We start from the raw sequence: 72,089 nt of genomic DNA, 5'->3' as shown, positions 1-72,089 counted from the left end.
ATGAAAAGGACACTTTCTATTTTAACTCTTTCATCCATCTATCCGTTCTGTTATCATATTTAGCACTTACATTGGGCTTTTGTTAAAAATAAAATTCTGCTGAGCCTACAGAAACTCTTCCTCTGGGTCAAAGTGTCCAATCAGCAGGTGGTGGTCTGGCGATTGTCATCTGAGCGAGATGTGATCACAGATAGCCCTCCCTCTCTATTCCACCTGGGGCTGGCCCAAGACTTGTGACTGACAGCTCTGCTCTTAATAATTAATCTGGCCCTGGGTGTCTGAAGGTCAGAAGATCATCTGCTTGGGCCTGGGCGCTGAGGAGAGGTGGCACTGTCATCAAATATTTATTGACCCGCTGTACTCCCAATACACTCTCAAAATACACAATCTCTCCTCGCTAAACACAGCACAGATTCGCACCCAGCAACTTCAGCGGGATGGCAACAGCACTGATGCTGTTTGACTGTGTGTGAGAGGGTTGCTGGTTGTGGAAGTGGGGTACAAAGGAGAGGTACTGTGTGTGTGTGTGTGTGTGTGTGTGTGTGTGTGTGTGTGTGTGTGTGTGTGTGTGTGTGTGTGTGTGTGTGTGTGTGTGTGTGTGTGTGTGAGGGTTGTTTTGCTTAGTGAGCATATGGATTATGAGTCAGTGAACAGACGTAACTGCTGATGAGCCAGTGTGTAATCCTGTTTTAATTGTATAGCCAGATGGAAAATAGCACCAAACGCACCAACGCTGGACATTACAAAGCTGCTAATCTGGAATTTTCCACAATTGCAGAGTACTACCATTAGTGAAATTACACATACTTAAAGGGAAATTACAGTGTTTGTCAATCTGCTTTATTTCCCTCATATTTTTGTCCCATTGTCACTATTGGTCATAACTGTTTCACTGCCTCCTTATGTAGAGGATTTGTGAAACATGGACTCCAGGGAGAATGGCAGAGATCATCTCAGTCTTATAAAACTCTCTTCCCAGTCAGTTTCCTAGCTGACGCACACAAGGCAGTCTGTTTCCATTAGCCTGAAGCTGTGCCTTGCTTTCAAATCAGCTTGTGTGAATGCTAAGGAAGTAATAGCAATTAGAGTGATAAGAGTCCCAAACTTTTCATGCATTTTTTTCTTCTAATTGACTGCCACTATACTATAAAGTAAGACTCCAATTGTGGCTATTTGCTCTACAACTGCTAAGCATTGCTACGACAGCTACAGGGACTTCTAAAAAATGACTCTCACCGTCGCTCATAGAAGTTTTTTGGAAATCTGTAGGAGGCGGATTATCCCTGTCCAGATCGATGAGTCTAGAATCACTATAACAAAGGTGGGGAGTATAACTTATCATGACCAAAGTCATCATGAGCAAAAATATAAGAATGGTATTGAAAATATCTTTCATGCAGTATACAGCACTCAAAAGTCAAATCAATCAGCAACAAATATTATCTGTTATTGAAAGTATTACAAAAACCTGTTGCCATTCATTTGATCCATTACAGCCTAGAAAGTCACATTTCTAGTTCCAATTTGTAGCAAAGTGCCGTTAATATGAAATATTTCGAGAGAAGCATAAACCTCCATATGTGGACATGTCTCCACCAGTCAAGCCCAGCAGCTGCAGAGACGCCAGCAGAACTGATGACCTAATGCGAGTCCTGCTTCATCATGATCACTCCTGAAGGAACATACAAACACACACACACACACACACACACACACACACACACACACACACACACACACACACACACACACACACACACACACACACACACACACACACACACACTGAAATACACATCCCCTCTGTGAAGCCAAGGCATTACGCTCCACACACTCCCAGATTTCAGGCAGGTGCTGCTGTTGTTTGTCGGAGCTCTTGGCAGTACAGTCTTGGATTGCTACATTTCTGGTGCATCTGTATCAGCTTGATACGAGCAATTACGTGTTCCTAGTGGTATGCTGCAGACCAAACTCACAGGGCCTTACTGTTCCAGTGCAAGGTTTCTCAATCTGAACGGGGAGTCTATGAATGTTTTATGCCTCTTAGAGAATGACAAAATGGTTATTTAACTGCATGCAGTATAATTGTGTGTGTGTGTGTGTGTGTGTGTGTGTGTGTGTGTGTGTGTGTGTGTGTGTGTGTGTGTGTGTGTGCACTTGTGTAAGCATCTGCATACTGTTATGCGAGTGTACATAGAGTGTGTGTGGTCGTTTCTGTGGTTATTGTGCCACACCACCGAGGTGTGAGGGAAAATAGTGTTTCCTCAAGGTTTCTGAGAATGAGCCACGCAGCAACATCGCTGCTCATAAATCTGCATATCACACGTTAAAAACCAAACTCAGGTGTGTGGCTTTAATAAAAGTGTTTGGTTGTGTGTGCATCTTCCGAGCTATCAATATAAATAAATTACAAAGTTGATTGTTTTAATTTATTCATGAGGTAAGACAGGGATTGTTTATCATGCAGTAGGTGTGGAGTCATTTTCTACCGGTTAGAGGCTGTTGAGCTGCAGAAGTTTGACTAGAGGCGTGCACATCGGAGGTGTCCACAATCACACAGCTGGTTAAGTGCCAGGGAGTGGAAGTGGGTTTGGGAGGAAAAAGAATTGGAGGAGAGGAGAGAGTAAACATAGTCCAGATGTCTCGTGTTCACAAACACAATCTACCTCAATAAACCTCTTTGGCACACGTTTGTATAGCTCTAATACCTTTGAGCTCCCTAAATTGTATATTTTTGTGTGAGGGATTGTAATCCTACTCATTAACATTAGCAAAAGTAGCTCTGTTCACTGCTTTTATTTGGAGATTTGTGTTACAAACTAGTTTAACATGGAAGTGTTTGGTTGATGTTTCTTTGCAATATGCATGAGGCACAGTGTGATTTAATGTGCTGTCATTTTTATATGCAGGCGATGTGTTTTGCATCTCTGTAACTTTGTCACATTAATGAGTCAGATAAATTAATTAGAAATATTTGATTACTTAGCTGATGATTTATTTTGTTTGCTATTTTGAACCCTGCTAGAGATGCCACAGCTATTTTGATTGGCTTGATGAATACACTTGAAAACAAATGAACAAGCAACTGGACAAAAATAATTGTAAAATACAGAAATGACTAGGTGGTCCATGCAACCTATGTGCAATTCATTCAAATGTTTTAGACATACAAAAAGGCAAGTGTACTTGTGCACATGAATGTGTTTCATTTCTGTTCTTTTTTTCTTTTAAAATGAGAAAATCCTGAATAGGTTCTAAGACAGACATCCCTCATGCAGCTTATCCGTCTCACAAACACCTAACAAATTGTCCCTGCATTGAGGTGTCTAACTAACAAGCATGACAAACGACTGCACATTGAGTGAGGATGTAGGGAAGATATGAGCAGTTGTGTTGGAGCTCAACGGATGGAGCCACAGGTGTTAAACAGCTAAGCGCTTTAGCTGCTCGGGGGGGAAAAGATGTTATTGAACCAGGAAGGCTTTTCAAACAGCCCCTTTCTGCAGGGCAACTCAAAGCCCAGGGGTCAAAGGTCACTGTGAGCAGCGATGGAAGCCATTTGTTTGGTTGTCATGGCTCAACAGGTGAGCACTGGGTAGGGGGAGACCAGGCTTCTCAAAACATCTCACCCGGCAAGACAAAAAAATAGCACCACAGGCTCAATATCAGGAATGTCCACCACACACGGTCACTCACTCACCACACAAGTCACAACAACCCATGTTTACCCTTATTCCACCCCGTGTTCACACTACTCTGTTTGCTTTGTAGCTTTGTGAAGGAAGGCTACCCCGGAAAAAATGCTGAAGCAGAGAGAGGGAGAAAAATGGAAAGAACAACCATGGCCACCATTGGTGCACAGCTCAGTGTTTGTTTTTGTTTCAGTGTCACAGGGTCGAGTTTAAAAAAAATACTTTTTTCAGTTGAGGGAGACACCAGAGCTGCACCTGTGCTACATGTGCCTCCGGACTGGTAGCTACCCTCCAGCTGGGTTGTTTTGTATAGGATCCAGCCTAATCATCACATTGGACATGTTGCTGCACACATTCCTCCTTCCTTTAGTCCATTGTACAAACTGTGTGGCCAGTGAAGCATTTTCTATAGAAGCTGCTCAGCTCATTTATACAGCTTTTGGGTGACTTCCATATTTTCACAATGAGGCCTGATTGCTTGTTGGCCACAAGTCATGTAAAAAGAATTGTGAATTATGTCCTACATTTATGGGCAAATGATTTTGTGTGAATGTTAATATAATGGGGCACTCAAGTACCACACTTAAGATATTAGGAGTTTTCTCTCAAACAATTTAATCCGTTATTAAAAGATGGTGCATTGTGATAGATTAAACAATAAAACAGAATATAAAGTATTTAATAATTACAATATTAAAATAGGTTAATGCATCAATAACAATAAATTATGCGTAATAAATACGTGTTACCGCCCTCATGAGTTTCCTTTTAACAATAGATTTAATGAGTGAGTGTAATGTGAAAAGAGTCGCTCGTACTAACAAACCCACATAGTATTACAACCTCACTTTGTAGTTTATCTGAGTTCAGAGCATTTTAGAGATTTACAGCTCTTCGTATTACATTCAGGGCTCACAACTTTACTGTTTTGGTTCAGTTTTACTGTTCTCATCAACCTCGTTTCCAGGGTTAACAGGCAACTGTTTTCAGCAAAAAAGATAGGCAAAGATAGCAACTAGCTGCTAAACATAAAGAAGCATTTAGGAGCTAAAGATAATACTACTTAGGAGTTGGCCAAGTCCAAACCAAAGCTAAAAGGAGAGCCAATATTGGACTTACATTTATTATGTGGCCAAGAACACAACTCAAAATAAATTCGAATTTAGCTCCATGCGTCAGCTATAGGTCTGATGACAATTTGGCCTTCAGGGGCAACGGCCAATATATCTGGGGTTCTTGTGAAACCAGCAGCTATCCGATCCAAGACTAACTCTTTTGTGCCCAGCTCCTTGTTAACAGTCTTATTAGCAATTTGAGACACAAGACTGGAGTTGGAGTTGGGAGACGACATTTACAACAGGATTGTTTCTCTGCAGACAATTGAAGATACATTTTTTTTTTTAAGTATAAAAAGCTTTACTGTCATAAGATAATTCTCGATGGGTTCTGATATTTCATTTGGCCAACACGTTCTGGCTCTTTTGCTCTCCACAGGGACTTTCACAACGTATCCCGCACGCATTCAAAGTCTGCTTAAACTTGATTGGTCGACAACACTCAGACTACAAATGGACCGCAAGAGGAAACCAATACACTTCCGATACCAAAACCTTGCCCTGTTGCCTACATATTCTGTATATGTAGATATCTGTTTATAGAGATTACTGTATGCGTAAATAGTCAACTTTTTGGTGTTCTTTAGTGGACCTTGACTTTTCAAATGCTGTTCTCAAGGTGAAGACTGAACCGTCGAGCTCAACTGCACTTTTACAGTACATTACATTAGATTTTGAAGCCAGACTTTATTTGTAATTGTGCATTTTAACATTGTACAATTGCAGCTATACATTTAATCAATGATCTGAGTACTTGTTCTACCACTGACTACCAGCTGAAAATGTATGTTTAGACACCAAGATGCCTTATAGTTAGTTATACAATGCCTGTTCTTTCAGACAGCGGATCAGACTACTAACAAGCATGAAGTTACGGTTCGAAGCCAAACACGACAGCGCATTAGATGAATTATCAAAAGGGGCCGTGACTATTTCAAAGCTGTAAAAACAAGGCGGTACACATGAAAACATCTGTTGTGTATGTGTTAGAGAGAGAAAGAGTGAAAAATATAGCAATTTCCACCAAGAAAAATACATGGAACATCATCGTCTCAATTTTCTTGCAGTCCCCAGGCTCAGCAGCACATATGCAAGCGAACACACACACACACACACACACACACACACACACACACACACACACACACACACACACACACACACACACACACACACACACACACACACACACAGATGTCCTATGTTGTCCTGTCTTGATGGGCTCTGCAATAGAGATAATTATGTTTAAATGCAGCCATTTAAAGATAAATGAGCAATAGTAAGTAATGATGGCTTATTTCCCATCTGTCTGTGCATCGCTCAGCAGCTGAGCCTTGTGAAAGAACATCAGTGTTCTGAACGCACAGCTTCAGAGCCTCAATTTATCTCACCCGGTACAAGCATGTAACATCTAGCAGTTTGGAGGCTATTATATATAGGCCATATTTAGAAAAATCTCACCTTGATAGAAAAAGATAGTCATACCATGGTAAATCATGCGGAGTAAGCACAAACGTAAACCAGTATGGATGGATATTTGTTACCACAACAGCCTTCTTGGTCCTGACTCGTTGCCTAGCAAACCAGATAGTGAGAAGAGTGATTAAGGTTGACTCCTTGCTTTGCAGGCTGAGGCTGTTGTCTGGTGATTGAAAAAGCAACTGTGCAGAGGCAAAATAAAAGAGGGTCACCAGCCGTTTGAGGGGGAACCTGAAAAACATCCTGCACGCACTTTAAGAGAAAATTTTACAGCTTCTCCCGGGAAATGGCATGGGATAAAATGGCCGCATTGAGCCTCTGCCACATGCATTATTGTTTTTTTGTTTGTCTTGGTTTCATTTATTATATTGTCTGGTTCACCAAAATATTCCCCCTCCCTTTCTTTCTCTTTTTCTGCATTTTGTTTCTCTTTTTGTCATTCAGACTGACACATGCACCCAGACACACACATACACACCAAACAAGTCTAGGGCAAGCAGGTGTGAAGGTTGTGTAAGCAACTTATCCCAGGTGCAGATCAAATGTTTCTGCTATGACGAAGGCTGCATTGCTTTTCCACATTCCGATACATTATTAACCCTCTGGTTCATTCTAACTGTCTGAAAAGTCAGGAACTGAAGTGCAGATTTGAACATTTGATACATCTGTTGTTTATGTCATATGATACAGAGGCTTCAAATAATTCTTGACAAGGTTAAGCTGGGTGTAAAATCTGCTTGGAAAAATAATTAGTCAGTTAAGTTTGAGTGAGCTTGTCCTCGCTCACTGTTATCAAAACCACTTATTACACTGCGCATGCAACTGGAAAGCAGACAAAATTAGCATTTGGTGAATTAGGGGAAATATGTGCACAGAGAATGATGGGCAGTTTTTTTGGTCTGTTGGGCCTGACCTGTATTTAGAGGAGCAGACCACACTGTGATTGATAATCTGCTGAGGAGGAAATAGATCGAAGGGGTAAGCTTGGCATAGACACACAGACTCCCCTCTGACAGTGTCTTCCACATGAGCCCATATAACTGTCACCAGATGCAGAGTTTTCATTATCCCCTGTGGAGTTATGATGACAAACTGGCATTATGAGGAATAACTCTCTCAGTTTAACAAGGAACAGTAAAAGGTAATATCTTTCATAAATTCAAAAAGGTGAAGCATACTTTTTGTGGCTTAATGGACAAATTTCCTATCACATGTATTAAAAAATTTGCATCATCATTTTGAGCCAGCGTTGCTGTATAGATGGTCTGTCTGTCCACCAGTTTGGTCAAGTTGGATTGCCCCAAAATGTCTCCCTTGCATGCATTCACATCCTACTGACTAATGTGATCTCCTGACCTTTCTTTCATCTACATCTACAATTGGCACCAAATTTTGGTTTCAAGACGATGTTTCCTATTGACTTTGGAGATCCCCCAACTTACGCTCTTTAACCCCCACAGTGTTGGTGGTTTTGAGTGAGATACAATATCTCAACAAGTATTGAAGGGATTGCTATGACATTTGGTAAAGATATTCCAGTTCCCCATCAGGAGGAATTTCAATAACTTTGTGATCTCAAAACTTTTTTTCATCGCTAGCTAGCTAGCTCAGTTTCATGCTGTACTGGTTAAAGAAATTGAGTACACATGGGAGAAGTTTGCCTCTTCCAGAAAACTCCTTAAGTTAAGACAACAAACCTACTTGCTTAGGTTTATGAAATAATTATGGTTAGGGTTTAAACAAAGATGCTCTATAACAAATATTACACATTACAAGCTCCACCAATGGTTTGAAATTGTGTAAACGTCTTGTCTCATAGGTGGGCATGGTCTGATGGCCGGATCGCCTTTCACCCATCTACCCCACCTCGTTTGGAAATGTTAAAGTGGTATGGATGGATATTTAGCATTACAAAAATTAGTTAGCTAGGGAGTCAGAGAACAGTCAAGGCAACAAGTCCTAGCCATGGTACTAGCCATAGTACTTAGTATCACAGCAAAGTAGGGCAGGAATAGGTGGAACACTATTGGGAACAAAATGATTGCGTAAAAATGATACCCGCTAAACTTTAGCATGTTTCTATTGTCATTGTACACATGGTGCCAGGCCTTCGCATATAGCTCAAAGCTCCTCACAGAGCTGCTAGCATGGCTGTAGACTCTGGGACTTGTTTTTGTAATTTCGGCTAACACTTTTTTGATGACCTGCAGCAGTAGACACCCAAAGCATTTTGTTTTCAGAGCCATTAAAACTCTAAGAGGATACATGCAGCAGGGGACTGTATCTCATAACCTTCTTCACACATTTCTTCAACAGCTGGCAGAGGCTTCACTAATCTTTCCAATCAGGCACGCATTTCCTGTCCGATCTGTCAAAAAGAGAGGGAAGAGGAATAAAGCTGCTGATGGAGTGGGGATGGAGAAAACCTACGGAAAACGTTGCTGTCATTACTGCAGTGAACTGTCCGTGTCTGCAGGCACGCACACACATATTCACACCTGCGAGTGGGTCAGTAATCTGCAGACCAAATGTTCATTCACATGCCTGCATGTATGCATTCATGCATGTTGACATATACACACACACATAACGGGTAGAGCATGTGGAGAAACACAATATAGCAAGCATGCATGTCCATAGAAACCTGAAAGACAGCTAAAGTAAACAAACCGAGCACTCACTTTGGAATCGTACTTTTAAACAATATTAAATTAAGCCACAAATAAATGTCTATTTTAATTTAATTTGAACTCCATGTTATTCATTTAAGCCAAATATGACATTTTAAGTAGGGGAGGCCCTATTCCAAACCGGTCCAAGATGAAATATGAGATGAGTGTGTTTAATCCAAGACAATCAATCTTCTCCCCTCAATGACTGCCAGACTTCAGCGCTCTGCATCTCACCTCAGCCCACAGTTTGATTTCCACTGCAAATTTCCTGTTATGGTCATGTTTTAATCAACCCTGGTGTGTTTGACTTGGAGGCTCGTCACAGGTGTCAAGAAATGGATTATTTTGAGGACGCAGTCTGACTTCTCCCTGCGGTGAACTATCCAACAGAGGCTGACACGTTTTAAATGTTGGATTATATCACAGGACTGTTTTTTTAAAAGAACAAAATGCACCTGTGTGCTTAGCATTGATCTGCTGTGTTGTTCTGTTTTACATTTTGACTATTAATAACATCATAATTGTTACGTTTTTATTGTTTTTATTATAGTGCATTTTAGACCTATTTAGACATGCTAGTCTAAACATACAAGGAGAGAGATTTAAAGAAAGTGAGCCAGATATACAGTAAAAGACTGAGAGAGAGAGAGAGAGAGAGACAAATTGTGAAAGTCTGGTTGGAGTTAGACATGCGAAACTGAGGTGCATCTTCCTTGTCACGCTCCTGGCCTCAAACTGCCTGAGGCACATAAGCACAACAAATTCAACACAGGAGGGGGCATGTGCGTGTGTGTGTGTGTGTGTGTGTGTGTGTGTGTGTGTGTGTGTGTGTGTGTGTGTGTGTGTGTGTGTGTGTGTGTGTGTGTGTGTGTGTGTGTGTGTGTGTGTGTGTGTGTGTGTGCACTTGGAGGGAACATCAGGCAAGTTTGACACGTAGCAGCACCTTACCGGCAAAACTAATCACCCTGTCATGTCTGGAGTGCAAAAGGTTAAATTGATCTGCAGCAGTTAAGTCAAGATGGAAAAGATCCAGACAAGTGTGAATGACAATCTGGCGCTGTCAGCGGCTGTAATGAGCTAATGAGGAACCAACGCAACCTGTTGAATGACTTCAGCAGTGAAACAAAGTGATGTTTATAACATCATGGGTCTCAGATGTCCATATCTCATTATTAACTTGATATCTGTGCCTCTCCTCCTCCACAAATCCAGACATCTGCATGCTGTGTGTTCATAGTTGCAGTATGCATTGAGCAACCCAAAACCACCAAGAAACTTCTATTTCATGGGTTTTTGGGGGGTTTCTTATTGAATCACACCGAAATGCTACCAGCCAGTAAGGGATTCAGGTTTAGTCTGACATATGGAAGACATTGCCAAGATCTTGTGTAATGCTAGATGCTAAATTATCACATTTGATGGCATGGCAAATTGGATTCTGGAAACGTGTTTTGCGAAGCATTTCAAATTTGTTAAGGTCCTGAGGAATGTTAATATACACTGCGTGGCTAATTCTTTTTTTTGTTTTTTTGTATAACAGTTTTGTGATTCATTCTAATGAGTGTTTGAATTTGACATGTCCAACGAAGTGCACACGGTGCTTATCTCTGTATGTGTGTGTGTGTGTGTTTGTGTGTGTGTGTGTAAGAGAGAGTATGTTCATCCATGCACATTACATGTGTCTCTTAATCTATGAGTGTGCATATATTTTGGCTCTACATGTGAAGCTCTTTCTACGAGTTTAGTACACTGTGTTTGATTTCTTGAACTCCAGCATTCCTTCAGGTCCAAAAGAATAAAGTGGAGGTGCATGCTACAATGTTATGAGCGTCCATCGGGAGCTTTTCCAGCTGGATGCAAAAACACCCTGACAGTTTCTAGCTCTGTTTTCGCTCCACTTTATCTCCTGTGCTTGCTCTTTTACGGGGGAGAGAACATTAGCAGAGGGGAATCTCACTTTTCCTTTTCACTCAATATGCGAGACTCTTTCCCTCTGTTGTTTAACTTCGACAGTGTTTCAGGGACGAAGACGCAGGGCTTGCAGGATAGCAAAGCTCAGATGTGTGGCGAGAGGTTCCCTGCTCTGTAAAGGAACTGGACGTACATCAGAAGAAGTGAACATCTGCTCGGTAGTTTAAATCTGGCCGAAACTCAGGAAAGCTCAAAAGGCCTTTTGTTATTGTCTGCTTGTTTTCCAATAAACAGATGCAGATAAATGGAGTATTTTTTCAATACACTATAAATCACTCTCTTTATAAGTTTTCTTTTAATTTCTTAAAAGAAAACTTTCTTTCATTTAATGAGAGATAAATAACTAAGAAATACAATTTTGTGTCACAATTGAAAAATCTTACTTACTTATATTTTGATGAAATCCTGTTTATTACATTCCGTGTTTTGAAAAGTTAAAATAAACTTTATTTGTTTATACAGTGAGGAGATTAGGTTTCCACTTACACAGTATGAGTTATAGCCTACAGCCCCAGGGCTGACTGGCTAGTGAATGGCGGCTAATAAAGAATGGTAAGAAAGTAATGGTGAAATAAATTGTCTCTGGGGTTTTGAAATGTTTAACGCCCCGTGGAATCCTGAATTTAACAGCTAAGTGTGTGTAATTTTCTTAATTTTTACTTTGGAGGTGATGAACAAATTCACTCCCTGTGCTTTCCCTACAAAGATTTTTACTTTAAACACATCCTGCAATCCCCACAGCCCAATGGAGAGCGCAGGCACACACACATTCAAATTGACACATACACACAGCGCTCAGCCCTGCTCTGTGGGTCTTAAGTGTGCATAACATGGCAGCCATTATCCTATTAGCAGCGGCAGAGGCCTGGGGGCAGGCAGGGGGGAAGAAAGAGCGAAAAAAAAAGGAGCGAAGAAAGGAGGTACAGTCAACGGAAGGAGGTAAAGCGGCAGCCCATGGGTAAAAGGAGGGAGACAGTCAGATATTGGTGAGGGAGGTTGAGAGGAAGGAATAAGAAGAGCAAAAGAGAGAAAAACAAGCTGACGTAAGCTTAGCAGCTGTGGCTACAGCAGTGCAGTAATACCAATAGAATTGTGGAGAAGGACCAAGAGTCATGTTATTGATGGAGGTGTGTAAGAAAAAAGACGCAAAGAGATGGCATGGAGATGGATGAACTTAAAGAATGATTCCAAAAACCACACCCTGCAATATGTCCACATAAATCTCCAAATAGCCACATGGTTAAAAGCACAGGGAGACCTGCTCCTTGAATATCATAGTACTGTGCTTGATGTGTATTTGAAAGCTCTTAACTTGTTTTAAGTTTGAGCATTATGAAAGGCCCTGCAAAGCCTGATTTGGCCAGCGTCCGCAGATCAGCTCCAAAGTCAATCTCCCGTTCGAAGTGCCCAAATAATTTACTTCTCCAACTGCTCCATTAGAATATGCTTATTTCCATTATGATTGATTAAACCGTGCTGCTCTTCTTCTCTGTCACAGACCGACCCCATGAGCTCTGTGCACAGTGGGGGCATAACGATGGGCTTTTGTAAACTCTGTACCCTCTTTCCTCCAAATTACTCCTCAAACCCCCCACCCCTCCCTTTTTTCTTCCTTCCTTCCTCCCTTCCTTCCCTCCCAAACTTCCATTCCTCACTTTCTCTCTCCGTATTCAGCTACCCTGTCCCGGCTCTTTTCACAAAGTCTCTATTGAAGCCAGGGAAAAAGGCTCAGCAGCAGCAGCTGGCCACTCTTTTCTCCAGGGCAGGTATAGAGGGGCTGGGAGCTCTCTGCATGAGCGAGCCCCACTCCTCCAGCTCCATTCAGCTCCACTTTTGCCTCCGCTATTCACCGAGGCCCTACTTTGTCAGAAGCAAGGGAGCACAGAGAAAAAAGGAGGGGATCAGCCTTTTCTCTCTTTGTACTCCGCATAGCTATACAAGCGTCCCCAAAGCCTCCGCTAATGAGTTGGCCTCCGCAGTGTTGTGAGTGGAGAGAGAAGCAGGTTGGTGAAAGAGAAAAGGTTTTGATTAATATGGGTTCATTCTCCTCACGGATGGAACGTAAGTCTTGTGTTCATTAGCCTACTGGGTGGTTTTTCTTTTAAAGTACGTTTTGTGTTGTGCATGCCTGCTTCAGAATATTTATAGGGAGAGCTCAGCAATTAAAGTTTTTTTTTTTTTTTTATGTCAAATTGCAAATGCAGTTAACTGTTATATTGAATCACTGTAATTTGTGTGGTTCAGATGGGAAAACTTTTGTGTCCAAGCAGTTCTTCAAAAACTGTTTCTCTGAATCTCTCATCTTTTCCCAGTGGTTGGTAAACACACACACACACACACACACACACACACACACACACACACACACACACACACACACACACACACACACACACACACACACACACACACACACACACACACACACACACACACACACACTTTGCAGCATCAGTTAACCCACCATCTAATTGCCATTTCTCCACAGTTAATAATGTGCTTAAGATAATGTAATGATGTTGAATGAATTGCTCGTAAACATATACAGCGTAAACCAAAGGAGAGGCCATATGGTCTACCATGCAGTAAATGGGTATCCGGTAACTTCAAATAAATTGAATTTTCCACCTCTGGCCTGTGGTGCCATTGAGTGTGTTTGAAGACTTAATTGAATGTGGACTGGCGAACCGTTCTGATTTAGCCGGCTAATTAAAGCACTCAGTGGATGTCTAAACACTGTGCCTATGTGTAACCAACCATGAAATTTGACAGGTCAGGTCTAGTGATTTTATATTTCACAGGCTTAAATTAAGTGATTTTAAGAGTTCTTTGTGAAAAACTAGAAACCGGCATTCCTAATGTAAGCCTTTAGAGTAAAACATGCATGATTGAATACAGAAAGGGCACTGGATTCAATAATTCTAGGAGCGATAATTATATTCTATACAACAATAAATGCTGTGTTCAAACCCCTTTCAGACACTGAAGAGAGAGCAAGTGGGAGAGACAAAGACAAAAGAGAGAATGAGATCCCTTCTTGGTGCAAATGCATTCACACTAAAATCACAGAAACAAAGAGTGCTGGCAGACAAAAAGCTGTTTGGCTGCCGCAGCCGTGCAGCACAGAAGTCACCTTTCAAAGAGTGAAACAAACACATTCCTCGCCTTGGACAGAACAAAAACTGTTCCAGGCCATCGCTTCTTTTATGAAATATTCTATTGACAAGGCTTATTAAAACAACCATAGCCAAATACACAAGAGAGTCACCCTTTCCCCACCCCGCCTGTCAAAGAAGCTGTAAACCAACAAGCTTCAACTTTGTCTTTTGCAGGGTGAGGATGTGAGCAATGTGGACACAAGTAAACACCTGTTGAAAGGACGTGGAAACTAACTGCCATCTTGGCCCGACTTTTAACAATGCATACCTTCATTGCAGCTGACACTGTGACTTGAAGAGTAAGCATAACAGAGAGGGCGAGCACCTCCGACCACGCCTACCTCGTGATGGAACAGGTTAGGGAGCTGGTGTGGTTCGTTGCTAATCGCTTGCCATTGGGTCGACCAAGCTGCAAGCCTTACCTGCTGACAGGAACTTGGCACAGCACGGTCTGATTCACTGTCCTCATTAGACAAACATTGATGAGAAATGTAAATGTTAGCACACACGTTGAATAAAGATTAGAAAAATAATGAGAGGTGAAGAAAAGCCAGAGCTGTGGTGTTTGGACACCTGCAGATCACTTGGCTGTGTTGAACACCAACAGCAGCTCCACAGTTGAGCCTTCTTTAATCCAGACATCATTTTGTTTTCCCCTCCAATAACAGCTGTTTAGTTCATGACCTGGTTAAGATACCTGTTCATCAAGTTACTGTAAAAATGTAACCAACTACTCATTAGGATCACTCACTGAAAAGTTATTAAGTGAACCAATCACTCAACAGCATAATTATTTAATTTGTATGTTTTGTTACTATTGTCACTCAACCGTCAGCTCAAAGGTGCCTTTGACAACTTGGAATCCAACCAACAGAAGCTTAATTTAGATAGAAAATGAGCAATTGTTGTTTGACGAGTAGTTGGTTTTTGAAAGTATACACCAACAGCTAGCTTGACGTTAACCCGGATTGGCTGCATGCAACATTTCAGAGGTCCTCATAGTGAAGCAGTGTGGTGGAGCTGTATGGTGGAGCTGCATGGTGAAGCTGCATGGTGAAGCTGCATGGTGAAGCTGCGTGGTTGAGCTCTGAACCAAACCATATGATTCCTCAGCAGTGGACTGAGTTAGCAAGCCAGCCTGTGTCAGGGTCAAAGGTTATTATTTGTGATTTGGATTGGTTGCCAAACTTCAAGATGGAAGGTCTTATGCGCCTGTCAGAGAGCAGATGCCAAAAAGATAAGGAGTAGAGGAAGGAGAGAGGAGACTGGTGTGCTGCTAAAAGAGTGCTGGCGTCGATGGAGAAATTATGATAACACTTATCAGAATCAGAATCAGAATCAGCTTTACTGGCCATGTATGCGTACGCATAGAAATGGAATTTGACTCTGGTTTCTAACTAACTAATCTCTGAAGTATTTACCAACCATGACAGCAATTCTGACTTTACTGGTGCGTAGTTGAGATAAGATTGAAGCAAGGGTGCTAAAAGTAGGATGGTAGGAACTTTATGCTTTCTCTCTCTCTGCATCTGTCTTGCTGTTTTTTTGCTTTCCCCCTCTTCGCTCACGCTCACCCCTCCTTGTAGGCCACGCATGACACCACTTAGCAGGCAGCTTGGGTTCGACAGAAATGCCCGAACGGCTCCTGCTTCCTATTAGCAAAAAATCTCCACGCTCCTGCAACACCCGTTAGCCATCCAGCCCCAGTATAATGAGTTGGCCGGGTTTCACGCCTCTCCGTTTTATAGTTGATGAATAGCCGCAGCAGATGGTTTCTTATCTTTGAAGATACCAGGAAGACAAGCGTGATGAATCGCTCCAGGCCTAACGCGCGCATCGGCCCTCTCACCATCCCCGACGTCTGACGCCATCGCGCTACCCCTCCAGCAACCAAAAAAAAGGTTGAAATGTGAACAATGTGTAGACAACTCCTCAAGTACAACCATGAAGCTACCGCTTTCCCTTTTCTCATGCTAGCCCCGAAATCTTTAGACACGTCAGCATTGACACTTCCACTCCATTCCAGCTGTGTAAACGCCAATATGGTTGGCGTTAAAAACATCAATACAAAAAAAAAGACAAGGGCTCATCTGGTGTAGTCATTATCCTCTTTACAATGCACTCTCATGACAGACCCACGTCCACCCTTCTCATCAGTCACAACTTCACACCGCAGATCACAGGAGAATGGGCGTGGGGCGAGTATGAAGTGCGGACCAGTTATGGTAGCAAAAGCTGGTAATGCTTTCCTTACCATGTGAATTCTTTGCAGGGCTCTCCATTTCTCAGTTTATAAATCAATCCATACTCTCAGGATGGTGCCATGTCAGATGTCTGAGCTCTCGAGAAAGAAACAAGGATCTGAGTTTGCACACTTGCGCTGCTCAGTGCCATAAATTAATGACAAATTTAACTTGAAAATAGTGTGAATAAAAATGTGCATGTTCAGTAAGCAAAAAATAAATTCAACTGATATGTAAAACGTTTTTTTTCGCTACCATTTTTTTGCTGTGACAACATACAGAAATAGGTACAAGCTTTGTTTGATGCAAAACATCAGTGAGACACAGTCTGATCAAATTTGCAAGAAGTGGGAAGAAATGTATATTTTCAAAAACAAATTGTACAGAGAGCTAGAAATTCACAAAGACGGCTAGCTACAAATTTCCAGCACAATACGAAAACATTTCTTGTGAAAGACCCTAAAAACTGATCTTGGTGGATTGGTCAAAAATTCTAACCTGGTATTTTTGCCTGCTGCATTAGTAAAGTTATTTGTGTGCCAAGTCATCCAGAGCAGGTCATCCAGCAAATAAATCACATTAAAAGACGTGTCAACAGTCTCAAAATAGGCCCCCAAAGTACCTGATTCCACATACCCTATCTGTCGAAAGAGAATCAAAATGCAGGGTTGAGCATACTCGGGATAGCTGCATTTTTAGACCTCCTGTCACTTATAAGCTTGTACTGTAAATCTGCACACAGGGCCTGAAATACAAGAAATATGGATTAGTGAAGTGAAAATGAAATGGAAACTCAGTCTTATTATCAGTTGAGGAATCCAATGCTGTGCACAAAACTTGGGAATGAGTTGTTTATCTCAGTGCTTACTGTTCATCAATCAAATCATGCTCCAAGACAAGTTGCCTTAAGAAACTTTATATATATTTCAAACATATTCTTAAGAAATTAATATATGATTTATTGGTTTAAGTGTGCATTTACTTAAAAGCTTGATCACAGTATGCTTTGCCACTTTACAGCTACATACAAATCTCAAGTCTCAAACTAATAGGATTTCAGGACAAAGTTCTAGAAATTGGTTGTCATCCTCCATTACTCAGTTTCCATCACCAATGAAGTCGTGTTTTAACAGGGTCTCATTTCTAAGATATTTTCCTTACTTCTAAGAGCTGGAGGCCTCACCTGTAGGCTACTGTGCTCACTCGCACACACATGATGCAATGTGAAACCTTCGCCTATTCACTGGAAAAAGGAACAAGGAACTGTGCCACTGAACAGCCTGCAGTGCTGCAGGTGTGAATATCTGTGTCCTTGCCACTGTGATTAATAGCAATGAAATCTGGGACTTTTCCCAAACACCAAGCGATCACAATAGATCTGACAAAGTCAATCAATACGGTCTGTCAGTGCCAGGAAAAAAATATGTGATGAGAATAAAAGTGTCCATGGGGCCAGGAGGTTGACAGGACGACTGATTAATCACAGATGTGCATTTCTGAGGAAACAGGCGAACAAGACTTTAACATTTGGGAAGAATCATCATGTGGCCATTATAGGGCACGCTCAAATGGTGAAAAGATCAGTCTGGATGCACAAAACACACAAGCATGCATGGGTGTGCCTGCACACCAAAGTACACGCACACCTAGTTAGCACACAATATACTCATAAGCTACTTTTGCATAATATTCACAGACATTCGTAAAAGAAGCACTCGGAGTCTTTAAATTTTGTTAATTTTGATTGCCAAAATATAACAATACGCCATCAGAATCAAAAGCCGGGCATTCAACGTGTTACTAGAGTTAAAGTATTATCAGCAAAGTATATAAAGCATGATGTACGCACAATGTTGTAGAGTTGAAGTGACATATTAAACTGTCTTAAATTGGTTATACTCAAGTAAAGTACAAACTCCTTAAAGGAAGTATGGTAAATATAGGTAATTACTGTCCACCACTGCTCAGTTGCACATGCACTTAATGAGCAAAGACACATTGTCAGCTGAGCTCACATCTCCAGATGTAATTTTATCCTATTTGACAGACCAGTTTGAGTTGTTGACAAGAATCTCGGAAGTTTCAAAGCAGTTGCATTCTTTTTCACAAGAACTGTACACACCTGACCAGCCCAACTGCTTAATAAACTGAGGACTATGAGTAATTTCCTCAAAAGTTGCCAAAACTGGTGGGCACACCTTATTAATCAGATGCTAAAAATACTGTGCATGAAACATTTAGTTGTTTACAGAGAGTGCGGTAAAAAATATTTTTATGGCGCAATTACCCCAAATACTATAGTCCTAAATGGCAGTTATTATAATAGTGTAAGCCGAACGAACAGACACTAGTTGCTTGCTCCCTCCTTCAAATCTCCTGACTGTCGAGGAATATGGCGGTTGTCCATAACATGTAAACCTCGATTTCGCCAACAAAACACTTTAAATTAAATCGTCATGGTATTCGAACCAATTACGTTATTATAGCCTGTTATAATGCGATTACAGGGCTTGATCACACTGATTGTCTCTTTAAGAAGCAGTGAGAGTGAGAGGAGGTGGTGCGGTTTCACACCCCGGGGTGGGAAGCACAGGCGGGGCCGGCCACCGCTGACTGACAGCCGCTCCAAGGCTCTCCAGAACCCGTAACGACCAATGAGGTTAGAGCAGGACCCGCCCATCGAATCGCAACAACCAATCGCTGCGAGCCATGGGCGGAGCCTGGAATCGCTGTTGTGCATCCAACGTGGGACTACGGAACGATCCCCCAGAAAGAAAAAAAAAAGGAAAAGTAACTCAAGATAGGAAAAAAGTCCTGGTGGTGGTGCTACACGGTCGGAAGGAGGGGGGGACCCTATTTTGCTATTAATCGGATCGTTGAGATTGTGTGACCACAGACTGCACCTGATAAGCGGTCGGTTGAGTTCTGCCGGGAACCGACTGCGTGTATTTCAAAGTTGGATTTATTCGAGCACAGTGAGGTGCTGGTGAGACTGGAGAGACTGGTGAGACTGGGACGACATGCAGCGCTCGGCTTGAGAGATCAACGCTGGAGTTTTTCGGCACTACTCCTAACTTATTTGCTCCGTCTCTAACTTCGCAGTGACCATTTAATAACACCACAAGAAGTCACCGCGTAGCCTTTCTGCTACGCTTTAAACACTTGTTTTTTTTGAAGGCGATCCCGGACGCACTGTGTCCTTTAACATTTTAGCTGTTGCATGTTTTCCAACATGTCACCAGAATCGGTTATCCTACCGATAAAGTAGTTTAATGTCTGTATGAACACCCTGTTTAAACTTACATGTAAGTTCAGGGCGACATACACAGTTCGCTGTCGTCTAGTTCTGCTGGAGCACCTTTGATTCCTGAGCCCGCGTCGGACCCCGGAGGAGAAAGTTGGACTGGGGGGGGACTGTCCTAAATGACTGTTACTGAGATGGAAAACGTTTTACTGCACCACAGCTGCTATTGCTAGCCTCTCTCCTACGACAACAACAAAAAAAAAGACACTTAATGTGCTCTCAGGGGCGTTCAGTCTCTCCCAAGCCACGTTAATATCCCGGTTCGTGGGTGAGCTCAGCGGCCGCGCTATTAAAACTGGATACAAAATGGCGGCGTCCCTGGGACGATTTGGATATGTTTCTCCTTGTGTTTTTTATTTAATACTGTCGGTCGAACTGTTCACCGGCTTTGGATTGGGTTCAGACTTGCCGTGTGCCCAGAACTGTACCTGCGACGGGGATTCAGTGGACTGTAGCGACCTGGAGCTGACGGCGACGCCTCTGGACCTTCCAGTCCGGACCGTCTCCTTGTAAGTAAAGCGCTCAGGAGCTCCAGCCTATTTATTGACCAGCCCATAACGGGGGACACTGTGTATAAAGAAAAATAAGGTGACCAAAAGCATAGAAACTTATTTTGCATATAGTTAAATATATATATATTAAGAAAGTAGTGCTGATTTAGTTTACTCTTAAGGAATCCCTCTGAGAATATTTAGAGTTGCATAATACAATTGTCTTTAAACTGCAGTTGATAGTAAAAGCGAGCTGTCGTGTTTATTCTCTCTTCAGCACAGTCACTTTAAATGAGAAAGTTTTAGTAGTAAAATGAAACTTCTCCTCATTTTCCCTGTTAACCAATTAAAAGTCCCCCGGAGGTCCCTGAACCCCTCTTCCCTCTGGAAACCAATGGGACAACAAAGCAGCAGCGCTATTTGCTCACACAGCCCTGTTATAACCTGGTTATGATTGTTTATGCAATGCATAGGTTACGTTTTTCACCACATCATTCCCAGCAGGCCCAGGGGTTTTGAGTTTGTTACAGGTGTAATGATAACAGGGACGTACACAAACTCAGAGTATTCTGTGAGTGGACATCATTTATTAAGGGTTGAAAGGTCTTGCTCAAGGGCACTATTAAGGGCGATATTGTTCATAATAAAAGACCTATATATTTTTTCCTTAAACTGATCCTGTTATTTGGAAAACTTTTTTTTTTTTTTTTTTATATGTCAGACTTAAATTGCCACTTTAAACAATTCCCTGCAGCCTGTTTATCAAATCCCTAGTATGAACCTATGTGAAGTTGCTTTACCTTAAAATTGAATTAACTTCCAGCAATATTAGAGGCTACGACTTACAGTCCGTAAACTTTGATATATTTCATAGTTTGTAGACAATATTAGCATTTACATTTTAATGTATTAATCTAAAAATGCTATAAAGAACAAACAGTCCCCTCAGGTTGAGTAAACAAATAGACCCGAACATATAATTACCAATAAACCTGTGCCTTATTCAGTCAGATTTATAATGGCTATTACCATAATTCCTGTTTCTGTGTTTCTAGCCATACTTCACAAATGACATTTCTTGTAAATTAAGCTTTGTTTCCTCAGGATAAGGCTGACAACAGTTGAATCCCAGCCAGCCAGCTCATTTAGGAAATGAGCCAATTTGGGAGACTTTTTTCATGGAACACCCTCCAACGTTTAGGAGACCTCAGCACTTATCAAGCTGAATGACACAATTTATTTACAGACAACATGACTCTCTGTCCTCCCAATCAACATTTTGGCTCTAACCTCAGTTTACCGCAACCACTGTCCAGTGGTTATTGTGAATCCTTGGTGACAATGGGGCATCTTGTTACAGGTTCTTTAGCATGTGTTTGTGTTTGTGTGTGTGTGTGTGTGTGTGTGTGTGTGTGTGTGTGTGTGTGTGTGTGTGTGTGTGTGTGTGTGTGTGTTGCTGGGAACGTGGGGTTAAAGAGCAAAGACCCAGAGACTTCTCTGGCTCCCAGGTTCCTGTGTTAAGCAGTTTATCTTCCCCTGGGAAGTAAGGAATGCAACTTTTAAAAAGTTCTCTAAAAAAAACATGAATAACAGCACTTGTGCCCGGGTAGCCTCGTTGCCCTGAAGCACCACTTGGCCAAGTTCAAGTGCCGACGCTGTTTATCATGCAAGTACGCAGACACACACTGCTCCTCCTGTCCTCGTGGACAAAGGACAACTACTGTGGGACAAATGTTCCATCTCGAGCAGCTGCTCTAAACCTTTAGGTTCCTGTTAAGATATGGTTCGTAAACTCCGTCTCTCTCCAAGTCTACTTCTGTTATCTCGGCCAAACCTTATCGGTCAAGATTTAAGAACCCGCAATCTTGTTGTTTTTCAAAGGGAATGGCTTTATGGCTTTCGGATTATCTTTTTAAAACACCTAGGTTGCATATTTCCACACCACTTGAGATAGTCACATTATGTTGGCAGGTGACTCAAAGGAAACCAGCTCTGTTCCTCTGGGGTCTGTAAACGAGCCAGATTAGCAGATGATTACTGCAAACCCAAAGAGACAAGTATGGACCATTTCACTTGTGGCCCAGTTTGATCCCATTTTGAAGGTGCCGTACGCCAAGTCCTGTTCACTTAGGTGGATGAAATTACTTTTTGAGTTGTGGGTTGAAAGTTTATTTAGTGTCTAAGTTCTGCTGCCGGTGCACAAGAATGTGAGTCTGTGTGTGTGTGTGTGCTTGTTGTGGGTGTACGTTATTCTCAGAAGAAAGGGAAACTGTAGTGCTGTGTAAAATGACAAGTTGTGATGGCAAGCTATATAGCATAGTTCAACAATAATAACATTATCTTGTCAATAGAGCTGACCGAGACCGTTTGCACAATGCCTTGATCTTTAAGAAAAGTGTGTTTGTCTGTCGCTACCTTCAGGCATCTAAGCTTAGTTAAAATCAGTGTGGTATCGACTGTCTGTTATGTTTACCCCAGGGAGGGAACAACAGTAGTGGTAGTTGGAGGGAGGGAGGACAGTATTTGTGGGTGTTAGTAAGCACAAGGGCCAGCTTTCCTACTTCTCTCTTCTACAAACTCAATGACCTGATACACCTGTAGGATCTGACTTAAACAGGTAGCTTGAACACATGTGACTGCAATTGTTAAACAACAGTTGTACTTCTATACATGTGCTTTGTAAACCTACTTACGGATGTTCAGCGTCCTCTATGTTCGGCTTTGTTGTCTATGGGCTTACAGTGGCTTAAAACTAATGGAGCTTTCCCACCCTTTTGTGTGGGTGAAGAAGGATTGCGCTGTCATGTATTTGCTGCAATTATCTTTATACAGGCTCTTAAATTGGGATTACGGTAATGAACACAGCAGTAGCACCTCAGGAGCTGCATTTACACAGCAGTTTACAGAGGGGGGGGGGGGGTGTATCACAAGCTTTTAGCTGTGCAGAGCTTATGTGCTCCCTCAAGTGACGATGTCTTCTCTATTTTTTCTATTGCCTCTAATTTTTTTTGAACTACCTGCAATGTGTTAAATGCACTGCTTTATAACTACAATGCATTTTTGATTAATTTCAAGTAAGTTGCCGTTGGACCCTCATTATGCACTCTCACCTCCTGCTCTGAGCTAGAACAGTTTTTTTAAGATAACTTTGTAGGAGCAATTCTGGGGACCTTAATGAATATGTGTCCAGAGGAGATATGTGGCTAGCTAGATGCTAGGTGTTGGCAGTTTATCCATCAGTAGTAGAAGTAGAACTACTACTACTAGTAGTAGAGAAAAGCCCAGACGCCTTCCACTGGTCAAAATAATCTTCCTTCGGGACCCTGGTTTTAATAGTCCCCTATGAGAAAGCGTCCTTGATGAGGAATCAAGGAAACAAACATGTTGGTGCAGCCTGGCAGAGCAGACAGAGCAAACAAGGAGACATGGTGAGGGATTGAGGGGTGTTGTGTGATTGAGTAGGTGTGAAACATACAAACAATACTTTACTTAATGAACTGACAATGAATGCATTGCTAGAAAACCGATATTGCTATCTCGATAATTTTTTTTTAAGTCACATGAATCCCTGGGATTGGCCACTAAGGTTTTCCTAGCGTCTTTAAAGCCTCTTCAGTCCTAAATGTGTTTGTCAAACCTATCCTTTGCTGTTTTACATCAGTCCTTCTAACATTTAACAAACTTGACCACCAGTCTCAGATGTCTGTCCATTCTTTCTGATTGATGAATAGCCTAATAGCATTCAAAGCAAGTTTGCTCTCACAGTCACATATTCCCTCTCAGGAGTGGTGCCTTATCTTATTTGCAGCCAGGGTAATGTGCATAAAAAGCATTTTTGCCCACAGTGCCACCGACATAATGGGATTTTGCAAGTAAATAAAATCAGGAACGTGACTAATTTTGCTGGCTGAGATTGCCGTGGTTGGATGGAGATAAAGCAGAAACATGATGTCTGTTTTCCAGCCTCTTTACGTCTACGTGTCCAATGCAAGATTGTAAAAATCCTTTTAGTATTTTTATTGTTCAAGAAAGCTGCACTTTTTATGGGGTTTATTCTTTAAAGTTAAGTCCTTGCCCCACCAGCTTGCGGTAACCCTGGTGAAAAGCAAGAATAAGCACGTAACCCAGCATTTCCCAAGTGGTTTCCCAATGTGCTGGCCATAATGCGTGGTGTACACCAGACGTTCTTCCGCAACTCAACCCCAGGCCGTATCCTTAAAGTTCCCAAGTACATGCCTTATTGGTAAACACACCACCCCCAACAGTTGGTTTTGGCTTCTGCCCTCAGGAAATGGGTTTTGTGTTGGTGGTTTGCTGACAGGGGCTGGGCGGGCTCTAGGGCTGGCTGCTTGTGGGACTGGTCGGCAGAGGGTGGGGCCGCAGATCACCTGGCCCGGGGCGCTATGTGGGGAGGTGGGTGGACATTTTCCGCCCACTGCATGGAAGTGTTTTGTCAATGTCACGGTCTGCTGCTAGTGCTGCTGCTGCTGCTGCCTTCGGGCTGGTTCCACTAGTTGGTGAAAGTCCTGTCAGTGGTCAGAAACCTCAACCACTGTCACACATGTTGTAACACACCCAGTAAACCCAGAGGACATGAAGCATTACAGGACTGTCTGCTTGTTTGTCACACAGAACTCTTTTTATATGGAGTTGTTGTTCAATTTATCTAACCTATCATGGTCTGATCATGTCCATATATAGTGTTAGTGTGCTTAATCTTGATGGGATGACTGATATATGAACACTAAGCTGCATAAATGCCTCTTCCTTGCTTAAACAGGTGAACATTTCAGCAGGGGGGGTGCAGAGATGCAGCAGTAGCCAGGGCTGACTCCCCTTGTGGTTTCTAGGGCATTTCTCGCTACGCAGCCTCGTAATCTTGTGGTATTGGGAGTATACCAAGTTTGTTTATTGTCATAGTTTCCTTACCCTCGCGACTCTCACATCCACATGTGGATATTTTAAAGACAAACTCGAGCGCTCGGAAGGGTTTAAGATGATATTATCGTTGGCACAGATTTTTTTATCAGCTGCTCTTCCCTTTTTAACTCCCTTATCAGGCTGTTTGGCGTTATGTTGGATAGTTAAAGCAGAGGGAGTTCCTATATGGAAATGTAAGCAAGCAAGCAAGCAATCTATTTCAAATTGTAAATGATCCTCTATTAACGGATTGAGATGATTCATGCATATCTTTAGCTGTGAACAAATTAGGAAGGAACAGCTCAGGTTGAGCCCTCACTCTCATAACAACAGATACGATCTGACATTAACATGGAGATATGGACGTGAGCTCACGTCCCCTCACTGGCTTTATAATGACAATCAAACAGCTGCTGCCACAAGTCATTCTACAGGAATCCAGTCCGGCAGAATAGATGGTGAAGATACTTTAGGGCGCCTTTCCCCCCTCCCCCCAAAGTCGGTGTCTACAAAGTGGGCTTGATCGATGAATCATCTGTGAATTCTCTACATCTGGTAAGAGTTTGGAAATCTGGAGAAGATGTTAGAAGAAGGAAAAAAAAAAAGCGTGACTTGGACGGAGAGGGAGACGTACTGGGCAAGCGAGAGCAAGCTTCTCCCCAGAAAACAGGCAGTCTTTGGAGGAGCCAGTGGAGCTTTGAGTGCTAAGTTGGGCCTTACATTTTTTTTTTTAGCCTCTGCACTGTGTGATACTGCAGAAAGGAAATGAGCATCAGGGCTCCACTGTCTAGACACCCACATATTCACATGCACTTGGAGTCCACTATTTAGAAAAACGTATTTCAACGCTGGCTGGAGTGTAATTATCGCAGAATTTTGCCCTGCTAGTATAATAAACAATAAGCAGGGAAAATTGATTAATGATCCTGTCTTTGTCTACGCTTTGAAGTTTGGAGCGTAAGGTCAGCTGTCTGCACAGCACTAAAACAATAGCCCTGCTTAAAAGACACACTGTATTTATGTTGTTCTTTCAGATTAATTGGGGACGCTCATTTCCTTTTACTGATAATGAAGTAAATCTGGCGCTATTAGTAACAAATTACATTGTTATTGCGCTAGAATCCAGTTGTTAAATGCAGGACCATGACCCTGTGTGTGTTTGTGGACGATTGCACAGGCGTGCATGCAGTTTGAACATCATGAGCGTTATTGTGCTTCTCATCTGGAGTGTCCAGGCTGGCGTCGTCTGGGAAACTGTATGTGGGTTCATGCAGTGCCTCAGGCTAGTGCAGACCCCTCTCCCCAATCTTCTCCCTATTTGTTTGGAGTGCCCTGCATCAGCCCCGAACCAGCAGCGTGAAGAATGGCGGCGCACATGGCCCCAAGATGTGGCCTTGCCTTCCTGCCTCGGAAAAAAAAAACCTTCAGAAACTGAGTCACACTCCTAGCCTCACTGATTTCAAAGGCTGCAGCAGCTCCTTTGTTCAGTTATGTGGTGGGGGGTGGGGGGTATTTCACCATTTGTAATGCAAATGGTGAAATACGCTGATCCAGTCAGCGCTGCACTTCTCTGATCTTGAGCCGAAGTTCTCGTCACTCTCCCCATATCTTGCACTTTATCACTATAATATTATTATTATTATTATTGCAAAAAATCTTGTTTGTCGGCTCATTATTTTAACCTTGTCAAAGTTGATAAGATATTGCTCTACTGGTTTCCCTTCCTCTGTTTGACTGGCGTTTAGAAGGGTGGCCTGGAGCTGGTGTTGGCTTTGTGTACACTCTCACTGCAGTTGCCTGGCTGTAAACTGGCCCTTAATGACAGGAAGAATGTGTGTGTGTGTGTGTGTGTGGGGGGGGCTGGGGGGAGCCCTCAGACACTCAGGTTATTATTTGACTAGTTTTTATGATGCTCTGAAATCGACCACATTAAAGGGCCTTTGTCTCCCGGCTGGACTACACAAAGCTCATCACTGACATCACTTCACACTTTCTGGCGAGCAAAGTTCACGCCGCATTTGTCTGCGATAGAAAGTGGGAAAGATAATGATGATGTATCTGTGTGTGTGTGCGCGAGTCCCCGGCCGTTCCGTTTCATCCCGCCCCGTATCTCCTCTCTCCCACACACACCAGACTGTGTGTGCTGACTTACAAGCATACTGTCATCCGCCATGACATCACTCCTGTACTCCCAGCCTTTTCATCGACTCCCACAGCACCCATAGCGCAGATATGTTTTAAAGTCTTTTAATGAGTTTTATATGTCAGATCAGCTGCGCGGTCCAGCAATGACGGCGCTGAGCCCTGTTTTTCTTCATCAGACGGTTTGCTTAGTCAGGCGAGTCTTTTATGAGTCGTCTTTTGAAGACTTCTCTTCCAGGGAGGCTCGGATTGGAGCTAATGCTTCAGATGTATTACGTATCCTTCCAGTAGTTGGCTTATTATCAGTTGATCTCTTATTTTTGTTCAGCCTATGAAAAGTTGATGATGAACACCCTTCAAAAGATACTGTGGTAATTAGTAGCATTTGTTTGACAGTTTGAAAACCCAAAGTTACACATCTTTATTTATGAGGGAGGAAAGCAAGGGAGTGACCTCATGTCTGAACATTCTTGACGGATGAGTTATTCAGTGATGTAATAGTTATCAGTTCATGTTATACTGATTAATAAACCCAAAAATGAGTGACACTGCTTCAGGGCAACAGGTGGTTGATGATTTGTTCCATTACATTTGTCTATTTCTGGGGAATAATTGTGTTGCAGTCTTGTGTTTTAAATGTCTGCTGTTCTCCATAGTGAAGCCTTTTCCTCCTGATATTAAACAGTCTCTATAATTATTGTTTATAATGTGTCGGGAGGTGTTTGGGTTTGCGTTGGAATACGGGAGTGTAACTGTGGCTCTCTATCCCTGCACATCCTCTCTCCATCCGCCCTGTTGTTTCTCGTCTCCAGTTCGGCTGACAGAAGAGAGGTTATGGTGACCCGTGCTCACTGATGGATGGACAGCAGTTTAGACTAGAACCCCGTTGAGGCGTTGGACAGTGCAGTTTAGAACAGACGGCAAATGATACATGGGGCCTGTTTTTTATATTTGTGAACGTTTTGTAACATCAAGCCGTTTTAACTTGAATATGATGACTTCAGAGGAACTTTGTGCTGAATTGAGGCCCAAGTCTGCCACCAGATTAATCATAAAGTCTTTGGTCTGGAGTTATATTTTTTCGATTATTTGATACATTTCTTAGGAAGTGATAAATTAAATTTAATTGATTCTTGTAAAATAACTTATGATAACATGCTCGTTCATTTGTATTATAGTATTTAATTATCTTTTTAAACCATGCATTATTTTACAAGATTTTAAATGAACATAAAAAACCGAAGCAGTGAGACTGAAGTGGACCAATCAGAACAGGTTGAATTTAGTGGGAAAGCATTTGGCTCAACATGCAGCCTTGAATTGTCTCACGCTTTACTTTGGTTAAGTACCTGGCAGAGAGAGCTTTAGATTATGATCCGGCTGAGTAATGTCAAACAGTCCTGCCCATTTGTATAAACTATTTGTACCATACAAAGAAATGCTGTGTTTGAAGCATTAATGCTTTGTAGTGATTAGAGGTTGGTTTATCACAGCGACTGTTCCTATCTCTACTATACATCCTTTTCCGGCTGGTTAATTTATATGACTTAAACCTACAGAGGTTGACATCGCTGGTTGGTTCTCCGGACCTAGCGCTTGACTAGTTATTTTAAAAAGTTTCTGCTGGCGTTGGTGGCTACATCTGTCAAAGTCAAAAAAACTCTTAATAGCTTCAAGGCTTTTTCTAGAAAACCAGCGTGATTGTAAGGTCACTTTCTGGAAAGCATTAACCACGCTTAGCACCGGAGTCTCCCGCCACCCACCCCCACCTTCCACAGGGGAGAGAAGGAGGGAGAGGGAGAGGGAGGGAAACCTGTGTTATCACCATCGCTTCATACAGTAGGTGTTAAAATGCTGTGAAACTTATCTAATCTGATAGGCGAGAGAATAAATCTGGCTGAGAATGAGATGGGGGAGAAAAAAGGGCTCAGTTGTGTAAACACCGTCGGTGACTCACAAAGAGGCACATGTGTGTCTGCGCACTCACACAAAGGACCCGTTTTGTTTGTTGCCGTGGCCTTTAGCACCAGCACGGCAGGTTTGGCTCTCAAACGAGACTTGCTTCTTTTTTTTTTGCTTTTCTTTGTCATCCCTTTGTTCTGTTATAAGCTTTGAGCTTTGTGCCTATGGATATGTGCATAGGCCAATGATATTAAGCGTAAAATGCTATGATGTCTCTGGATTTATATCTTTATTTGCTTGTAATACAAGGTTCACTTGTAAAATCTCTGGATTTAAAAACAACTGACAGCACTCTCTGAAGTTCATCTTTTCTGAGCTGTATGTGTGTGAGTGTGTGTGTGTATGTGTGTGTTGACTGAATATCTGTACCTCCAGGCAGAGGCGGCCCAAAGGAGAGCTGCGTGATTTTTCACTTAGTTTCACGGTAACGAGGTAATTGCCTCCTGTTGCAGAGGACGACAGTTCAGTGCTCCGGGGCCGCGATGGGAGGTGCCCCAGTAAATGATCATGACGTAGTCACACATGCACGACTCCCTCCTTGTAAACAGTCTTTCCTACAAAATGATGCTTGTAATTTCATGTCAGTGGTGGGTGATAAATATATAAATAATATTGCCAAAATCTAACTTTATAAATACAATATAACGATATTTACAATCAATCACATATTGGATAAATCACAAGCTGAATAAACTCATTAATCTTGTTCAGTCAAATGGCTCTTTGATGATTTACTATTAAAGTTTCCAATTATTTAACACCAGACACTCACTGAACATACCTTTAGAAAATAGCATGCCAACTAGCTTATCCTATCCTCGATTGTGGTCTGATAAACAGTAAATTATCAAATTTAACTAAACAAAATGAAAACTGGAGCTGTCATACCTGGCGGTTTCCACGGGAACGCAGCCACCGAGGCTTTTCGTCGTACAAAAGTGGGCGTGGTTTCATCTTGGTTGGGGTAGTCGCAGGCCTACCTGTCAGGCCTGTGCCTTAAGGGCAGACACAGGCTCTGCTATTATCTCGTCACCAACACACACACAATCACACACATGCGGTGGGAAAGATTTGGAAGGGAGACTGTCATTATCTGCAATCACATACAGAAGACAAGAAAGGGAAATCCGTCAAGTGAGGACATGATGTGTTAAATAACAGTCTTTAGCTTTGGTATTGTCCCAGCCTCCTCACATTAGCTTTCATAATAGAACCTACTTTCTCTAAAATGATGAATGACATGAATTAACAGCGTCTGCCACAGAGTTCAGCCCCTGAAGGCCACTTTTTCGCAGCGGTCTTTTAGGAACGCGGCGGGACAAGAGGGTGAGGAATGTGTTGCATCAGGTAAAAGGACAAGAGGGTGAGGAATGTGTTGCATCAGGTAAAAGTGTCCCCGGTGTCTGGGAACAAGCAGCCATCTCTCGGCGGGCCTGTGAAACATTCCTGGGCCGTCTCTCACGTCTGGACGGAGGGGACGGAGGGAGGGGTCGGGACGCAGGCGGCTCGGAGCTGTGGGCTCCCTTTGTCTCGCACCGGCCAAACCCCACCACAAAAAAAAAAACACAAACGGCACTCTCACTGCAGCCTCCTCTCTGCCAACAGGCAGGCAGCATGCCAGCCTGTCAGCCAGCCAGGAGGTGTGTGACAGAGATGGCACTTGTTTATGCGCTGAGTAAATCTGAATCATATGGCGTGGGAAGGTCTCATCTGAAATGCAGATGTGTGTTAGGTGAGCACACGTAACCCCCTCCTTCTCACTCAACGCTGGTAACGCTATATCACGGGACAAATCACTCCGTAATAAGCCCTCTGTACGAGTCAAGTGCCGGCTATTAAATGCACTGTTAGTCTAAAGTGCAAATTGACTGCTGCAGATGAATGGCCTGTGGGTTATGTTTGGGAAAGTGAGCCAGGAGTGAGAGACACTCTCTATCAATAGTATTGATCTGGCCCTACTTGAAGGCTGGCTGAATGGATGTACTGCTGTGTTTTTCAGACATACTCAATATGGGCCGTTTGTCTTAATGGGAGAAATAATTGTTGTTATTGATCCGGATCCTAATTTTAAACTACTGAATGACAAATACAGTAAAGATCATGAAATACATATATCATTGCGCTGCTGATATTTAGGTTTTTAATTGTCCTCCCCTGTTCACTATTTGGCAAATGAGGAATTGAACTACTTATTTAATTTACATCTTCTTCTTTTTTCAGAAACCTTGGCCACAACAAGCTGACCGCCATCAATGTTGAAGCTTTTGACACCCTTCCCAACTTGAGAGAGCTGTAAGTAGTCACCAACAGAACACACACACACATACACACACGATTTCAATCTGCAGCAAACACCTGAACACTTTCTAAAGTACTTACTAAAGTGTGTGTATGGCCCTGTTTTGCTCTGTTGTGAGTGTTTCAAATTGTAAAATCTGAATGTGGCTTAGAATTTAATTCATTAGCATCAGTTGTGATTGCGTATTTCTCAATGACTTAATTCTGACTACCGTACATGATTGCCACTCTACTTCCTAGTAGCATCCTCGTATGTGTTCCCTTGAACTAAGTCCAATTGAGAATAAAGTGGTGGTTTTCTATATTAAGCCTCCCCTCCACCACCTGATACTGTGGCCAACGCTGGCCTTGTAAATATTTTATATGGTGAGGAGAGGGCTTGGCTCTGTGTCACTCAGCGCCGGCACACAAGACACATACACACACATGCACAAGCTAACCGGTGATACACACACTGGTGACATCTTTGGCAGGCCGGCCGGCCAGTCATACGCTCCCCGACATCTGTTTCACTCCCGTGTTATTTTTGGTTTTTAAAAAGGATGACTTGCTACTTGCTCTGTGGCAGACATGACAAGTCTTGTTTTAAATCTTTTGGTTTGATTGAATTTAGCCCCATGTGATGGAGCACGTGGGATAGCCCCAATGACACTGGGCTAGAAAATTCAAATTTTGTGTAAAAATGACACGTATAACTTCTAAAACATTATGTGTAGCTTGATGCAGGCTCTGTTTTTGTGTCTAAATTTGAGATTTAGAAAATAAATGTATTTTTGTTTATTTTAACCAGTAACGCTTCTTAAATCCTTTCCAGTGCTTCTATTTTTTCAGTTTGGAAGTGTCTTATAATTGTTAAAATGACTCTGTTAAGTCCTCATAACAGCGTATCATTCTCATCTTTGTTTTCCTTCAGTGCACAATTTTCTTCTCTAACCCACTACTACGTGTGTTTGTTATTCTAGGCGGCTGGACCACAATGAGCTGACCTCCATACCAGATTTAGGACAGGCTGCTTCCAAGATTGTATCCCTCTACCTGTAAGTACTGCCCCATTTACTGCTAAACACAGTACCAGAATGATCTGGCTCTCCGTCACTGAGGTCAGTGGCCTCTTTGAAATGCTCCTGAAATAGTCTCCCTCCGTCTGTGGAGATGCCTTTTCATCTCAGAAGTAATGCATTAATGTGAAGTTGCAGATGAATGTGACTCCATTGCATTTAACTAATCCCCCCACCCCTCCACTTAAGCTCTGTTGGTGTAAATATGGAGCTCTGTCTTTAGCGTTTAGCGCGTGGTCAAGTAACCGACTAGTGTCAGTTCGTATATAGTTCCATCTCGGCTGCTCCCGGTTGTGAAACTGTGCCTGTGGGGACTGCCTGCACTGGCATCTCACTGGAGATTTACTGCCCTATTTGGGTAGGGCGTGTGTGCACTTGTGTCACAAACGTGAGCTCAGTAGTCAATCAACAGTCTCCGCTTTTACAGTCACGGCGAGAAAGTGGTAGTTTGTATTCCTGATGTCAGTAAATGCAACCTCTAAGACCTTTTTTTTTAAGTCGGAAGTCACATTTCAGCAAATAAACTTATCATAATTGAGGTACTGCTACTTAAAATGGCTAACGCCTTACACACCACATTATTCGTTCAACACTTTCATTTAATTCCTTCAATTTTATCACAGTACCAACAATTTTCTGTGTTTCTATTATCCTCAAGAATGTGTAGAGGAATGCGAGGCACACAAAACCATCGCAGTTCAATGAAAGGCTTTCTGAGGTTACACCAAAATACGCCTAAGATAAAAATCAAAAGGCTAAAGCTGATATGAAAGCTTACTCCAATTCTTGCAACAAGATAAATGGCAATGCAATCTTGGTTTCCGGTTCTACACAAACACACACACACACACACACACACACACACACATACATACAATTGTGACAGCGTTCTCCTGTATAATCTCTAGGGCGGACTGTTGTTTTCCACCTTGCCATAGTTTTTTCCCCTTTGTGGGAACATTCTTACATCTCACTCAACCTGAAACAAGTTAAACCCCTCTAAGCTAGCGTAGAGCTAACATTTAGCTAGCTTCACTGTGTGTATATGCTCTCACACTTTGCTAGCATGCCGGCTGACTGCCTGGTAGTAAAGTAAGGAGCTGCTGGTTCCTGTAATAATGGTCGGGGTGGTATCAGTTTTGGTGGGGAGCTCTGTGGGAGTCACATCTGTGCCTCTCCCTGTGTGTCATCTGCCTGCTTCTCAGAATTGATCATGATGCACTAATGTGGTCAGAAGATTACTGTAAGCTGAAGGGAATTTTGAGGTTTGATTGGGCAACTCTGATATCTCTCTATATCCGTACGTGTGGAGCAATTGTTATTAATGTGTTTTATTAGGTTTCCTGGGTCTATAGCATTTAGAACAAACCCCTGTTCACTTTGCGTTTGATACAAAAACCGATCGGAGCAAGTTCACCTTTACTTACACAAACTGTGCCGAGTCGCAGCCCCTCCGAAATGATCAGGGTGTTCTTTTTTTGGCCTGACTTGAAGTCTGTTGCTAGGGGAAGGCCCATAGGCCCGATGGGAGTGGAGGCTGGAGGGAGGGTCGGATCTTTACAAAGCCACACAGCTGAAGCGAAGGCCCCGCTGAAGCACTTGCAGCTGCAGCTGTCAGTCACATGGCTTACAGTAAAATGGGTGACAGTGAGAAGGGGAGGAAGGATGAGAAAATAGGGAGGGAGGGAGGAAGGGATGGGGGGGGGGGTGAATAGTGTCTGATCAGGGTGACATCACCACATGTCGAAAGAGGAATGGTTAAAGGAGAAGTTGTGGAGGAGGCAGTATGCTACGGAGAGGCAAAGGAAGAGGTGAAAAAAAGGGAAGCAAAAGGTGAGCTCATGCTCGGGGTTATTCCCAAAGGTAAAGCCAATGCATTCGATCTCCCTAGCCAACCACCCGGTACTCCAGAGTGTGAGAGCGTCTGTGTTTGTGCCCCGACAGAGGCAGCGGTATACTGCAGGGTGTTCCTGTGCCATTGGTCGAGATTGTCTGGAATGTCGTCTGACTACAAGTTTCTGTGAGACGGTGGTTTGCAAACACACACGCAAGCAAATTGACTGAGAATCTGTTGTCGGACACTCATCCAATAGTAAACTCTCAAATGCTAAGAGCCCATTATATGTGGTTGCTACTGTCTGACTGCCTCCAAGTCTTGGAGTTTGATAGTTGTTCACAAGGTTTGTGAATTATGGTTGTCATTGAATTGCTAAACGGCAAGTTTCTCAGGATATCTGGCATTCTGAAAATTCATTTCAGTTTAGATTGCTGCACTGTCGGGCAAACTTGGTTCCAGGGAACTTGCAGTATATTTTTAGTTTTAATTACTGGACTGAAAAAAGCAGCAAGCCAGTAGTTACACACGATATTTATAAAGAAAATTGTCAGCAGAAACACAAAAAAGACTAAACATGTTTTCATTTGGGATGTGATTCAAACACATCTTTGGTCATTAATTGCTTGAAGATTTTTTTTATTGTAATTCATCAGCTATCAGATGACTTTATCCAAGATAATCATCAGAGTGTAATCTTATCCGCACAAGGCTATTTGGAGTTATCTGATTCAGAATCTATGAAAGTTTGCACCTACAAGGAAGTGGATGACCTAGTACAATATGCAACATTTTAAAGAAGTACAGTAGTATTAAAATAAAAAAGGGGAATGGGCAGACTAAGAAAAGATAGGTGATAGGTTTTCCAGCTTCCTTTTCTCTTTCTGTTCTTAATCTTTTGCTTGGTTGAGAGGTGACTTTTCTTTTGTCTCTTCTTTGCTTCCTGTAGCTTTCATCCCCTTCCTTTCCTTTCACTGACATGTCTGGCAGTTCTTTTTTTATTGTTGCCGCTCTCGAGGGAATTCATTAGGCACAGATAAGCCTGACTGTCCGTTTGTAGTGCCTCAGTTTGAACTTCTCTTTGGTCCTATCACTATCACTAGGTCAGATGTCCATCAACCAATTACAACAGACGCAGCTTATCAAGAACTACTTTGAATTGAAATAAAAGTCACACAATCAAGTAGAAGCGAATCATGAACTAACCAAAGACCAAATGCCAGGCTCCCACCGTCCCATAATGCACTTTGCGAGCCCATTGGCATCCCGCAGACTCCAAGAATGCAACAGCAGGATGGCGGAGAAAAAAAAGGAAGCCACAGAAAGTTTTAAAAACACAGTGTCAAAGTGACAGCAGAGCAGCACAAACTTTCCCATTGTGCTCATCGCCTGCCTGCTCCACATCAAAGCGATCCTTTAAAACAAGCCTGGGATAGAAATCATATGGCCCGCTGGATGATCTGATTTTGAAATAATTCTCCTTTTGTCCTGACCACCGGCTTCAAACGCAAAGGGCCGGGCCAAAGAATCGTCCCCCAAAGATGACACTGGAAACGGTAGAATGGGCTCGTCGAAGTAAAACTGCTGATGCACTTTCCATACATCAAAAGAAGTGTCAAAATGTGCCAGGCTCATGATTATCAGATGGTCAATGGGGCAGGGTAATGACATTTGGAATTAAGTGGAATCAAGGCGAATAAACCCCCCGGACATCAAAGGGAACCAGAGAGAGCCCAGATCCTCTTTATCATAAATGCCACCAGCCATATGATAATCAGTTTTTTATAAACGCTACTATTGTATGTGTGGACTTCAAACACGTCGAGCGCCGGGGCTTTATCTGTCTCTCACACGCAGCTGGGCTCTGACTATGGGAGGGGGGTGAGGGAGAGGAGAGGAGAGGGAATTTTGGTTTGAGTGGTGGAAGAAGAACGAGTGAGAGAGGTCAACCTCTCCCACCAGTTTGAGACTGATCTGTTTTTCCCATCAAAGGTCACCAGCTGTTGACCCCACCTCACCCCCTTCATTCTCCCCCCTCCCTTTCTCCTCCCCCATTCTTTCCCTCCCCGCTTTGCTCTGGCTCACTGTAGCCACTGTCTGTTGCTCTGTCCCATGTGTGCCTCTGCTATTTGTGTGTGTGTGTGTGTGTGTGTGTGTGTGTGTGTGTGTGTGTGTGTGTGTGTGTGTGTGTGTGTGTGTGTGTGTGTGTGTGTGTGTGTGTGTGTGTGTGTGTGTGTGTGTGTGTGTGTGTGTGTGTGTGTGTGTGTGTTTGCCCAGGCGTGCTTGCATGGCTCATCCCTAACCATTTCTGCCACTGTTTATTCAGGTGGGCCACTGTGGTGTGACCCCTCCTCCTCTCAGACACCAATAAATATCTGTGTGTGTGTGTGTGTGTGTGTGTGTGTGTGTGTGTGTGTGTGTGTGTGTGTGTGTGTGTGTGTGTGTGTGTGTGTGTGTGTGTGTGTGTGTGTGTGTGTGTGTGTGTGTGTGTGTGTGTGTCCATCTGCTGGCTGAAGGCTAGAAAGGAAGCAGGAAGGAGGGACTGACCTTGTTTTGACGAGTTTGACTGGTGGGACACCTGCTCTCTGTCGGGCTCTTTCTGTCAAACACACTCGTACACACACACACACCTTCCTAAAAAGTTAAGCAGTCAAAATAACATGCTGTCATTCATCTTAAGATATATGATTTAGTTGAAATTTCTACTTTTGTTTAAGGGGAGAAAAGTATGTGTTTGTGAACTTCTGGCTGTTTTGTTTGATAGGATGAACAAAATAAAGAGGGGACAGTGACATTTTTTGTTATTATGTTATGTTGAGGTATGATAGCATCTCATTTGTTTTGATGCCCTGTCAAAAATATAAATTAAAGCAGGACTTTCTACTTGTAATGCCAATCACTCTGTTACAATGAGTCAATGTTGGACAAGCCACTAACGGCCCAACCTTTGAGAGCACTGACCTGGTGACTACCTGATGTGTCTCTTGCCTGCATTTGGTATTAATGGCTTGGTCGACTCCATGTTGGAAAACGGGGCTTGAATACAGGTCCTTCCTTTGAAATAAAGAGAGAATAAAATAGAGCATTCAGACTGTGCTTGAACAAACTCTGTTGTAATGTAGCTTTCAGTTGGATGGTTAAGAGATGAACCCCCAGTGTCTTAGTGCTTTATAAAAGTACTTTATTTAACCTCTCTCTTGCCATGTCACTCAATCACTGGTAAGCTTCTTTTTTCTTTCTCTTTTCTTTTAGACCAGTCGGGTAAATGAAAGTAATACCAAATGAAATTCCCAGCCCTAGTTAGCACCCAGGCATGTGTCAAATGTGTCACCCAGCAGAGGCTTTCATGTATGCTCAGATAACACGGGCCAGCAGGCTCCTAACACGCTCACATATATGGACACACACATGCCTTCACAGACACATAGAGCTGTCTGTCTGTGTATCTGTCTGTCTGCTTTAACGTATTCTATATCTACTGTATACATTTGTCTGTGTATGTTTGCAGTAGAGTGAGGCTGTGTTTGCGTTTCGTGTGCCCTGTGGTCTTTTACTTTCCCCCTTATTTCATCTTCTTTGCGTGGAATTTAGTCCTGGTTCCCAAAATAACCCAGCACAGATGAAAAGGACAGGTGACCCCTTAACAGGGTCAAAATAAAAACAAAAATCTGCCCAGTCTCCTGTTGAGTTTGTGGCTCTACCTGGCTAACTAGGCCTCACAAAACAGAGCTGGGGCTTGACGTAACGCTTCCTTGTGTGGTTTTTAGTTTTGGTTCTCTGTTATCTAGTCAGTAGTTCTCACTCCTTTGTCCTTTGGCCAGAACCTGTCTAGAAACACAGAGCCATCTCCCCCATTCCATCACAAACTGAAGTGCTCCGAAATCCCTCTTCAAGTGGCTCTGGTTGATCACTGAGGCCCCATCTATCTCCCAGATGTTTGCGTCTAAGCTCCGTGGACCAGCACAGGTGTCCTTGGAAGTGTTTAAAGAAGGCAGGCCTCTGTTGGGAAGCTCTTAAAGTACACATTTTGTGGTGGATGAAGACCACTTTGTTCTGTGTACTCTGCTCTCTTTGTGCCTCGAGAGTGGGTTTAGAGAAGGCGGGGGATTTGGAGTGTCTACTGCGGGTGATGGGAAACGGAAACTGAAGTTGAGCAGGGTGATATATTTTGAGATGGCGGACACTTTGTAGGGTAGAGTTGCAGTACTGTGAGTAGCATTTTCAGCCCCGCCTAGATTGTCTTTTTAATGTGTGTTTTTTTTCTTCATATTCCAGACACCATAATAAGATTCGCAATATAGACGGCAGGCGGACCAGAGAGCTGGCTTCTGTGGAAACCCTGGACCTGAGCAATAATGACATCACTGAGCTCCGAGGGCACTGCTTTCCTGCAGGCCTCCAAATCAGAGACCTGTGAGTACAATCTGTATTTTACTGTGGCACATGACACAGATTTAAAATAAACTGGAGTTTCTTAAATAAATGTGCTGTCTCTGTATCCAGGTACCTGAGCAACAACAAGATCAGCGTGTTGGAGCTTGGCGCTCTGGACCATCTGGGCTCGACTATACAGGTCCTGAGACTGAGCCGAAACCGCATCAGCCAGATCCCCGTGAGAGCCTTCCAGCTCCCAAGGCTCACCCAGCTGTGAGTACCACTGGATTTCATCAGCATCAACAGCATAGTTAGTGTGCTGACAGGGTTCTGTTTTGATCTGTCGAAACAGTATGACTTGAAAAAACAATATTTCTTTGACATTCCTGCTGAGGCTGAAAATGAATGAGGCTCCCAGTTGTAGCACATTTAAGACATTGCCGTTTAAATGAAGAGGAGTTTGCTTTGTCCGTTGATCGTGCCCTGCGTGTTTTACATTTGGAACGCTATTAGTGTGAGCTATACCTCTAGGGGCTGATAAGGGCTGACTAGGTAAACACCGGAGACATATTAACGGTGATTTATTGCCTTCTTCCATATCCCCAAAGTGGTCGGTTCACTCCCCACACCGTGCTCCATTATCTCCGTCAAACTTCCCTCCAGCGTAACAGTGAGGCGGAGCCATTTGTAGCTCAACGACCTCCATTCTGGAGAGCGAAGAGACTCACGCAATGGAACACTTCCCTCCCCGAGGCTCCAGTAGTTTCCCCAAGTGCCTTTTGTTGAACAGGTAGTCTGAGTGACACTATCTACACACGCTGGTGGTGGTGATGCAAATCAGACTCAAAATAACTATGTGGATGTTTATCTTTGCAAACGTGATGGCTGTTGCAGCCTTCACACACACAAACACACATACAAAATGTACAGATTCACCATGTCACAAAATAAAAAAAAAACACCAGTGTTTAACATCTTAAACCCTTCTTGTGGTGTAATTTCATAGGGTCATAACTTAACCCTTGTTTGTAAGTTAAAGCCTTGGGGGTACACAGCGCTGGCCTCAAGCCACAGCCGGAAAGGACACCACTGAGGAATGCCTGTTAAGCTGAGGGTTTGTTAACTACAAAATGCTGCAACTGAAGCGTGCAAGCTACGGGGTCCTTTGGTTTTGACTTCAGCGTGATGGATGCTGATGTAGAATGAGGGCAGAGCATTTCTCAGTCAAAAGTGGGGGCTATTTTGACAGTTTACAAAGTGTGATTAAGCACAGATTTTCTTTTTGTCCCATGATCAACTGCCACATCTGCTTTGTTTGTCTGTCCACCCCGCAGTGAGCTGAACAGGAACCGTATTCGTCAGGTGGAGGGTCTGACCTTCCAGGGTCTGTCCAGCCTGGAGGTGCTAAAGCTGCAAAGAAACGGCATCAGCAAACTGACGGACGGGGCCTTCTGGGACCTGGCCAAGATGAAAGTCCTGTAAGTAAAAAAAATAATAATAATAACTGAAAATTGATACTATCAATACAATATTTACATTAAATTACAAATTTGCCTATTATTATTATATATTATGTGACCAATTTTGTAATTAACATCCCACATCAGAATCATAAGACATAATATCTAACCAAATATCTGAAACTTATGATTACTTACTGATTGGCTAATCCTATTTGCACCATTTACTGACTATTATCTGCATACTCACCCACAAAACCTTATAAGAATGATGTCTTTTTGTACTTAATGGAACATGCCAGGTATCACATCCATCACACCTTTTCGTACTGACCTACAATTTTTACACATTACTTTAACTACATGCAAAGTAACACAGCAATGGTCACAAAAAAACGTTGCAATTTTTCAGAAAGGCTGCTGCAAATTAAGTAATTTCAAGGCTCAGCAATTACCAACAAAATCCTGACATCCTGTTGTCTGTAAACCATTGTGTCAATATCCTACAAATGTATCCTGCTTCCTGATAATAACTTATTTTGCTCATTTTTTGTCACCTGCAGTCACCTGGACTACAACAGCCTGTCAGAGGTGAACAGTGGCTCCCTGTACGGCCTGTCCTCCCTGCAGCAGCTATTCCTCAGTAACAACTCTATAGCCCGCATCAACCCGGACGGATGGAAGTTCTGCCAGAAGCTGAGGGAACTGTGAGTACTAGCATTTAAGCTCGCCGGTGCACTAAAAACTCTCGTGCAGTATGTCATTTTGCAAAAACATTTGGTAGACCGCACTTAAAGTTTCTAAACTTTGAATGATAACTGCAGACGTTGAGAGTCTGAGTCAACATAGAGCACAAGTTCAACATAGTTCAATAAAAAAAAAAATATATATCCGTCTGTCTCTGGGGATCCAAACCCCTTGTCCTGTAGCCTGAGAATTCAAAACTCCCCACCCCCAACCATATCACCCATCTACCTTCCCCAGGGGTTAAATGACATTGTGCTTTAACACTCAATACGCTACGCTATTCTCAGAATAAGCCTGTTTATCCTATAATTAGAGCTGGGCTCAACAGCACTCAAGCCCTTCGACAAGAGTTTTTTGTGCTCAGTTCTGAAGCGCAGGGGTTTTGTCAAAACCGGCGTGTAATCCTCCACCGGTTGTGTTGTGGTAATTACACCGAAGGATCGCCTCCACGGCCTTTGTGTACCGCATGAGGAGTTATTATCAGAGAGTCTTTCCTGTTCCGCTGACATGACTTGTCGTATTGCTGCGGTAAAGTGCTTTGCTCAGCTGAGGCGTTGCTAACTGCGAGGTAGCCCGGGAGTATCCGTGGCGCCTGTGTTTGTTTATGTGTAACAGTCACACGGGATAAAGAGGTAGATGGCGTTCATGTTCGTTTGCTCTGTGTATCTCAATGCCGTTTCCCGGGCACACGTCTGGGAAAGACAGATTGCTCCCAGCGCCATCTACGAAATCGTCCTCCTGGCGCTGCACCAGTCGGCGGTTACATGATTTTGTGTGATCTAGAGTTATTATAACCTCCGCGGCTGATAGAAGAGAGTGACTCGTCTTTATGAGGAGCCTGTTATTGCATTCCCAATGGGCCAGACTGAGCCGGTCCATCAGGGAGAATCTCTGCACACATGACCGGTCAAGCAAACCTGAGGCCCGGGACACAGAGACAGACAGCGAGGGCCACAGCGAGGGCAATGAAATGCACAATACTGCCTTTGACTGCTGTTTGAAAGATACCATTATTGTCATTTATAATCAGGATTTATTAACATTCCTACAAGAAGTTTCAAGTCTTGTTTTATCACGTTAATCAACTTAGACCAACATCTCCCTCATGTCGTTTTGAATCATCTTTCTTTATAAATTCCTAAAACGAGTGAAACTGCTGGAAAATCCACTGTTCAGATCCAAATTCGAATTTTCCCCAGCCGTGTAAGAAAAACAGAGATTTGATGGCTTCATTTGAAAATAAGTCACATTTTGAGCTCTGTTGTACACTTGAGTGACAGCATATTCCCCTGGGGTTTACCACACGCTCAAGTAGGCTTATAAAAGGAGGTTGTAGACATGTAGAGTTCCAACCAAGAACGTCTTTTTCTTCCCTGTCAAACGGTTAAGAACTCAGCTGAGCTCTAAGGTCTGCTAAGCACATTCTCTGTTAAAATCTTGCGGTGAAGGAAAAAGGCACAATGGAAAAAATCCTCACAGACTGGCAAATAGACGTCGAATCAGCCGTGAAATTCAAGTATTATGGTGTCGCGAGCTGCATCAGCGTTCTGCCAACCTGTCATCTCCTTCCAGACCTCACACAGAACATCTCTCTCTCTCTCTCTCTCTCTCTCTGTCTCTGTCTCTGTCTGCCTCTGTCCTCTATATCTCTCTCTCTCTCTCTCTCTCTCTCCAGGAATCTGTCGTACAACAACTTGACTCGTCTGGATGAAGGCAGTCTGGCCGTGCTGGGGGATCTCCACTCTCTCCGTCTGGGCCACAACTCCATCAGCCACATCACCGAGGGAGCCTTCAGAGGCCTCAAGGCCGTACGCATCCTGTAAGTAAACCCCCCACACACACCTCAAACCCCCATTATACAGCCCCCGCCTAACAACCCACTCATTACGGCTTTGCCCCTGCTGACGATAAGGCTAAGATGTGCCACTTGGGAGCAGTGAAAGCTGAGATGTTTAATATTGGTTTTGCCCCTGTGATATTTGATATTCAGGCTTACGTAGCCCCCTTCATTTGACTCCAGAAAGCTGGAGCTGTTTACTTGACCGGTTTGATCTCATTTGCATTCATGGGCTTTTTGTTTTACATTTACGAGGCGTTCATGCATCACATTTGTCAGGGTTTCTGTGGCAACTCATTATTTTCCTTGCGTCTTTTCCCCACTTTGTTCCTTTTGTCTTGTTTTGTTTTGTTTTGAGCCTTTTTGTTTTCTTTCGAACACTGGTTCCCAACAAACTTGGATCTAAAAAGTGTTCTGTGTCGCTCACCTCCCTCCAGATCCTTTCTCCGCTTTCAGAAGCCATGAATAAAGACAAGGGGTCTCTTTTTCCTGCTGATCCACCTTTTTCACAAAAAAACCCCCAAACGGCCCTAATGAAAGAAAAGGAGGGAATAAAAAAAGGGAGAAAGTCAGGGGATAAATCCAGGAGAAAGACTTGGGGGTCTTGGTTCTTGGCTGTCCCTCTTCCCAGTGAGAGAGCCAGAGAAGGGGAGATGTGCCAGAGCTCTCTCCCTCAACAAGCCAAGGCACATAAGGCCTCTCTCTCTGCTGGCACATCGGGTGCTAGATAACTAGCTACAGAGGGAAAATAGAGGGAGGGATAGGGAGCTTGTGACTGCCATATCTCAGACCTTTTGTCATGTTTTCCTTTCTTGTCTTTAATTGCTCACTTTGTATTTTTTGGCTCTACCATTTTAAAAGCACACTTAATGCCCATTTCTTCCCAAGTGTATTCTGTCATCTCCTTATGTTATCCCCGAATACACCCACTATCTCTGTCTTGATTTCGACATGATCTTTTCTTTCCCCTCCTATCACTCCTGCGCTCAGTGTCTTTTTAGGCAGGCCCTAATCTAATCAGTGGAGGGGAGGAGGCTGGGCCCTGAAAAGGAGCCGGGGGAGCTTTAATTGGGCCTGCGCTGCTGGTCGTGCTGGCATGTGGCTGGAGCCTGCATCGGGGTGTGAAAGCTCCAAACAAGCCAGCCTGCCCTCTAATTCGGCCACGGGGGTCGTTGGCTCATCGGGGCCCCCCCTTCCCCTTCTCCGCGCCCCGGCGTCCCCGCTCTACGGCCCCCACCACTGGCCTTGCTTTAACAAGGCGACAGCCATTCACATCCAGCCAGCCAGAAAGAGTAGGAAATTGGCAGCCCCTGTCCAGGCCGACTGAGACAGCGGCCAATGGAGACTGAAAAGACCCAGAGGGGGATAAGGGGATGCTTGGATGCAAAGAGTGGGAGGAGGAGGAGGAGGAGGAGGAGCGGAGGGGTGCTATTGTGGAGATGTTGGGAGGGTGTGGCTGACCATCAACCTCAAAGGCCTTTCTCAAGTTTGAAAGAAAGTCTTTTAATGGTTCATATGAGTCCTTTGACTCGCTTTATTCCTTTCGATTACCAAGCAGATTTGGGAGAGTGGTGGCTTCTCTGCAGCTATGACTTCACCTACAGAGATAGTTCTTTAGGCATTTTGCCTGGGGGAATGATGTGCATTCAACAAGTGTTTGGAAACCCCCAAAGCCTCTAATAGAAGCCCCCTTTTTTTCCTTTTCTCTTTACTTTGTTTTCATTGTATCCATTTTGCCCGGCAATGGCTGCTAACCTTATAAAGACTCTTGGCTTCAGTCCTGGCTGTGCCATACCTGCCACCATCGGACGAATGGACCCAACTGTTTGTCCTCTTCAGGAGGCATTGGGTCGCCGCCAATCTCTCCATGGCGTCATGAATTATACATGTGTTTCCCAGTGATGATTTCTGCTTTGACACACCAGCGCACATGCACATACACTGGCAAGCGCACTCCTTCTCCACCCCTCTAAGGAAAGAATGCGCTTGGTTGGCAGAGCAGAGCGGCGGAGGGGCTCTTGAGGCCAGGTGCAAAAGGGGGGGAGGGAGTAAGGGAGGGAGTGTGGGCGAAAAGGGGGTAACCCGTGACTTCCAGGCCAGCCTCTGCCAGGAGCTGTGAAATGCTTCAGTGCTGGCGGACCCTGGCCCTGTTCTCCTCCTCCTCCTCCTCCTTCCCTCCCTCCTTGCATCTTTCTTATCCCCTTCTTTTCTCTCACTCTCCACAGGGAGCTGGACCATAATGACATCTCAGGCACAATAGAGGACACCAACGGGGCCTTCTCTGGATTGGACAGCCTCAACAAGCTGTGAGTGTCTCCCCTCCTTCTTTCTTTTATTTCCCTCCGCCTCTCCTTCGCCAGCAACCCCTCCTTTTCATCCCTCCGTCCTGCCCTGCCACTGATTGAGGGATTCTCTCTGCTGTTCTTCAAAAACAGAAACAGAAGGGAGCTTTCTCGTTTTGTTTTTTTTGCATCCAAAAGTTTCCCTCCAAATTCTGATTCACCCTCCATTGCCAGCTAAGTTGAGCTGGTTCAGTTTAAGGTTGCAGAGTTTGACTTATCTGGCCCCCACACTTCACTTGGTAGGGAAGTGTTCGCACTGAACAAAGACATATAGGGCCCCTCTTCCCTTCTTTTACAAGGCTTGTTCATGAAACACTGAAGGCAATTTTGTTCTCCCGTCATCCTGTGGAATCTAAGTTCCTTTCCAGTTCAATGTGGCTTTCATCTCATGATTTTATTATTTCATTGTATCTTTATGGCCAAACTGGGATCTCTTTTCTGCTAATGGTTGAAGAAGAAGATAGAGTGAATCATTTTGTTTTTGCAAACTCATCGATGTTTCCCTTTAAATGCAGCTTGTAAAAAAAAGTTCAATATAGAGAGTTGGCAAGTTGATAAATGACTACAGATGAGGAGTTTCTGGCACTGATGGGCAATCATCAACATGCAGGATGAAAAGATGATGTCCAGCCAAGATGGTTCCCAGTGTGAGCACCGCTGAAAGAGAAAGAAAGGGAGAAAGGGCTTTTCTTCAGGCTGGCAGGGGTTCGCTCCCCGATAGGCTTATTTCTATTTCTCCTCCATGCCTCTGCTCCTCTCGTCCCCTCTTTTCCCAGTCCCTGTTGTTTGGAACTGAGAGAGGGTAAAATTGAGGGCTGCATTCAGTCATCAACATCAAACACCTCATAGGCCCCGCCCTCTGACCCTGCCCCCTTTTGTCACGGCGTTGGCGGAAGCGGCCCCACTGCATCCCGACGCTGGCAGAGAGAGCCATGGGAAAAAAAAAAAAGAGATGCAGAAAAGGGGAAAGAAGGGGTGAAACATCAAAGTGTCCACCACACACACTGGGCTTTTCTGAAAGCAGCTTGTGAATGCCACCACATGGGAGGGAAGCGGGTCTAACAGCTAAATAAAATGATGGGTAGATCTTACATTTTTATTCAGATTTTATATTTTTTGATAGCCTAACTTCATTTCTGTGGCAAAGTAGGGTTCTTATCTTCCCTGGGACAAGACAGCCGTTTGTTTGTGTGTACACGTGGTTGATCTCGAACACCGAGGGTCTTCATTGTGAACCGGCCGGCCGTGTCTCCTCTTCCTGTGAAGTGAGGGACACAACAGGAAAAGAACAAGTGAGGGGTGGAGGGGGGGAGACGAGATTAGGACCATAAATCAGAGGGAGCAGCAACTGACCAGGCTTGACAGGCACGGACACATACACTCTCATGGAGCATGTATGTGGACGTACAGGTTCTGTAAGGGAATAGAACTACCACACTTAAACACGCCGCCCCGCCCGGTCATCGCTTTTTTAATTCTAATAAAGATAAAAGTGGTCTTTGAAGAGCAGCACAGAGTCAACCCCACCTCCAACCCCCTCCAATCTCCCCCACTCTTCCTCCTGGCTAATCTCCACACAGTTCGGATTACCAATATCTCAAACCCCCCCCCCCCCACACACACACACACACACACACACACTCTTATCAGATTCAGCCTTGCTAATTGTGCTTCTCTCCCTCTCTCTTTTCACCTTGCCCCTCCTCACCCCCTTCTTCCCCCCCTCTCTCTCTCTCTCTCTCTTCATCTATCGACACCCTTCATGTTTGGAAACGGCAGGACTCTGTTTGGAAACAAGATCAAGTCGGTGGCCAAGAAAGCCTTCTCTGGCCTCGAAACCCTGGAACACCTGTGAGTATCCCACAATGCATGGCTGCCCCCTCCTCCCTGCCGGAGTGAGAGTAAGGAATAGAGGGTGGAGGGTAGGGTGGTGGTGGTGGTGAGGGGGGGGATTGCCAAAAGGTTGCTGGCAGAGAGCAGACTGCTAGCAATTTAATAGCGTCTTTGTAAAAGGAGAAGACAGAGGCTTTTTTGCGAGCGCCCAGCTGCTTCTTTCTCGTTAGCCTAGCTCAAGCTCAACTTTGGCCCCCTTTTTCTTTTTTTTTCTGCCTCTGCGCAGGAACAAAGTTATTGAGCATATGGCGAGCTGCGCGGAAGAAATGGAATTCCTATAAGCGCTTTCACAGGCCTTCGTCAAATGAGCTCAGGAAGGGGATGGAAAAGCTGGCACGTAGCGCAGTCAGACGTGCAGGGCCTTGATATTTCCACCTCGGTTAATAGTCAGATCCTTGCTAAAGAAACCCTGTGTGTGGCTGGAATGGGTATACAGTCGATGACACATGTGCGATGTCCCAACAGGAACTTGGGAGATAATGCCATCCGTTCCATCCAGACTGATGCCTTCAGTAAAATGAAGAACCTCAAAACCCTGTGAGTACCACTGATGCATTTCACACAAATACACATAATTTATGTGCAGAGCTCCACACGCACAGAAAACAGCCAGCGGCCTCAAATGGGATTGAAACCTCAGAGCTTTTGGCATCCACACACAGTATCAGAAACACATATTCAGTTACAGGTGCAATGGTTGTGATATATACCACATGTACTTACTTACTCCTCCCCCTCTACAGTGTCATTCAGAGCGACAGCTTCCTGTGTGACTGTCAGCTCCACTGGCTGCCCGACTGGTTGGTGACACGCGGTCTGCAGGCCGATGTCAATGCCACCTGTGCCCACCCGGAGAGCCTTAAGGGCACCAGCATCTTCCAGGCTCCGGCCACCAGCTTTGTCTGTGGTGAGTTATGCGTGTGCTTACTCTGTGTGTTGATGTGTGGGGGGGGGGATGTCGTTCCCAAGGCGTCGTTCAGGAGCCAGATGGACCACGCTGACAGCTTGGTGCTGTTCTGTTATTTACATAGTTGCACATATTTATTTGTGTGGTGTTTTTGTTTAGCTTTGCATTTAGACTCAAACATGCTAATGGCTCCTTATGTGTGTTTTCTTTTTGCCTCGTTCACATTAATTCATGCATAGCAAGCAGACACCTACTGAGAGACACTTGTGATGTTTGACTTTGGACTGTGATTTATGCCCCTAACTCACTTTGTCTTTTCTTTTTATCTCGTCCTTCCAATCACTGTCCTCACTCCGGGACTCTCTTTTCTTCTTTTTCACATGCTGCCTTTTTGCTTCTTCTTCCTTCCACCTCTGCCTCTCTATCTCTCCGCCTTCAGACGACCTGCCGAAGCCCCAAATCACCGTGCAGCCGGAAACGTCTGTGACGGTGCTTGGCAGCGACGTGCATCTCACCTGCACGGCCGCGAGCAGCAGCAGCTCCCCCATGACCTTTGCGTGGCGTAAGGACCAGGAGCTGCTTCGCCAGGCAGAGACGGAGAACTTCGCCCACGTGCGCGCCCACCACCAAGACGCGGTATCTGATTCGCCCGCCGCAGTCGGAGGCGTGATGGAGTACACCACTATCCTGCACCTGCGGCATGTCACTTTTGCCCACGAGGGCCGATACCAGTGCATCATCACCAACCACTTCGGCTCCACCTACTCCACAAAGGCCCGCCTCATCGTCAATGGTGGGTTTTTTATTTTTTAAATGTTAAAGATATTTTTAGATTACATTTTCTACCAGAAACTCAGTAAAGGACTAGATAATTCGCCTTTTTGTTAAGATGGTCCATATTATTATCATCGAAGAGGAGTCATTGTGGTTGTAAAAGGTAAGATGGCAGTGAAAATGTGACAGGAAAATAAAGAAATATAAGTGGTCCAATGTCATTAACAGAGAAAAAAATGTCCAATATCTGCTGATATGTGTGTGATTGCATAATTTCCATCAAATACAATGTCTGTTTATGTAACACTCATGAGTTCCAATTGTCTCGTTTGACAGTAGAGCGATTGAGATTAGTGGCCATGCTGAGTTCTTGTCTTTTCACTTGAATAAAGTCTTCACTCTCTCTCGCTGGGCCTCCTTCTCTCCGAGGATGGTATTCGGAACAAATTGATTTATCTGCATGTCAGCGCTAACAGGGGCCATCTCCTCTGTGCTTTGTCACTCTGCTTTTCTGCAAGTGGAGATGATAAATCTTGAGTTTGGTTGCACCAGACCTGTAGCTGCTTCTCTTCTTTGTAATGTAATGGCAGAAGTTTTTTTTTTGCCTGTTGCCTTGCTGTACACATGTAAGAGTTACCTACAGAGGTTAGAGTCATGGGTCGCAGAACTGAGTGCAATGCTCTGTTTTTCACAGACTATACTAACGTAAGCAGTGTCTCTTCTGTCCACAGTTCTGCCCTCCTTCGTGAAGACTCCCAGGGACAGCACCATCAGGACGGGCCACACGGCGAGGCTGGAGTGCGCCGCCGAGGGCCACCCGGCCCCGCAGATCGCCTGGCAGAAGGACGGCGGCACGGATTTCCCCGCTGCCCGGGAGCGTCGGATGCACGTCATGCCCGACGATGACGTGTTCTTCATCATGGACGTCAAGCCCGAGGACATGGGCGTGTACAGCTGCACTGCCAAGAACACGGCGGGCACCGTGTCTGCCAACGCCACCCTCACCGTGCTGGGTAAGGGCCTCAAGCTAATTAGGGCAGATTTTTTACTAGGGCTTGGTGTAACCCCGTGTTGGTAATTTTCCCACATCCTCAAAAATTAGCACTTGTAAATAGCTTGGCGCTCCGTTGGGAATTGGTCAGTCAGAGGGCGCAGAATGAGAGGCTTTATATTTTTCTTTTCTCGGCAGCTGTGGCCGTGCTGCAGGTCAACGGCCAAAGGTCACAGTTGGAGGTCGAAGGGGGGATGGTGGGGAAGCAAAGGGGGACTCACAGAGGGGTGTTTGTTAGGCATTCCCACCCAGCCTCCCACCTTCTCCTCTCTCGGTGGGAGGGACAGTCATGGCTGCTTCACTGCAGGCCTCAGTGCTCCCAGTTTATTGGCTGTTTTACACTGTTAAATCAAACAAAACGGAGCTGCTCTACTATAACCATCCCGGGACATAGATCATCTTTGTCCTTTGTCTCTGAGCTGAGCAAAGCAGTCCCTTGTTGAACAGAGCTTAAGAAAAAACAGCGGGGGGGATTTCTTTGCAAACACATCATAGTAACAAGCCTTAAAATTCCCTGAAAGAGCTCAGAAGCAACTGTTTTCTATTTTTAAGGTGGGGGGGACTGGTAGAGGCGGTATTTTAGTGACACATTTGCATATTGTGCTGTGAAGTCTTGAGAGGGACCTGTTAGACTTCACAGCGGTTCAAGCTGAGCGCTAATCCACTCAACAATGTCAAATATTGAAGCAAGCGACCATGCCTCTGGACGGAATCTGTGATGTTTGGGTTTGAGAACTGGAGGGGAAGGAGAGAGGGACGGAGGGGGGGTGATTGCAGTCGAGGGGCCCCTGTCTGAAAAAAAAAAAAAAAAGAGTGTGGCCGGGGGAGAAAAAATGGAAGCCAAAGAAGAACTGGAATGGTGGAGTCAGGGTGTGGGGGAAGGTAAGCAAGTGGGGTTTAGAGAAAAGAAAGAGGGGGAGCGTAGTAGGGAGAGAGGGAGAGAGAGAGGGATGGAAGAGCGAGAAAGTATTGATGGAAGAGAGAGAGGGGCGTCTGAAGTGGGTTAAGTGAGATCTCTTAATCTGTGTATGTCCCACTGTGAGGGGAAATGCTCGGTCTGAGAGGGGAGGCCTACCTTAAAACACACACACACACACACACACACACACACACACACACACACACACACACACACACACACACACACACACACACACACACACACGGTTCTATGTGCTCCATTCAGCAGAATGTGAAGTTTACTGGGAAACACTGAAAACATTGTTCTGAGGAGGAGAAATCCTGTTTGTGTGCTGTACTTAAAATGTGTTGCCACGTGAAGGGATTTCAGAATCTGTCAGCGTTGCAGATCTGACCTCAGATGTATAAATAGCATTGTTAGATGAGATTGTCATCATGAGATGAGCTTTCAGTGGTCGGATATCAAAGTCAGAACATCGCACTTTGTGCTCCGCCTATCAAGCTGACTCACCAGTCATGTAATCAATACTGTGAACAAGCAGAAACCTGAGAACAGACACCTAAAGCTTTGATGCAAGAGAATAACGAATAATAGTAATCACATACCTCAGAAAATCCTAATCACATGTCCTCTCCTCTTACAGAAACACCACACCTGGCCCAGGACCTGGAGGACCGCAGCGTGGTGGTCGGCGACACGGTGGCCCTGCAGTGCAAGGCCCTGGGCAGTCCTCCGCCCCGCATCACCTGGCTGCGCAACGACCAGCCGCTGCGCCCGTCCGACAGACACCACTTCACCCCGGGCAACCAGCTGCTCGTCATCGGCTCCGCCTCTCTGGAGGACGCCGGACGCTACACCTGCGTCATGTCCAACACCCTGGGCACGGAGCGCGCTCACAGCCAGCTGGTGGTGAACCGGCGCCGCGGCCCCTGCCCAACGGCGGCGGCGGGGCCGAGCACGGTCACTATAGGGATCATAGTCATCGCCGTGGTGACGAGTATCGTGGCCACGTCGCTGGTGTGGGTGTGCATCATCTACCAGACCAGGAAGAAGAGCGAGGAGTGCAGCGTCACCAACACAGGTGGACTTTTTTTCTATTCTGTCACTTTATCATGGGGAGGAAAAAGTTTTATTTTTTTAGGGCAATCTAGGAGGATCTATGTAAAAGAGAACGAAATATATATCAACCAATTGTTTGAGCACCAGTGTCCCAGTACCCACAGCCCTGGTTTTAATGTCTCGCGTGTTCGGCTCTCTCATTTCTACCAGACGAGACGATAGTTCCTCCAGACGTACCCAGCTACCTCTCCTCCCAGGGCACGCTGTCCGAGCGCCAGGATGTGTGTATCCGAGTGGAGGCCGGCGGTGGACCTCAGCCCAACGGACACATCGTGGACCCCACAGGTACCCGACAGTTCTGTCAAATGTTTGTGCTCCCCAGGCGGTTTCTCCCACTTCCCCATGAGCCGAGTTAGTTCGTTGCATAACGCTGAAAGGAGTGGTGCCGTCTGTGAAGACCTGCTCGGCATCAGAAATAATTACAGCAGACACCCTAACCACAGTGTTGACATGCAGTTGTTGATTTTCGTTTTTCAAAGTCATTTATTTTTCCCTCTCCCTGTCTGCAGGTTTCGACGGCGCAGTAGTGTGCACGGATTGCATGGAGAACGGCAGCAGCTACTCCAAAGACTCTGACTACCTTGCACACGGGTTCGGCCATAATGGAGGCCGGGAGTACCAACAGTACTCTGTTCCTCCACCCTACTCCCACTGTTATCCAGGGGAGCTGCATGAAGCAGGGTCGCACTCAGCCCCGCTCTGCAACGGGACACCCAACGGGATCCGCAGGGACATTCAAGGATCCACGTTTCCAAAAAAACACGATACGTTACAGCTGAACCAACATGATAAAAAAGGTAAGGGTTATGAGTTTAAATGTACTTTGAACACTTTAAGGAAGGTAGCCTGCAGGACCTGCACAACAAAACGCTCATGCAACTCATCCAGTTTCATTCCAGTAGTTGATTATCTAGGAATATAATTTATGTCAGGTGATATCCTGAGAAATTATTAAGAATCTAGGAGCCATTGTCGAGGCAGATTCCATTGAACATGATGTTGATGGATTGGCTCCTAATAGAATATGACAGTGTATCATAGTTGCACGCCCAGAGCCCCTCAGGATATCTCTCTGAGATAAAGTAAAGAAGAACTGAGTCCTCACTGCTGCGAAACTCCTGCAGTTGCACGTCTGGGCCTGTTCTGGGTTCCAGCCTCTTTAGCGAGGAGTAATACTAGTAGAATTGGCCTCCAAATACCAATTCTCACCTCCACATGTCAATGCAGCAGCACTATGCATACATTCCACTGCCTCCGTATCCTGAGGCTGAATGCATATTTGTCTATCTAAATGCCGCGTCACTGACCTCTCCTCCCTCCACCCTCTTTTCTTTGTCCATCAGCGAGCAGAGCGGGACAAACGCCGTCGTGCTCCACATCGCAAGAGGACTCCTTCCACAAGCCGGTGAAACTGACCGACGTGCCGAGCCACGGCGGTCTGGACAGTGACTGTGAGTCTGAGCTCAGGCAGACTCTTCTGTCCAACGGACACACCCTCAGAGCCTCTCAAAATGAGAGCGCCCCCCTAAGGAGAACCAGCGACTAGCAGGCGCTCCATCCGGCCCAAAAAGCTGAGTCGCAGTAGCTGAGTGGACTTTTATATATATTTTTTGCACTGGGAAATAAACTGCTACCTCATATCGAGGCGATTGATCCTGAGCCTCCTGGATCTGGACTGAAAGGGAGCACCAGGAGAGTGGAAAAAGCAAAGGGGCATCCGGAGTTTGAAGGTGGAGCTTGTGTGGGTGGCGTCCCATCTGAGCGTATCAGCTGTACATAGTTTAAAAACCTTCCTCTGGGAGGTGACCAATACAAATTCTAGCTCCAAAAAAATGTGACTTGCATTTGAAGCATGTAAATGTAGGGAATCTTGTACAGTATATGTATGTGCAGGGGGAAAAAAGAGAAATATGCCTTTTGGACATTTGACTGTACATAAGAGTTTTCTTATATCATATATTATATAACTTTTACAAAAGAGTATTTGAATTTATGTGCATGACAAAGAAAAGGAGTGATGGTATTTTTATTTTTCTTCAAAAAAAACAACAAAAAAAACAACACAAACAGCCTTTTTCAGCTTTTACCAACATTCAGCTGCGGTGCCTTAATGCATGATCAAAGAAAACCCAAACTTGTAATAGCATATATCAAGAGACGTTTTTTTGTGAGAGATACACCGGTACACTCTGTATAGCAAACAAAACCAACACTTGATTGCACTTGAATTATTTTTTTTGTGGGACAAACGCTGCCAAACATGGCCTTACGGAAACACAGTTCACATTCATTGTTATTATATGAAGGAAGAGCTTTGATGTAAATTATTTTTGGTACTTCAGATGGTTCAAGCTGGGAAGTTTTCTGAGCAGTCGAGTTAAAGCACTTTTTGTATTCGCGTCATAAACAAGTAGATTGTTATCTGTGAGGAGACATTCTTATTTTGACACGGTAAAGTCGACAGTACATACTGTACCATTAAGGCTCTTCCACCTGTTTCACAATACTACTAGTAGCTGAGAAGCTGCTCTGAGGAAGTTGGGAGAAAATATTTGACTCTGATTAGTTTCCATATTTGTCTAAGAAAGTGACTTTGGCACAAGTTTGCAACAAAATGCAGTCAAACTTAATTTGAGCTGTAAAAGTCAGATATGATCTCTCACTTTGGACACCTGCTAAGTGTTCTTGGTCACATTCATTATACAACCTACAGCTATGTGCAATCGAGCACTGGCAGAACTAAAATGCTTAATTATGCCAGTGTTATGCTCAGATTTAAGAAAGTTTGGGAGAAACCAGGGAGAACGATGTTTTATTGTGTTACTGCTGTAATGTGCCTCAACATCCACTGTTGTACATTCACAGGTAAATGGCCAGTTGCATCACCATGGTGATACAGTAACTTTCTCATCATCACTACAGTTGAATAACGTTGGAGGTAGCTAAAGGTTCATGCTGTGAACAGTTGGGAAGCTTGTGAAATGTTCTCTAACCAAACTTGGGAGGATGAACGCAGTCAGCGGGCCAGAACTCAGTGAGAGTATTCCCGTTGCCTAATGTATGCATGCGTTTCTCCAGCGTGCCCTTGTCTGAACTGTGCTCCGTTACCAGTGGCCTTATCAAGGTAAACTGGAGGACACGCTCCTCTGGTTACACCTGATAGCACCTATCAGAGATGGTTTTACCAGCAAGACCAATCAGAGATCACTGCCGAGGAAAACCAATCCCAGTGTAGCAGGTGAAAGGGACAAGAGGGAGAGAGGTGCAGTTCAACGTTCTGAGTAATTTATTGAAAACTGTCTGAAAAGCGTTGTACCAATGTCAAAGCTGAAAACCGTGAAGTGTCTAACATGGCATTGAAGTGTCTAATAAAATCACATTTTGCTATTATTGCAAGCGTTTTGGCTGTTTTCTTTCCTGTATATAAAAAAAAGAATTAAAGGAGGGACAAACAATAGAGTCAAAAAATGTCACATGTGAGCGTGGTTATGGAGAAGACATCAATTCAAAGACAAAAACATCCAGAGACCTTGATCCTCAAAGCAGTGAAGAAGCTTGTGCCTCACACACTCTCTCTCTCTCACTCACACACACACACACACACACACACACACACACACAGAGCTAATCTTCCATACAGGAATATGTCATGGCTCCCTGAAGCTCCAAAGACAGCAGGCAGATTTTTTTTTTCCTTCTGCGGGCTGTTTAAAATATTTTCTTTGGAGTTGGGCTGATTGAGGGTCAGCGGCTGACCAGAATGTGCATTCCAGATGGACGTTTGTCACCGGATGACTGACATGCTACGGGCCGTGGCCTCCACCAATCACACGCCAACCATTGTTGTCCAACAGCCCGGGGACAAGCAGAATGACAAACACTCCCACCTGTGAGGCCATCCGTCTCCTGACGGGGTTTACCAAGGCTTCAGTTTTACCGTCTGTGGTGAGTGCACGGACAACGGCTAATTCACTGAATACAAGAAAAACACACACACACACACACACACACACACACACACACACACACACACACACACACACACACACACACACACACACACACACACACACACACACACACACACACACACACACACACAGTTGTTTAAATAATCCTTCAATCTGACGTAGAGGAGCGATTTGCTAGTCTTGTAGTAAATTATCTCCGATAGCTCTGTGCTCTTAATTTGAAAAAAAGGACAAGAGTGGATAGTGGAGACAATTATTAAGCTTACAATTGGCTGGTGCAGCAGAGGGCATCTTGTTACTATGACTACAAAAGAGAACATGCATCTTAAACCTGTCAACTATTGAACGAGCCCCTGAGAAAACAAATTATTTACCTCATAAAAAGGCTTTTAGTTGAACAAAGATTTATTTTCCTCATTTAATCAAGTCATGCAGATACTTTTCTTATTAGGCCTCAGCAGCTGACAATTCAGAAACTTGGCAAATAATATAAAAAGCTTCTGAAAGGCCCACTGGGAAAATATGCTTTTGAGATTTGGGTCAACTGCCCCTTGGGTTTGTGCACTTCCTTTAGTTTAAGAAATGAACTTAAATACAATAAAAGTACAGCTGTAGATACAGCCAGCAGCCTGCTAGTTTAGCTTAGCATAAAGACTGACAACAGGGGAGAGCAGGAAGCCCGTCCCTGAGCCTAGAGATGCTGCTAGTTGGCTGTTTACTATTGGACAGAGCCAGGCTAGCCGTTTTTCGCCTGCTACCGGTCTTTGTGCTAAGCTAAGCTAACAGGATGCTGGCTGTAGCTAACTGTTTGAAGCACTGACACAAGAGCAGTATCAATCTAGTGAAAAACAGGAATAAATCTTTGCAGTGAAAATCCATTTCTTCAACACTTACCATACGTACCTTCTTTGGATGGAGGAATTCACAGATGTTCTCTCAAAACTATAGCTACTTATGTAACACCATCGCTCTACTATGATTAACAAACCCATTTTGAATAATCCTGCACTTTCACAGGTTTGAGATTAAGAATTCAACCGTTATACTCTTTTTGACAAGAGCTCCAATGTCAAATCAATCAACCATCCAATCAAGCCACCTAACTAATACAAATATTTCACAATAAGCATGTCAGCTATACCCCAAACTAATACAAAAACTTGTGCAAGCCACCGGAGGCTCCTAATAAAACTATCGCCCTGTTAATTTAACAAGCGCTCTATTGTTGTAGGCATCCTAAGTATTAAATTAAAGCTCCTGCAGGTGGATGAGCTCAGTTGTGCTCCAGCGGGAATGTAACAATGGTGACATATTACCGTGTCCCTCCCCCCAGTGGGTCTTTAACACAGGTGGCCTGGCTTAGCAGAGAGAAAAATATGGATAAAACACTAAAATGATCATGAAACAAAGTAGAGGTAGATATAAGATGTAGCTTACAGCGAGTCGAATCACCAAACCTCACCTCAACGTATAAAAAAAAGAGTCTTTAATACCACAACTCATTGATCCATACACACACATTAACAGTAGAAATGGCTCATTGCTAGCCTTGTGTGACAGGGCGTGGCTCCATTTCACCAAACCACAGATGCCGTTACAGAAGTGTGTGATCTCAGTCTGTTAAACTCAGGGCACTGATGAGCAGGAATGCAGCAGCCTGGGGTTAATGCCACCGGGCATGTGGACGACTCCTCCAGGGGACGCGGTCACTACTTCCAGAGTTGCTTCCCATGCGGTTCTTCCACCAGGTCAGGACTCAGGACTCAGGACTCAGGACTCAGGACGGTCAAAGAGGACGAGCTGCTACAGCAACGAGCGGCGGACCTTCTCGTAGGCTCCCAGGAAGATGAAACCACCCATACTGATGAGGGTTGTCCTCGGTATGCTGCCAGCAAACAGTCTGCAGAAAAAGAAAAAGGAAGAGAAAGAGCAGAGCGTGCTATGAATTCTGAAATCACTATTATTAACACAAACTTAAGCAAATCAGTATCTAAGAGATATGTGGATTTTTTTTTAATCTAAACATTTTCATGTCAGCTGTATTATTATTGTCCCCATTGATCCAGAGCCATTGGTTTGTAAACTTTAGACCATATCTCAGACATGCATGGGCATTTATGAAGTGCATCTGTGCAAGTTTAGACCTCAAAACACTCAAATCTATCACTGTGTACTGCCATTATAGGATGACATAATCTTTAAAAAAAAAAAGTTACTATGTTATACAGTATTATGCTGTTTAAGTTGAATATTTGAATATGACTTATGATTGACACACTGACCAATGCATGCAACTGTTGCAGTGATATACAGTGCTATTATAGCAGTTAAGATCACTCTTTCATTGAATGTTTTCATAATTTAACTTCACTGTTCATACACTATATAGATAAAGATAATTAATATTGATTGAAACTAAAGGTTCATTGAAAATGTTAAATTTTTTCTAATTTCAGAATGAGCAATTGTCTGACTAGTTTGAGCTAGTTTTCAAAGGCTCTTACTAAAGCCACTATGATAAATGTGCCTATGCTGAAAAAACATTTGTTTCCTATTTGTGCATATTGTATTTTGTAACCTAATATCTTAGGTTTGCCACATGCACACACCTGTACCTCATCTAGAAGGAACAGTTACAGAAGGAAGTGGGTTTAGTTTTTTTGCACTTCTCTAAAGCTTGCCTGCTGCAGCTTTAAAAAAAAAGAAAAACCTGACCATGAAAAAACCGTGTGAACAGAGCTGAGGGCAGCTCGGACTGTATCAGGTATCACTCCTCTGATAGAAAGTATCTGTGAGTGATTTACGGCTCCTTCGTGGAAGCAGGGCCTCGTGTCGGGGTGCAGAGGGTCCATGGGAGCGGGCGGAGCATGAGGCCTTGTTGGTGGAGCCGCTTCACAGAGAGGGAGAGGGGCACCAGTTACAGCGACCGAGGCACCGACAAGAAAAGCTGCCGGCGTTGCGGGGGTCAGAGGATGTGATCAGCCATCAGAGGGCCAGAGAACCACACAACCCCCCCGCTACACACAGCTGTTTTTGGGATTAGGCTTCAAGCCCCCACCCTGAGGCCTCCCTGGAGCTCTCATTCCCCCTTTCTTTCTCTCTTTCTGTGCATGACTGATGGCCGAATGACATCCACACATGTCGCTCTGCTGTCCATCCATTTCACTCCGTCTCTCTTCCCAGCGACGGCCCCCTCAGCTGGCTCCGTTGTTCGGGGATTTCTCCTCCGTCTCCCTTTCTTGCTGCGTCATCCAACATCTCAGACACGTGCTCACTTCATCCCGTCTGTTCGTCTGCCTTTTTCGTGTCTCACTTTTCCGCTTTTTTATTTTCCCCATTTCTCTCTTGCCTGTCTCTCCCTCGCCGTGAATTTGCCTACCAACACCTTCCGACTGCCAATACGCCTCCACGCTCACATGCTCTGGCCCCATCCAAGCCAGATGTAATGGATGAAGAGTATTGTGTGTGCCTGGATGTGTGCCTGTTCGTCTGTGTGAGGAGAAAACGTCTACGCACACAAAATCTCTGTCTGCATTCATCATCTGTGTGTGTGTGTGTGTGTGTGTGTGTGTGTGTGTGTGTGTGTGTGTGTGTGTGTGTGTGTGTGTGTGTGTGTGTGTGTGTGTGTGTGTGTGTGTTTGTAAGTACTTGTGTTTCTGTCCATTTCAAATTTTTTTTAAACTTTTGAAACATCATAAAATTCTGTTTGGTTTCCATCAGCAGTTCTTCAGCAGATACTGAAAGGACGGTTCTTGAATAGGCCTTTTCCAGGGCAGACGTTTGGACTTGTTATATAAAAAAGTGTTGGTGTTACTATTAAAAGGGAAAATTTGGGTTCAACTTAAGAAATATATTCCCCAGTGTTATCTCTCCTGCTGCGGAGTCATGATAGATGTGCCTACATGTGCATTGCATGCTACAGGCGAGCAGCGAGTGCACTACGTTTGACAAATAAACAAAATAAACTCACAAAATATCAATGAAACATTCTTAAATTATATAAATACAACTGTACACCTACTGAATTCAAGTTTCTCTTTTGCACAGAACTAAGACTAGCTTAATTGCCTTGTTAACTCATGGTAAAACATACGGCAAAATAAACTCACCAAATAGGTCTTGGTTAGTCACTCCACTGTTCCAACAATCAGCATCTCTGGTTTGGTTGAAATAAATCCTTTATTCACAGAATAAGATGTGAATATATTCAGGCTTTACAGTTTTCCCCTCGCTGTAACTCTCTGCCGACTGACCCTGAAACAGCAACTCGTCTATGGCTCTCACTCCTTCGAGCCAGACCATTAAATTTGCAAATTTAATTATTATTCTTTTTTTTTTAATAAATCTGGGAAAGGCAATATATAATGTTAGTTAAACCCATTTTCTCAATCATACGTGGCAGATTTTGCAGCTGGGCCCCAAAGACACAGAACTTGTTGGGGAATTTTCCCTTTAAGGATGACTGTGCAACATTTCTTTTGTACTATGGCAGTGAAGGAGTGACCCACCCTACTTTCATTAACCTATCTTTTCTCACTCCTCATTCCTAAACCTAACCACAGATGCTCTGACCCAACCAACCCAACCAAGGAAGGCAACAAGTACTATCCAATCAGATGCAGAGTAGGGCGGGTCATGCCTTTGCTACAATTGTGGAAAAAACATTTGGCATCCCAGTGAGCCATGACAGTGTGACGGTGAGCCAGCATGCACAAATAGAACCATAAAACTGAAGCAGCTAAATGGTATTAAAGTGAGTCTGTTATCTCGCCCTTGGTTTGGAGACTACATTATTTTAACAGTAAGCCTGTGTTACAAATTTGGCGTGAATAGTTTGAAAAATACAAGTATTAACCAGGATGGAAGTGTCCAATGCAACCGAGCTGCACTATGGGAAATGTAAGATCCCGGGTTTCTGGAGTTTGGGCTAAAAGCCAGGATACCTCGGCCATGGCTGCTTACATTTTAACCATTCTTCCTTTAATCTGTCACTTGCGAGTCTTCCAATTTTGTGGAAGTGCAACACATAATCACAGCAGTACTCCTTTAAGAACAATGAGCATCAATCTTGATCATGATGCCAAGATTATGTATGGGTACAGTCATTTTTATTTCTTGACTTGCAAAAGATCTTTTCATCTAATTTTGCATCATGGATTGATCTAGAGTTCATTGCATTACAATCCATGATCTTTTGCAATGATGCATTTACTTTTATACTGATAATCAAGAAAGAAGCTTTCATTGCTCCAGAAAAAAAGGCTAGAAAGTAAACCTTGATGTTGATGTTTTGACACCTAAAGTGCAGCTTTCACTGTCAATCTCAGATTTATCAACCACAGCAAGTGAAGGGTTAGACCCAGAGAGTGTGAGTCAGGGAATCCAAGTGTGTTTGTGCAGAGACATTAGTCAGAAGTTGTTGTCATGCCCTTCAGCATGCACTTTCCATCTCATCACAGCTTTCCATCACCATCTGCTAAAACATAAGTCACAGGCCCGCAGCAGGAAAGTACTTAGCATTACTGACACAACAGTATTACACATGATATCCAAACTGAATTAAAGTCTGATGACGGAGAGACAAGCAAAGACACAAAAACGTCTACACTCAGCAGCTGGACAGCTAAACAACAACACAGCAGACGCAAAACAAGTCCTGACATATTCCCCTCCGTCTCCTCATGTGATGGGCCCGATTGCCAGCCGGCTGAGGAATGATCTAATTTTAAACTCAACGCTCTTGTTTTGTCTCAGCTCTCCTGACTACTGTTACATTTCCTGTCTGGGATCAGGCCCACCTGTGGACTCTGAGACGTCAGAGCCGAGCCAGAGCTCAAACATTCCCCCCTCGGCTCCCCCGAGGGCCCGAACTCACTCTGTGACATCACAGCCTGGCCCAGCCAACTGAGAGCTGTCATCTCCCGATTGTCGGCCAATCACCTCTCCTGAGGATTCAGACTAAATATAGTTCCAAGGCATGAAAGGAGACTCGAGAAGAACCGTGGTGAACTCAAAGTTAATGTCGTGGCTGCAGTTTAGAAAAATGCTGGTGCTTTAAAAGAAGACAAGGGTGGAAATCTTCAAATGTATGAAGGAACTAATGTCTGCCACAGGAACAATGTTGGGGTTATGCAACTTTTTCATTAGGAGAACTCAAAAGAAAGAGACTAGTTTTAACATCTGTGGGTCTACATCAAAACTGAGAAAGCTACATCAGTTTGAGATGGTTTTACTTGAACTTTTGGGACAAAAGGTGGATAATAATAACAAAAGACAAGTCAAAAACACAGATGTTACAGCAGTTTCCCTAAAAAACACAAAACACTAATTTGTCCTTTCAAACCCCACATACACAGTCTGTGGCTTTGGGGCGCATTGCACATCTGTGCCAACAATACACCTTTATAAATCTAGTAACACTCTACATTTTCCCCCATTGTCAGAAAGTGCTCAAATTGTTCAACTTAATTTGCTATGGCGAAGAACAAAAGACTCCTGATGCCATAAAAGTACAATTAAGGCTTACCACACATTTCCAGAGTCTCTGCTCTGTTGTGTGAATGCGGTGCAAACATGTCATTTGTTTACTTTTCCTCCGGTACATGAAGCACAAAGCAGACACAGCCCAGAGGACATGTTGCCTATTAGTCTTTGTCTTTGACCCGGTTTCCTGGTGCAGTTTGGTTACTGGTGGAGAGCCGGTGTGAGCTCCACTGCTCTCTGCTAACCGGGGGTCTCTGGGGCATGGCACACACATGGAAGCACTTTAGAGCTTCACTACACTGCAATTGGGCCTATTACCATAATTACAGCTTTAAAGCCCCAGCAATTTGTATGAGGCATGCACCAGCGCAACCAGCAGGCCTTTGGCCCTGCGGAGCAACAGCAACAGCCCCCCCCCGCCCTCCTTTTGCTCTCTACACACTCTCTTTTGTCTGTGCATTTCATTCTCTCCTCTCATTCTCTGAGTTGTTCCCTTTTTTTTTTTTTTTTTTTTTTTTTTTTTTTTTTTTCCTCATTCTCCACCTTCTCTGGTTACATCAATATCAGGAGAGAAAATGATTTTTCAGGAGTTCATCATGTTGTAGAGCTTAAGGTGCATGCTCTCTGGGGCTGCACAATGTGAGTGAGTTTTCCAGCTGGCCCCAGAGGATGGTTGGAGGAGATAGCGGTGGATGGAAAGAGAGGAAAACATCAAAAGGTTGATGTGCGGTGCAGAGGTGGGAGAGGGGAATCAAAGAGCTCCCCCTGTACATTAACACTTGGTCACTGTTGCAGCTGGGGAGAGCAGGATTTAGGGTTTTCCATAGGGGCCCCGCCAACTATCGTGCAGTAGTCTCAAACATGAGCTTTATTAGAATTGAAGGCTGGCTTATTACGGATGTCTGAAAGCAGTTTGTAGGGGATCACCCTTGGCTCATATTAAATACAAAGCTGAAATGCAATTTGTCTTTGATTAGATTCCAGCACAGCAAGTCTACACAAACAAACAATAACACAGTGGTTTGTGTTTGCAAGTGTTTATGAGTGTGTTTGTGAGACAGAGAGACGGAGAGAGATGTCCCACTGGTGTTTTGGCCCAAGTCCCAAACCAAATCTGCAACAAGCCTTAAGCCGAGGTGCATCTTAACTAAATGCTGCCGGCTTGTACACAAGCGGGGCCTATTAGTCAACGCGGCTGAGGGTTTGTTTTAGTGCTGGCAGCCCTCTGCGGCCCCATTAGACCTGGCCTTTTTGTCCGGTGTGCATCATAAACACATCAAAACGCTCAAATAAACCCTTCCACTTGGCCCCTGGAACACCTTAATCAATAGGACAGTGCAGCCACTGGGCAGGAAAAGCTTTTAAACGTGTCATTTTTCAGCAGCGGCTGTAAATTCACGCCCCCCCAGGAGAGCAGCTCTATCATCAAACTTGATTACGTGAGGGATCAGGCGGAGTTAAATCAAATCCTGTAAAATAGGTTTTTAAATGGCGCTGGGATGAAACAGGTTGTGTGAAGAGGCTGTTCTGTTTTAAACAACCACAATGGGCCTCTGAACTTCTCCCTAACACGAGGACACACACTCACCCTCGAAGGCCTTGGCTCTTCCACACGTCGTGGAGCACTAGTGGGATGTTGCCCCTCGCTGTGGTCGACCCGGCCTGGAGAGAGAGAGAGAGAGAGGGAGAGGAGAGACAGAAAGAGGAAAATAGAGGTGTGATGACGGATGGATCGTCTCCTTCACTTCCTGCTTCTCCAACAGACACCCTGTTTAGTCTTCCCCAGCTGAGCTTCCTTCAGCTCCCCCTCCCTCTTCTCATTCCTCTGTGTCTCCCTCTGTTTCTCCTCACGGACAGCTGTGTCAGCGAAGGTGACACCTCCGACACCCACCCAGGCACCTGCTCGGCAACGCAACCGGCCATTTGCCCACCCAAAAACACACTCGACAAGTCCCCCCCCCCCCCGTCTCCCTCCTCGCCCGTCAGTCTAGGACTTTTATTTACACAATACGGCTTAGTCGGCCAGGGAGTTTTTAATCCATCACTGTGGAGTGGAAGAGGGGTATGAGAGCTGCAGGATAGGGCCAGTCGGGGGTTAAGTGAGGGCGGGTGGTGGCGGAAACAGAAAGAGACAGTGGAGGGCACAGCTAGACGAGGAGAAGGGAGGAAGAGTATGTGTGTAGGTGCGTGCACGCCAATCTAAGCTACGGCTCACTGAACATGTATGAAACAGTTTGTGGCATCCGATGTTAATTGTGACTCCCAGATCTTCAGAACGAGGAGGATTCCCTCATTTTATTCATGTGAGGATGTGAAAAAAACACCCACCCCTATTCCTTATGTTTCTGTTGGAGACAGGTGGCTGACAAGGTTTCTTTTCTTTCACCGCTGTGGAACGGTGGAAGGAGGGAATGGAGGAAGAGGGTGACACACACACACACACACACACACACACACACACACACACACACACACACACACACACACACACACACACACACACACACACACACACACACACACACACACACACACACACACACACACACACACACACACACACAGTTGTTTAAATAATCCTTCAATCTGACGTAGAGGAGCGATTTGCTGGTCTTGTAGTAAGTTATCCTTATGCTGACTTACAAAAATATCTTCAGGCAGCTCAACCTATACATTTATTTTGGCTTCCTGCTTTGTTATCTGAGCTTCTCTCAATCGTGTGTGAGTAGTATAAACATGTGCTTCATGCTGACCTTCTCTGCGTTCTTGGCATCTACAGCGATCCATGCAATGCATTCAATGAGATTAAACGACAGTGATGACTGTTCAACTAGGTGTTAGACCATGCCAGCCTGGACATTGACTCCTGTGTTCCCCACAGTTAGTTGCAGTGGAGGGTAGCGAACATGACATTGATGGCAGCGGTGTGGTTCAGTGGCAGGAAAGATGCCAGCCTGAGGAGAAGAGCAGTGTTGTACAGTAGCAGCGTAGGATGCATGGAGCGGCAGCGTGGTGGGCCAAGCATGTAGCTGGCACTGCAGCCAAAGCGGTGTGGCCAGGAGTCCTGCCCTGGAGAGGCTTTACACGTCCAGCTGTGTCCTGGATATCCGCCCACTTTGACCTCGCCTCAGCCAGGCTGCCTACTGCACAACACCACTCTTTCATTCTACCCGCCGTAGAAGAGAAAGAACCTTCTCCTCTGCTACTGTGGTGACGGAAACTAATGTGACAAGTTCCAACACCCACATTTCCTCCCCTTCGTCCAATTCAAACTATCCATTCCCATCAACACCAGCCGTCCTCTCTCTCTCTGTCTCTGGCTCCATTTCACTCTCATGCCTGGACTTGTCATCCCTTCCTGCTGAGGGAGTTGAAGATAGAAGCCAAACTTAACTCTGACATGATTTTAAAAAATGATGTTTCCTTTTAAGGTGAGGCACTTCAGGTGGAAATAGAAAGTCCATTTTGAAATATGCTGCTTTAATATATTTTATGGCCTCATAACTTACACAAAGCACATTTACGATTGTATCTTTTCGTACATTTTTTATTAGAGCTGAAACAATTGAATAAATGAATAACAACGTCTTAATAATAAAATCAAATTTTAAAAGCAAAAATGCCAAAAAATTCTCAATTGCATCTCAATTGTGAGGACTTGCTGCTTTTCTTCTCATATGTGATAGTAAACTTATGTTTCTGTATTTAAGTTAGACAAAATAAGACATTGCCTTGGGTTTTAGGAAAAATCCATGGGCATGTTCCACTATTTTGTGATATTATTGAGACAAAGCCATCAATCATTGGGTGAGAAAACAATTTACGGATGAAAATCATCAAAAATAAAAATAAAACTTTGTTGCAGCCCTTATATTTGTGCTATCTGAGTCAAATATAAACAGAAAGGGAAGATTCGGCAGCTCCTTGACATATTCCCATTCTCTTTGACTTTTGAACTTGACAACTACATTTTTTCTACAAATTTAACATGCCACTTTTGTTCATGACAAAAGACAAAAGAAAGCCTGAAAGGTGCACATAGGATGTTTCTTTTGTCATGTCTTTCTAATGGACTATTTTTCGTTTTCATAATGCATATTTTAAAAAATCCAAAGAAAAACCTTTTTAAAAACCATTACAATTACAAACTACTAAATTATTCCACAGAATGAAGTAGGAAAATCCACACTGGATGGACTGTAAACACAGAAACCTCCAGTATGATGGCAGGAAAAAGTTTGAATTGCATACAAGAATCATATTGGCTTCCATTTTGTTGAATACCTAGAGAATACATAGCGCTGGGGTTTTATCTCTTTGTCTTAAGTGACTTAAGTGAATCAAAAACTTGGCCTTATAAAGTTATAAGGGGACCCTGTTGAGGCAGCACAGGCCAAGTCCTTTGCTGGTGGTAAATTACAGCAGCTGCATTTCATATAATGTTTACAGGAAGCTTTGGTTCTGTGCTGGTCCACCTTCAGCCAACTGCTTCTCGCAAGCGATCATGGCTGTCTGAGTGTTTTGTTAATTCCAGTATCTCATTAATTCGTTTGGTTGTTGGGGGTGGAGGGGACGGAACACTGTGTCTTCTCCAAGGACAGCCTGTGTGTGTGTTTGTGGGGGGGCTGACTGGGGGTAACTCTGAACTCACTACCCTTTACACACACACACACACAGGACACAGGACATAGTGAGGGAAGCCAGACGTACAGTTAGAGCGAGCCAGAAGTGAAAGAGGAGGTGGACAGAGGTAGGAAGAGGAGGGACACCACAATACAGAGGGAGAGGGAGAGGGAGAGGGGAGAGAGAGAGAGAGAGAGAGAGAGAGAGAGAGAGAGAGAGAGAGAGAGAGAGAGGACAGACAGAGTAGAGGAGCTAACAGGAGAGGACGCTGGCCTTCTGGTTCACCTCCCGGTGACAAGCAGCCTCGAGATGGAAATTCCTCTAGAGCAGCAACAAGTCCTCACTCTAACACTAACCATGTACCCAAACATGTCTTACCGACACTGTCCATAGTCCAGGTCGGATGATCGATGTGTGTATGATTCACTACTGTCCCGGTGCTACCTCGGCCTGTTTTGTCCTCTGAGCTGACACTGTTTTAAAATTTGCTCAGGCTGCAGTCCCGCTCAGCTCTCTGCCTGCGAGGCATCACCTGACAGCGGTGTTTAAAACTCGCTGCCAGAGGAGGTAGAGTGCTCTGTGTGTGTGTGTGTGTGTGTCTGTGTGTGTGTATACCTTTGCGAGCATGATCCTGGTCTTTGCCACGTCAAGAGGAGTGGTAACAATTGCTGCTACTGCACCTACAAAAGACACACACACACACACACATTTAGCAAAGTGTTGACTTAAAAGGCCCTCTCTTTGCTCTCAGAAGAGTCTTTAAATATTGAAAATAAACCTGTAAAAAAGTCCAATTACTTAACCACAGATACAGAAACATATTAACTCAGCAATAAATAGAGCAACTCTTGGCCTCCTGCTCCGTTTACTTCATAAAAATGATAATATTCCCCATCCGAGACCTTCCCGGTTAGTAGACCACAAAAACCAGACAGACACACTTCTATTCCCCCGCCCCCTCATACTGTTTCATCCAAGACCCACCTTCCACTCCACACACACACACACACACACACACACACACACACACACACACACACACACACACACACACACACACACACACACACACACACACACACACACACACACACACACACACACACACACACACACACACACACACACAGTTTTTCCAACACACTCAGGCACAGGCATACACACACACACCATTTATGCACAAGAATGAAAAAAAAACACATTTGGATACATTCAAATGCACACAAAAGTCACACACACACACATATATGTGGACATATTCAGACCCACAAATGCACACACATACACACTCCCTCCAATTAGTTTTATAGAACAGTTACACCCTAACTTCCTTCCATCCCTCCAAATTGGAAGCTGGACGGGCGGCCCCGATCCAGAGGTGTCCCCGCTGAGCCGCAGTGTGTGAAAGTGGGAAACTGTGTATGTGCGTGTCACTTACGCCACAAACATAGCAACTGCTCTAGGTAAACATATCCATATGGGCCACCGAGGAGCAATGTGACTGTAAGTGAGCTGGGGATACAGGAAAGCATTAGGATCAGTGTGGTGTAACACACCGTTACATTTTACTAGTTAATGCTGGCTCATTAAAAGATTTGAGGATTTAAATGATATTTTTTTCCTACTTGGGAAACTTCAGCAAGGATAAAACAGCCTGTACTGCAGCCTGTTTTGTAATAGTATTGGATAGCAGTAAAAAAGGACACATTATCCCTACAAATCTTACAACACGGAGCGCTAAATTGGAGGATCTAAATTTGGCTGGAAAAAAAACCATGTGATGAGTTAGACGCAAATCAGACGGTGATGTAATCTCGTCCCTAGCGAGAAATCTCGTCCTCAGCTTTTTATTCTCTAGGTGGCTCAAATGGGGTCAAGTCCGTCGTAAGTCAGGGCGGTTTACGAGTGGAGATATTTAGGATGATTAAAGGCGCCTGTGTGAGCATTTCCAGTGTCAAACAGATTACGTACGAGTGAAAGAGAGAGTGTGAAGCGCGATGTAAGGGGAAGTGACTGAAACTTGAGGATCCCTCTTGGACAGCGGCTCGGTCGCACTGGGACGTGAACTTGATTCCTACCCTGGACCCACACCCCTCCCATACTGCCACCACACTACCCCCTCCCCCCTCTTTCCTTATCCCTTTGTCACAGATTGCATTTTATCCTCCCAATTACATATTTTTCAATCAGCTGAATGCTATAATACTACAGATCTCTATACGTCCGTATTTATTAATAGTTAAAACATTATTAAGGGTTTAATCTACATTACTTTACAGAAGGTTCAACCCATTTAATGTAAGAAGTAATAACCTTTGTCTGACAACTCAAAAAAGTATGAAGGACTTATCAAAATGATGCACTCTGTTCCTTATTTCACATATCTTTTTTCCTCTGCATGTCTGTCTGACACCAACTAATCCATATCTCCAGTCTCCTCTTTCTCCTATTCTGTTCTGATTTCTTTCTCCTCTTCCTCCCAGCGTGGACTGAGACCAGGTTTGGGCGGCGCAGAGCCACGTCTCAGCTCCTTGGGGTGCTGTTTCCTCATCCCCTCTTCTCTCCTTCACCTCCATGTCTCCATCAACCCTGGAGAAGCTAACCTCGACTTTCCTTTCCTGTCTGGCGTGTTGTGGCGTCACAAGAGTTATGGACCGAAATCATCCAAAAACTGCTCCACGGACGGATCTGCAGAACTGTTCTTCTGAAAAATATCCATTTTGTTTGTGGTTCTGCCTTTTCATCATGAAAAAAAAGATAGATGATGTGACGCATTTTTTATTCAGAGCTCCAATACTGGAACCCTGGGACCCAAGACAAGACCCGGGACCTGTTCTCTTAGCATGGGTCCCTGGTCTGTTTAACATCGGATCCGAGAAGACCCTGCCATGATCAGACAGCGCTGATCAGGATTCAAGAAAACTACAATGCTTCCAAATAAATTGCGTTTGTCGTCAGTTATCTTGAGAGCAAGTGGACTTAGCCATGCTGTTCCAATCAACTACAGAGGAATAACAAAAAACCTTTGTTTTGCCTGCTTTCTTGGCAAGGAGAATGGATTATGCAGGATAGACGGGTACTAAAACTTACATTTGATACATTGGGTTAGACGCAAAGTTATGTTTTGACAACTTGTAAATCAAACTCAACTTTATAACAGCAATCAGCTGTGAAATCAGTGCCAATCAGGGTTTGGTCCATCAGGTCTCAGTTATGGATGGGTCTGCGTTCCAGCTTTCAAACAAAAGACTGGTCTGCCCCCTCTGGATAAATATTATTCTCTCTGCTTACAGTGAACTTGCACAAGACTAGTTTGTTTTTTGTACGCCTTCATGTCAGTATCTGGCAATTGAATATATTTTTACTCTGTCAACACCTCTCTATCAACTTCAAACTTCAAGTGGAAAAACTAAATGATCTTAAAAGGCATAAACGAAAGCACAAACGATAGCATCCAAACACACTTTCATCTAAGTACTAAATAAACAGTTAAAAAAGGGTAATATTTGATTGAACATAAGACCAACTGAGCTGAATGCGCTGCACACCCACACAGGTGTTTCCACTTATTCTGACTGATTAGACTTCTGCTTGAGGCTGGGAGGAGCTATGCTTGGAATAACGTGATGTCACTATACTCATTGAACCAATCAGAATTATTGGTGTGAGAGATGCTGTATTTTGTCCCGTCCTACAGATGCAGATAAGCTAATAGGAGAGTCATGTGGATGACAGTCACCTTCACAGTTATGAGGTCTAATCAAGCATATTAAGTGAAAACACCTGTGGAGCTGTAACCATGGGTATGTAGAGGAGTAAATGAAGGGTTTTGGTCACATGTACATAATAGATGTCCTGCACCTAATTCTAAATCATTGTACCCCCAGATATCTAACAAAAGGCCCCACAAGCACTAACATTTTTTTTATTTTTCTTACAAAATGTGTCCAGCATTAAATTGGATTTGAAATCTCCACCTTGAACAAGTCAATTTAAGCAACGTTAACATCGCATGCTTTTTTTTCACTCTTCAATGCAGGACTCGGTAACATGGAATCAATAATGGACAGTTTTAGGATCATTAGTTAATAATATTACCAATAAATAAGGTATAAACGTAACTCAAAGCATTTCTATAACTCTGTGTGTGCTGGGATTGCCCTCACACATGGCTCTCAACATGCTAGCTAGCCAGTGGCTAGAAGATCGTTGAAATAATGGCACAAACAGTGTAATCAACGGCAACTGCTGTAACTTAACCTCAGTGCAGAGCAGCAACCATTGAGACACACAGAGAGGGAGCACATTCTTAGTAGAATTATGTTGCCAGTGGCAACGTTATTGGTGTTCGAAGTTAGTAAAAATGTACGCACTTTGAGTTGCATTTGAAACATTGACAATCACTGAATCTCTTCAACTTTTAGCCCCAACCTAGTATTTATTTCTTGTTTTTTACAGTCTGATGTAATTCTCTCTAGTGTTTTTCTTTTTCTTTTCCCCTATTCATCTTGTTTTTAGTCCACTCCACTTCCCCTCATCCACTCCTTTCCTGCGCCTTTCTCTCTCTCTCTCTCTATTAAACCACTTCAGGCCCCAGTGCTCAGGAGGTCACACAGCTGCAGGGGCCCATACCCAGGAACCGGCCCCTCTCATCCCTGCAGTCTCCTCCCTCCGTTGTCTGTCTCTCCCCTGATACTCATCCAGACTAAAACAGAATCATAGGAGTCTGCTATGGTATGATTTTTTTTGCTTAGTATCTTGAGAACTATGATTATGAGGCATTTTCTGAGACAACAAAGCCAAACCACTGTATTAAAATGTCCTCATTTAGAGCTGAGCAATGTCTTAAAAAATGGCTGGATTTGCTTTTTTTTTTTTGCTTTTTTTCATCCATTGCACTACTCAGCTCTTTTTTCTGCACTGCTCTGCCTTGCTGGTGAGGATGTGATTTGCCAGCTGAGCTCACCTTTGTGGAATCTGACAAAAATGTGGCTTTGGGTAAACTTGTCCTGCCCTCCTACCCATCTATTCACCTATCCATCCACGGATTTAGCCATCCATCCCTCCCTCTCCTCCCTCTTCCTCCCCCCGTCTCCCCCCCCTCCCCTCCCCTCCTTCTCCGCCTCTTTCCCAAAGCAGCAAATAATCCCCTGCACCTGCAAAAGCTCCGCACACTGCAGCCTGCCAAGAGTAGAGCGTGTGACCTTGCCTCCGTGACCACAGAGTCTGGGAGAAAGAGAGGGAAAT

At 44.1% G+C, this 72,089-nt stretch overlaps 2 protein-coding genes across 3 annotated transcripts in view; one reads left to right on the top strand and one right to left on the bottom strand.

Annotated features, from left to right (window-relative positions):
• Positions 1-19,157: 19,157 nt before the first annotated feature.
• On the top strand, positions 19,158-55,175 carry lrig1 (leucine-rich repeats and immunoglobulin-like domains 1). The gene is made up of 18 exons (XM_054616150.1): positions 19,158-20,143; positions 31,370-31,441; positions 32,410-32,484; positions 38,615-38,752; positions 38,843-38,986; positions 40,048-40,191; positions 40,737-40,880; positions 42,596-42,739; positions 44,983-45,063; positions 46,879-46,950; positions 47,458-47,529; positions 47,736-47,899; positions 48,339-48,692; positions 49,405-49,686; positions 51,290-51,727; positions 51,916-52,050; positions 52,275-52,562; positions 53,109-55,175. The coding sequence occupies exons 1-18, from the start codon at positions 19,941-19,943 to the stop codon at positions 53,309-53,311; spliced, it is 3,153 nt and encodes a 1,050-aa protein (XP_054472125.1). The 5' UTR covers positions 19,158-19,940; the 3' UTR covers positions 53,312-55,175.
• Positions 55,176-57,215: 2,040 nt separating this feature from the next.
• The window catches only part of slc25a26 (solute carrier family 25 member 26), a 57,743-nt gene continuing 42,869 nt past the window's right edge, over positions 57,216-72,089 (bottom strand). The window contains exons 7-10 of one of the 2 annotated variants that reach the window (XM_054616160.1): positions 71,999-72,068; positions 67,458-67,522; positions 63,808-63,881; positions 57,216-57,636 (exon numbers count right to left, since the gene is read on the bottom strand). In XM_054616160.1, coding sequence (XP_054472135.1) covers positions 57,540-57,636; positions 63,808-63,881; positions 67,458-67,522; positions 71,999-72,068 — 306 coding nt within the window. In that variant the 3' untranslated portion in view covers positions 57,216-57,539. The remainder of the gene's footprint in view (positions 57,637-63,807; positions 63,882-67,457; positions 67,523-71,998; positions 72,069-72,089) is intronic. The other variant, XM_054616161.1, reaches the window with a different exon arrangement.

This window comes from Anoplopoma fimbria, chromosome 17 (genome assembly GCF_027596085.1).
Source record: "Anoplopoma fimbria isolate UVic2021 breed Golden Eagle Sablefish chromosome 17, Afim_UVic_2022, whole genome shotgun sequence".
NCBI classification, from domain to species: domain Eukaryota; kingdom Metazoa; phylum Chordata; class Actinopteri; order Perciformes; family Anoplopomatidae; genus Anoplopoma; species Anoplopoma fimbria.
The sequence above is the reverse complement of the archived record's forward strand: the minus strand, read 5'-3'. Positions and strand labels throughout refer to the sequence as shown.

Coding starts and splice junctions, on each gene's coding strand:
- lrig1 (XM_054616150.1), top strand. CDS start 19,941: ATGGCGGCGTCCCTGGGACGATTTGGATATGTTTCTCCTTGTGTTTTT. Junction 48,693..49,404: donor GGCCCGCCTCATCGTCAATG/GTGGGTTTTTTA, acceptor TTCTGTCCACAG/TTCTGCCCTCCTTCGTGAAG. Junction 52,563..53,108: donor GAACCAACATGATAAAAAAG/GTAAGGGTTATG, acceptor TTTGTCCATCAG/CGAGCAGAGCGGGACAAACG.